Raw genomic sequence first — 72,089 nt, 5'->3', positions numbered from 1 at the left:
GCCTCTTCCCTCAGCTCAATGTCATCAGTGACTCCTTCCCTAGCTCCACCATGTCCTCATGAGGATTCCCTCGAACTGTTTGACCACAGTGTTGGGTACATGCTCCAGGAGGATGCCCAGCGTTTGGAAGGCTCTGATGACGATACTGAGCTTGATGAAGGCAGTAACATGAGCACGGACAGAGGGGGTGCCCAAGAAGGACAGCAATCTGGCAGTCATGCTCCCCCTGCTGCAGCATACTGCCAGGTTTGCTCCAGTGATGAGGAGGGAGGGGATGATGAGGTCACTGACTCAACGTGGGTGCCTGATAGGAGAGAGGAGGAGGAGGAGGAGGAGGAGGAGGAGGCGGCGGCACATCACCAACGAGGCAGGATGCCCTCCAGGGGCCAGCCTAAGGGCAGCACATTGACTGCATCACACCCCAAAGCTCCACATGTGCAGGGCGCTGCAGTCTCTGCGCGTTATTCAAAAAGTTCTTTGGTGTGGGCCTTTTTTGAGACGAGTGCATCAGATCGCACCGCTGCTATTTGCAACATATGTCTCAAGCGTATCTTGCGTGGCCAAAACATCTCCCGCTTGGGTACCACATGCTTGACCAGACATATGTTGACCTGCCATGCAGTTCGTTGGCAAGCGTATCTAAAAGACCCACACCAAAGAACAAAGAGGATCTCTCCTTGCTCCTCATCAGCTGAGATTTCCAACCCCACTAGACCTTCAGTCCTCTCTGAGACCTGCAGTGAGAGGAATGAAGGTGTAGAATTATGTGTGTCACAGCCAAGTACTTGTGGGCAATCTGCTTTTGGTACACCGACGTCAGATTGTACCAGGCAAATTTCCCTGCCCCAGCTGCTGCACCGCCGAAAGAAGTTTGCTCCCAGCCATCCACATGCCCAGCGGTTGAATGCTAGCTTGGCAAAATTGCTAGCACTTCAACTGCTGCCTTTTCAGTTGGTAGACTCTGCCCCCTTCTGTGAGTTTGTGGAATGTGCGGTTCCTCAGTGGCAGGTACCCAAACGCCACTTTTTCTCACGGAAGGCGATTCCAGCTCTCTACCGGCATGTGGAAGGCAATGTCCATGCCTCGCTGGACAGGGCGGTCAGCGGTAAGGTGCATATTACCGCTGACTCATGGTCCAGCAGGCATGGACAGGGACGTTACCTAAGTTTCACGGCGCATTGGGTGACTCTGCTGGCAGCTGGGAAGGATGCAGGACAAGGTGCAGTAGTGTTGGAGGTTGTTCCGCCACCACGCCTCCAAAATGCTGATTGTGACACACCTCTCTCCTCCACCCCCTCCTCTTCTTCTTCCTCCATGGCCTCTTCCTCGGAACCAGCGGTGCTCCGTAGGCGTTCAAGGGGCTACGCAAGTACGCAGGCCAAAAGATGCCATGCGGTGCTTGAGCTGGTGTGCTTGGGGGACAGGAGCCACACTGGGGCAGAGGTTCTGTCAGCTCTGCAGGGGCAGGTTCAGAGGTGGTTGACGCCACGCCAACTTAAGGCAGGAATGGTGGTTTGCGACAATGGCACCAACCTCCTCTCTGCCCTCCGACAGGGACAAATGACCCATGTGCCCTGTTTGGCTCACGTCCTTAACTTGGTGGTGCAGCGGTTCTTGGGCAGGTACCCGGGCTTACAGGATGTCCTGAGGCAGGCCAGGAAAGTCTGTGTGCATTTCCGCCGGTCATATAATGCCAGTGCTCGGCTGACGGACCTCCAAAAGGAGTTTAACCTGCCCAAGAACCGCCTAATCTGTGACATGCCCACCAGGTGGAACTCAACGTTGGCCATGCTGCAGCGGCTGCACACGCAGCAGAGGGCCATCAATGAGTACCTGTGCGACTATGGCACCAGGACAGGGTCAGGGGAGCTTGGTTTTTTTTCCCCACGCCAGTGGGCCATGATCAGGGATGCATGCACTGTCCTGTCACCATTCGAGGAGGCCACGAGGATGGTGAGCAGTGACAGTGCATGCATCAGTGACACTGTCCCCCTTGTCCACCTGTTGGAGCACACGCTGCGTGGAATAATGGACAGGGCACTTGAGGCAGAACAGAGGCAGGAAGAGGAGGACTTCCTTAGCTCTCAAGGCCCCCTTTATCCAGACAGTGTTCCTGCGTGCCCGCCGATCACACAGGAAGAGGAGGAGGAGGAAGAGGAGGAGGAGGAAGATTGTGTCAGTATGGAGGTGGAGCCTGGCACTCAGCATCAGCAGCAGTCTTTAAGGGATCAGTCCCAAGAAACACATGGACTTGTACGTGGCTGGGAGGAGGTGGCTGCGGACCATGTCGTTCTTAGTGACCCAGAGGACTCCGGACCGAATGCCTCAGCAAACCTACGCTGCATGGCCTCCCTGATCCTGCAAAGCCTGCGTAAGGATCCTCGTATTCGTGGTATCAAGGAGAAGGACCAATACTGGCTGGCAACCCTCCTTGATCCACGTTACAAGGGTAAGGTTGCGGACCTTATCTTGCCATCGCAGAGGGAGCAGAGGATGAAACATCTTCGGGAGGCCTTGCAGAAAGGTCTGTGCAACGCGTTCCCAGAGACTGGGAGGTTACAAACTCCTGTTTCTGGACAACGTGTTGCTGAGGCTTCGGTCAGTCAAAGAAGGAGCGGTGGAGAAGGTGGCCGTCTGACCGATGCGTTCAGACAATTTTTTGGTCCGCAGCCCCAAGGTATGATCGGTTCCAGCAACCATCGCCAGCGTCTGTTTTACATGGTGCAGGAATACCTAGGGGCAAGATCAGACTTGGACACCTTTCCCACCGAAAATCCTCTGGGTTACTGGGTCTTGAGGATGGATCACTGGCCAGAGCTTGCACAGTATGCAATTGAGCTACTGGCCTGTCCTGCATCCAGCGTTCTTTCGGAACGCACATTCAGTGCTGCTGGAGGCGTGGTAACCGATCACAGGGTGCGTCTGTCCACCGACTCGGTCGATCGGCTGACCTTCATAAAAATGAATGAGTCTTGGATCACCACCAGCTACCAAGCACCTGATGCTGATGTAACCGAATAATTTTTTTTGAAATCTCAGATCCCTTCAAAGACTGCCTATGCTGATGCTGAGTGACTATCCCTGAGTAATTATCCTCTTCCTCCTCAATCATCACGCTGATAGGTTGTAAGAACATTTTTGGTTCTGGGCGCCACCACCAGTGCCTAAGGCACAATTTTTCAGCCCCTGTTTAACAGGGGCGTGTAATTACAATTTTTGATGTAATACTTTGCAGCAGGGCTCGTTCCTGCATTCCAACTAGAGTGTCTGTGAGGGGTTGCAGTGTTGTGGCACCAGCACCAGTGCCTAAGGCCCAATTTTTCTGCCCCTGTCTAACAGGGGCGTGTAATTACAATTTTTGATGCAATACTTTGCAGCAGGGCTCGTTCCTGCGTTCCAACTAGAGTGTCTGTGAGGGGTTGCAGTGTTGTGGCACCAGCACCAGTGCCTAAGGCCTAATTTTTCAGCTCCTGTTCAACAGGGGCATGTAATTACAATTCTTGATCTAATATTTCACAGCAGGGCCCTGTGAGGGCTTACAGTGTTGTGGCCACAGCAACACCTAAGGCCCAAATTTCTGCTGAGTATATAGGGCAGGACCCTACTTTCAAACATCTAACTTACAAACGACTCCTACTTGCAAACGGAAGGAGACAACAGGAAGTGAGATGAAATCTACCCCTAGGAAGGGAAATTCTCTCCTGTAAGAGTTAATATGGGAAAACAATTTCTCCTTTCCACTGATGCTTTCCAATCCTTGTTCCACAAAAAAACCCAAATTTTCAAAAAACATTTTTCATTGGGACAAAAAAGTGAGGTGAAATCTTCTGAAGAGGAGGAAAGACAGCAAAACAAATGTCACAGGGGTGATAACCCTTCCCTATGTTTTCCAAAAAGCTTAGAAAAGATTTTTTGGCTGGAGCTAAACACGTTAAAAATGTTCAAAATTACAAACAGATTCTACTTAACAACAAACCTACAGTCCCTGTCTTGTTTGCACCGCCTGTATACTGCTGTTCAGAGTATATAGGGCCTGGTGGCCCCACACCTTTCCTTATTTTAATTTGGGTGCGGGGTTCCCCTTAATATCCATACAAGACCCAAAGGGCCTGGTAATGGACTGGGGGGTACCCATGCCGTTTGTCTCACTGATTTTCATCCATATTGCCATGACCCGACATGACATTAAACCCGCAAGCAGTTTTAAATGAGATTTTTTCCTTTAAAAATGACATTTGGTGCAGGGACTGTTCTAAACATGGGAAACACGCGTCACTTTACAGGCATACTATAGACACCCCCCAGGTACGATATTTAAAGGAATATTTCACTTTTTTTTTTTTTACTTTAAGCATCATTAAAATCACTGCTCCCGAAAAAAACGGCCGTTTTTAAAAGTTTTTTTTGCATTGATACATGTCCCCTGGGGTAGGACCCGGGTCCCCAAACCCTTTTTAGGACAATACCATGCAAATTAGCCTTTAAAATGAGCACTTTTGATTTCGAACGTTCGAGTCCCATAGACGTCAATGGGGTTCTAACGTTCGTGCGAACTTTCGGTCCGTTCGCGGGTTCTGCTGCGAACCGAACCGGGGGGTGTTCGGCTCATCCCTATTCAGGATAACCTTTGTCCCATCCACGAGAACATGGCTGCCATCTAAATGTATTTGCCACCTTAAAGATAGCTGCGCTAGTACACATAAATAAACCACAAGAAAATGGCCGCTACAGCATATCCGGTTTAACAATATAAATGACATCCCTCTCTGTCCAATCCGGTTCCCCAGATGAAGTCACGAGCGGTGACGTAACGCGTAGCGGAGAGCAGACGTAACCGGAAGCCAAGTAAGGAGGCGCCCCAAGCGCCGATCCTTTCACATATGCAAACTTTTAATGCTTTTAATGTAAGAGACCACCTTGTAGCTTATCAATAAAGTGTTTTTGACTTTACATACTACACCATTGGAGGCTTTTCTATTTTTTCCTTTCTTGTCCACCAGGCCGTTTGAGCCCAGATGGTACTTGCTCTAACAGATTGACCATTTTATGAGGAGCAGAGAGGAAAAGACCTAAGCCAATACCAACAGATAAAAATGTTCGAACACCATTGAGAGGAAACACTCAATCCCTATATATGACACCTATTGATGCCTGATTCCTTCGGTTGGAAGGTGAGAGTTCTGAGAGCCTGATTTTATCACTATATAGCCCTAGGTCAAGACACCTAAGAACATTCATCCACCCATTCATCAATTGGTTTCCAGTCCACCCATGAACTCCACATTTTTTACTTATTTATTCACTTGTATATATTATGAATTGTAGGAGTGTCACATAAGCACCAAGCAGCATCCACTTTTGTTGCACCTTATATTGGTCACTGTGGTTTTATATATATATTTTTTGTTCACCTTTTTATAGGAGTTTTATGATTCACCATTTATTATGTGTTTATTTATTTATTTTTGCAATATGTGTGATTAGACTTTATGCGCGAGATCCCTATATGTCCACTATTTGATTGAAGTGTAATGTGAACACTTTTTGATTTTGCTGCTATCCTTGTCAGATATTATCACACATTAATATTTTAACACCACACATACCAGCACAACAGTCGTTAATTGCAGACTTTCCTATCGATACTCACCAACAGCGCGAAGGACATTTTCACCTGGCTAAGCAAGCATGATGTCTTCAGTAGCAGCCAGTCCCGACGCGTTACGTCATCAGTGACGTCATCCCAGAGGCAGGTTTTTGGCTTGTTTGGGCCTGTTTACAGCCTATCGAAAGTACATTCAGTATCTCACAAAAATAAGTACACCCCTCACATTTTTGTAAATATTTTATTATATCTTTACATGTGATAACAATGAAGAAATGACACTTTGCTACAATGTAAAGTAGTGAGTGTACAGCTTGTATAACAGTGTAAATTTGCTGTCCCCTCAAAATAACTCAACACATAGCCATTAATGTCTAAACCACTGGCAACACAAGTGAGTACACCCCTAAGTGAAAATGTCCAAATTGGGCCCAAAGTGTCAATATTTTGTGTGGCCACCATTATTTTCCAGCACTGCCTTAACCCTCTTGGGCATGGAGTTCACCAGAGCTTCACAGGTTGCCACTGGAGTCCTCTTCCACTCCTCCATGATGACATCACGGAGCTGGTGGATGTTAGAGACCTTGCGCTCCTTGGCCTTCCGTTTGTCATTTCTTCATTGTTGTCACATGAAAAGATATAATAAGATATTTACAGAAATGTGAGGGGTGTACTCAATTTTGTGAGATATTGTAAATCTTGGCAATTGGAAAATTAAGAAGAGGGGTAAACAGATCAAGTAGAGAGAAAAAAAAAGGATAATTTTGAAGAAAGTAGAAAGGCAAGGGTCTGGGAAAGGGGGGGGGGGGGGGGGATGAAAAGAAAAAAAATTAAGATGTTTGGAAAAAAACAAGAGAGGAAGGGAGGGTTGAGCAGAGAGGGGTAGGGTATGAAAGGAATAAGGTGGAAAGTACCCATGAGTTGTCTTATCCAAACGAGACATGTTGTCAGAATAGTTGTATCAAATCAACATCCCCACCAAATATAGAGAATAGTGCCTCTCTCTCAAAAACAGCACCAGCATATGTCAGTCTGTCAGAGACTCTTGTGAACATTTTCTGCAATTTCTAGGGCAGGGGTGTCAAACACAATGTCATCGCGGGCCACATCAGCATTATGGTTGCCCTCAAAGGATATCTGTAAAACTAAATCTTCAGAGCACCCCCCTCCCTTAAATCCAATGTCCAGACCCCCCCCCCCCCCTTTTACATCAGAAGTCAAGAACAATATATCAAATTGGTATTGGAGCTTGGAGATATTCACTATGCGCACCACCTCCTTTAAATATAACAAGAGAATATATGCCCAAAGAGTAAAGAGTGGAGTTTTTAGGTGCAAAAAAAAATCAGAAATCAAATGCAAAAAAAAAGAAAATGTATTATTACATAAACAGTGTAAAACTACTTATACAATTAGGGCAAAAAACAGCCCAGTGGTCACAATACAAAAGAATGGTTGCCTCTACATGTTTCACCACATGGCTTCTTCTGGAGCTTTTGTAGGACCTTCATTTTAAAACATTACCACTAAAACAAAAAAGAATAAAATCAATAACAAATTTACATAAACAGCAATACATCCATATAGGGATCCCAAGAGAGCCAATATGGACCTCTTGGGATGCCTATATGGATGTATTGCTGTTTATGTAAATTTAATATTGATTTTTAGAGATGGGCGAACGATTCGGCCCGAGCATAGGTTCGAGGTCGATCTTTGGTTCTTCGGATGTTCTAGCGAACACCGAACAATATGCAGTGTTTGGGGTAAATTCGAAAGCTGCTGGAACTCTGGTAAAGTCTATGGGACATTAGCATGAAAAATCAAAAGTGTTCATTTTAAAGGCTTATATGCAAGTTATTGTCATTAGTGATGGGCCGAACACCCCCCATTTCGGTTCAAAGGAAAACATGCGAACACGCAAAAAATTTGTTCGAATACGCGAACACCGTTAAAGTCTATGGGACACGAACGGGAAAAATCGAAAGTGCTAATTTTAAGGGTTAATATGCAAGTTATTGTCATAAAAAGTGTTTGAGGACCCGGGTCCTGTCCCAGGGAACATATATTAATGCAAAAAAAAGTTTTAAAAACGACCGTTTTTTCGGGAGCAGTGATTTTAATAATGCTTAAAGTGAAACAATAAACGTGAAATATTCCTTTAAATTTTGTACCTGGGGGGTGTCTATAGTATGCCTGTAAAGTGGCGCATTTTTCTCGTGTTTAGAACAGTCCCTGCACAAAATGACATTTCTAAAGGAAAAAAGTCAATCAAAAGTAATAGCGGCTATAGTGAATTGTCGGGTCTCAGCAATACAGATAAAAGTCATTGAAAAAAACGGCATGGGATCCCCCCAAAAATCCATACCAGACCCTTATCTGAGCACGCAACCTGGCAGGCCGCAGAAAACATGGGGGGGGGGAACAAGAGAGCGCCCCCCCTCCTGAACCGTACCAGGCCGTATGCCCTCAACATGGGGAGGGTGCTTTGGGGTAGCCCCCTAAAGCACCTTGTCCCCATGTTGATGGGGACAAGGGCCTCATCCCCACAACCCTTTGGTTGTGGGGGTCTGCGGGCGGGGGGCTTATTGGAATCTGGAAACCCGCTTTAACAAGGGGACCCCCAGATCCCGCCCCCCCGTTTGAAATGTAACGGGTACATTGTACCCGTACCATTTTACAAAAAAAGTATCAATTTAAAAAAAAAACACAAGACACACTTTGGGACAAGTCCTTTATTAAAAAATAAAAAAATAAAAATGTCCCACGAAGTCCATTCATCTTCTTCTCTCGCTCGGCCAACGGACCGAAACCCCCCCCCAATTGCCGCCACCGATTCGCCTCCATGGGAGGCACCCGCCGTAATGACCGTCCTCTCAGGTAACAGTTCTTTTATAACTGAGGGCCACGCGGTGACGTACCCGGGTGACCCCGCCCCCTCTGACGCACGGGGACTTCCCAATGGCTTCCCCGTGGCGTCAGAGGGGGCGGGGCCACCCGTTTACGTAACCGGGTGACCACGCCCCCTCTAACACCCATTTGGAAGTCCCCGTGGGTCACCATGTGACCCGCCCTCAGTTATAAAAGAACTGTCACCTGCGAGGACGTGTCATACGGCGGGTGCCTCCAGGAGGTGGATCGGTGGAGGCCGGAGGTTTTTTTTTTGACTTGCCCCAAAGTGTGTCTTGTGGTTTTTTAAAAATGTGACACTTTTTTTGTGAAATGGTACGTGTACGATGTACCCGTTACCATTTCAAACAGGGGGGGCTGGCATCTGGGGGTCCCCTTGTTATAGGGGGCTTCCAGATTCCGATAAGCCCCCTGCCCGCAGACCCCCACAACCACCGGGCAAGGGTTGTGAGGATGAAGCCCTTGTCACCATCAACTTGGGGACAAGGTGCTTTGGGGGGCTACCCCAAAGCACCCTCCCCATGTTGAGGGCATGTGGCCTGGTACGGTTCAGAAGGGGGGGCACTCTCTCGTCCCCCCCTCTTTTCCTGCGGCCTGCCAGGTTGCGTGCTCGGATAAGGGTCTGGTATGGATTTTTAGGGGGACCTCCACGCCATTTTTTAAAAAATTTTGGCGTGGGGTTCCCCTTAAAATCCATACCAGACCTGAAGGGCCTGGTATGGAATTTGGGGGGACCCCCAGGCAATTTTTATTTAAAATTTTGGTTCGGGTTCCCCTTAATATTCATACCAGACACAAAGGGCCTGGTAATGGACTGAGGGATCCCATGCTGTTTTTTTCAATGACTTTTATCTGTATTGCTGAGACCTGATAATTCACTATAGCCGCTATTACTTTTAAATGACTTTTTTTTCTTTAGAAATGTCATTTTGTGCAGGGACTGTTCTAAACACGGGAAAAATGCGCCACTTTACAGGCATACTATAGACACCCCCAGGTATGAAATTTAAAGGAATATTTCACTTTTATTGTTTCACTTTAAGCATTATTAAAATCACTACTCCCGAAAAAACATCCGTTTAAAAAGAAAAAAATTTCATTGATACATGTCCCCTGGGGCAGGACCTAGGTCCCCAAAAACTTTTTATCACAATTAGGGATGGGCTGTCTGTTCGAGTCGAACATGAGTTCGACTTGAACATCGGCCGTTCGCTTGTTCAACGATTTTCGAACATTACAGGCCGTTCGCTCCAAATTCGAGCGGTGCGTCATGGTCCATAATGCACTGCGTCATCGCAGTACATTGCTGGCTGATGATTGGCCAAGCATGCACTATGACCCGCATGTTTGGCCAATCACAGCGCCGTCAGCGAAGAGAGTCATAATTGGCCGCAGGCAGGGTGCCTGTGGCCAATCATGGCTCAGGGGGTTAAGTACACGCCCCACACTATATAAGGCCTCCCGCACGTCAGCCTCGTGTAGTGTGTTGGTGGTGTTTGTTCAGAGAGAGAGTGTAATTTCATTTAATTTGAGCAGGCAGGCAATTCCTGGTGTTCTGTTGCTAATATACTTCAGGCAGGCAGGCGAGACAGTTAGATAGCTGCAGTGTATTTAGTATATATATGCATCCCGGTTTTGTATATATATATATATATATATATATATATATATATATATGTATGTATATACACTGTATACAGTTTAGCTTCATCTCACTGCAGACCGTTCCTGGTGTACTGTCAGTCATATACTTCAGGCAGGCAGGCGAGACAGTTAGCTGCAGTGTATTTAGTATATATATATACATCCCGGCTTTGTATATATATATATATATATATATATAGATATATATATATATATATATATATATATATACACTGTATACAGTTTAGCTTCATCTCACTGCAGACCATTCCTGGTGTACTGTTGCTAATATACTTCAGGAAGGCGGGCGAGACAGTTAGCTGCAGTGTATTTAGTATATATACACATCCCGGCTTTGTATATATATATATATATATATATATATATATATATATATATATACACTGTATACAGTTTACAGTTTAGCTTCATCTCACTGCAGACTGTTCCTGGTGTACTGGTGCCATTGCCTGAGTGCATGTTCAAAGACACTTTCAGCCAGGCAGGTGACTCACTGAGCTGCAGTTCATAAGATATATATTCACTGCGTCGTTTTGCTAATCTAATTGTACAATATGTCTGGAAGGCCACCAAGGAGAGGCAGATGCTCACAGGCCACTAAAAGAGGGCAAGCAGGCTCTGTGTCTACAGCAAACAGTGCTGGTCATGGACACGGTGCATCCTCAACACGTGGCCGTGGGGCACGCTTGTCCTTTTTTTCGGCAGGTGCCTGTGTTGAGCCACAACATGCAGAAGAGTTGGTAGAGTGGATGACCAAGCCGTCCTCATCCTCCTCTACCTCTGTCACCCAGGCTCAGGGTACTTTGTCTGCCAATGCAACTGCCAAAGCGGCCTCTTCCATCGGCTCAATGTCATCAGTCCCTAGCCCCACCATCATGCCCTGAGGAGTCCCCCGAACTGTTCGACCACAGTGTAGGGTACATGCTGCAGGAGGATGCGCAGCGTTTTGAAGGCTCTGATGATGGTACCCAGGTTGAGGATGAAGGCAGTAACGTGAGCCCAGAGAGAAGAGGGGGTGGCCAAAAAGGACAAGAAACTGGCAGTCATGTTCCCCCAGCTGCAGCATACTGCCAGGTTTGCTCCAGTGGCGAGGAGGGAGGGGATGATGAGGTCACTGATTCTACATGGGTGCCTGATAGAAGAGAGGAGGAGGCACATCTCCAACCACGCAGGATGCCCTCCAGGGGCCAGCTTAAGGGAAGCCAACCGACTGCATCACACCGCAGAGCTCCGCATGTTCAGGGCGCTGCTGACTCTGCAAGTTTTTCCAAAAGTTCTTTGGTGTGGGCCTTTTTTGAGACGTGTGCAGCAGATCGCACTGTTGCTGTTTGCAACATATGTCTGAAGCGTATCAAGCGTGACCAAAACAGCAGCCACTTGGGCACCACATACTTTACCAGACATATGTCGAGCTTCCATGCAGTCCGTTGGCAACAGTACTTAAAAGACCCACACCAAAGAACAAGGTGGACCTCTCCTTGCTCCTCATCAACTAGGATCTCCAACCCCACTATACCTTCAGTCCTCTCAGAAACCAGCACTGACAGGAATGAAGGTGTAGAATTAGGTGTGCCAAGTACTTGCGGGCAATCTGCTATTGCTACACCAACGTCCGATTGTAGCAGGAAAACTTCTCTACCCCAGTTGCTAAAGAAATTCTGTCCCAGCCATCCACATGCTCAGGGGCTGAATACTAGTTTGGCTAAATTGCTAGCACTCCAACTTCTGCCTTTTCAGCTGGTAGACTCTGCCCCCTTTCGAGAATTTGTGGAATGTGCGGTACCTCAGTGGAAGGTTCCCAAACGCCAATTTTTTTCTAATAAGGCAATTCCGGCTCTCTATGACATGTGGAAGGCAATGTCTTGGCCTCATTGGACAGGGCGGTGCATATTACCGCTAACTCATGGTCCAGCAGGCATGGACAGGGACGTTACCTTTCTTTCATGGCGCACTGGGTAACCCCGCTGGCTGCTGGGAAGGATGCAGGACAGGGTGCAGTATTGTTGGAGCTTGTTCCGCCACCACGCCTCCAAAATGCTGGTAGTGGTGATTCTGCCACACCTCTCTCCTCCACCCCCTCCCCTTCTTCTTCCTCTATGGCCTCTTTCTGTGCAGATTTGTCCTCAGAAGCAGCGGTGCTCCATAGGCGTTCTAGAGGCTACACAAGCACTCAGGCAAAAAGATGCCAGGCGGTGCTTGGGTTAGTCTACTTAGGGGACAGGAGGCATACTGGGGCAGAGATTCTGTCAGCTCTGCAGGGGCAGGCTCAGAGGTGGTTGACGCCACGCCAGCTTCAGCTAGAGATGGTGGTTTGCGACAATGGCACCAACCTCCTCTCCGCCCTCCGACAGGGCCACCTGTTTGGCTCACATGCTTAATTTGGTGGTGCAGCGGTTCTTGTGCAGGTATCCGGGCTTACAGGATATCCTGAGGCAGGCCAGGAAAGTCTGTGGGCATTTCTGCCAGTCATATAATGCCAGTGCTTGGCTGGCTGACCTTCAAAAGGAATGCTACCTGCCCACCAGGTGAAACTTAACATTGGCAATGCTGCAGCGGCTGCATACGCAGCAGAGGGCCATCAACGAGTACCTGTGCAAGTATGGCACCAGAACAGGGTCAGGGGAGCTTGGCTTTTTTTTCGCCACGCCAGTGGCTCATGATCAAGGATGCATGCACTGTCCTGTCACCATTTGAGGAGGCCACGAGGATGGTGAACAGTAACAGTGCATGCATCAGTGATACTGTCCCTCTTGTCTACCTGTTGGAGCACACGCTGCCTGGAATATTGGGCACTTGAGGCAGAACAGAGGGAGGAAGAGTCAGACTTCTTTACCTCTCAAGGCCCCCTTTATCCAGATAGTATTCCTGCGGGCCCGCCGATCTCACAGGAAGAGGAGAAGGAGGAGGAGGAAGATGAGGATTGTGTCAGCATGGAGGTGGAGCCTAGCACTCAGCATCAGGAGCAGTCTTCAAGGGATCGTTTACAGTCCCCAGAAACCCATGGACTTGTACGTGGCTGGAAGGAGGTGGCTGTGGATCAGGTCGTCCTTAGTGACCCAGAGGACTCCGGATCAAATGCCTCAGCAAACCTATGCTACATGGCCTCCCTGATCCTGCAAAGCCTGCGAAAGGACCTTCGGATTCGTGTGATCAAGGAGAGGGATCACTACTGGCTGGCAACCCTTCTTGATCCACGTTACAAGGGTAAGGTTGCGGAACTTATCCAGCCGTCGCAGAGGGAGCAGAGGATGAAACATCTTCGGAAAGCCTTGCAGAAAGGTTTGTGCAACGCGTTTCCAGAGCCTGGGAGGGTACAAATTGCTGGTCCTGGACAACATGTTGCTGAGGCTTCGGTCAGTCACAGAAGGAGCGGTGGAGAAGGTGGCCGTCTGACCGATGCGTTCAGACAATTTTTTAGTCCGCAGCCCCAAGATATGATCGGTTCCAGCAACCATCGCCAGCGTCTGTTGTACATGGTGCAGGAATACCTAGGGGCAAGATCAGACTTGGAGACTTTTCCAACTGAAAATCCACTGGGTTACTGGGTCTTGAGGATGGGTCACTGGCCAGAGCTTACACAGTTTGCAATTAAGCTACTGGCCTGTCCTGCATCCAGCGTTTTTTGGAACGCACATTCAGTGCCACTGGAGGCTTTGTAACCGATCACAGAGTGCGCCTGTCCACCGACTCGTTTGATCGTCTCACCTTCATAAAAATTAATCAGTCTTGGATCACCAGCTACCAAGCACCTGATGCTGATGTAGCCGAATATTTTTTTTATGAATGTGAGATCCCTTGAAGACTGCCTATGCTGATGCTGACTGACTATCTTGTTATGCCGAGTGACTAGCCTATTCCTCCTCAATGTTCATGTTGATAGCTTCTAAGAACATTTTTGGTTCTGGGCACCAGCACCAGTGCCTAAAGCCCAATTTTTCTGCCCCTGTTTAACAGGGGCACGTAATTACAATTTTTGCTGTAATATTTTGCAGCAGGGCTCGTTCCTGCGCTCAACTAGAGTATCTGTGAGGGGTTGCAGTATTGTGGCACCAGCACCAGTGCCTAAAGCCCAATTTTTCTGCCCCTGTTTAACAAGGGCGTGTAATTACAATTTTTGCTGTAATATTTTGCAGCAGGGCTCTTTCCTGCACTCAACTAGAGTATCTGTGAGGGGTTGCAGTGTTGTGGCACCAGGACCAGTGCCTAAAGCCCAATTTTTCTGCCCCTGTTCAACAGGGGCATGTAATTACAATTCTTGATGTAATATTTCACAGCAGGGCCTGTTATAGCGCCCACCAAGATTAACTGTGAGGGCTTACAGTGTTGTGGCAACACCACCACACCACCACCAAAGACCCAATTTTTCTGTCCCTGTTCAACAGGGGCTTGTAATTATAATTCTTGATATAATATTTCACAGCAGGGCCTGTTCCAGCGCCCACCAAGAGTAACTGTGAGGGCTTACAGTGTTGTGGCAACACCACACACCACCAGCAAAGGCCCAATTTTTCTGACCCTGTTCAACAGAGGCATGTAATTACAATTCTTGATATAATATTTCACAGCAGGGCCCATTCCAGCACCCAGCAAGAGTAACTGTGAGGGCTTACAGTGTTCTGGTACCACCAACACCTAAGGCCCAAGACAGCAAAACAAATGTTACAGGGGTGATGATAACCCTTTCCTATGTTTTCCAAAAAGCTTTAAAATAGATTTTTTGGCTGGAGCTACACTTACAAAATGTACCTGTTCCAAATTACAAACAGATTCTATATAAGAACAAACCTACAGTCCCTGTCTTGTTTGCACTGCCTGTATACTGCTGTTCAGAGTATATAGGGCCTGGGGCCCAACGCCTTTTCTTTTTTTAATTTGGGTGCAGGGTTCCCCTTAATATCCATACAAGACCCAAAGGGCCTGGTAATGGATTGGGGGGGGGGTACCCATGCCCTTCGTCTCACTGATTTTCATCCATATTGCCGGGACCCGACATTACATTAACCACTTACCGACTAGCGCACAACGATGTACGTCCAAACTTTGAACGGGGATATCGTTGTTATGACAGCAGCTAGCTGCCATAACCCCGGTATCCCCGTTTTCGTGCGGCGGCCGGCTTTCAGATAAACGTGGTCCCTGCGGCGGATTCGCCGTGAGATCACTTTTATCGGTGGGTGGCGGTAGAGGGAGCCCCCCTCCCGCCGCAATCCGGTGCCCTCCACTGCTTACCGGAAGCGTCGGTAGCGGCGGAGGCGATCGCGACCTTCTCTGTGGTGTGCCTGGAGACGAGTAAGGCTAAGATGGCGCCCACTCATCTCCATGACACTGCTGGGCGGAAGCGACGTCAAAACGTCACTTCTGTCCACGCCTCTTAAAGGCACATTTTTTTCAATGTCATTTTTTTAAATGATTTTTTTTTTTAATTGCATTTTAGTGTAAATATGAGATCTGAGGTCTTTTTGACCCCAGATCTCATATTTAAGAGGTCCTGTCATGCTTTTTTCTATTACAAGGGATGTTTACATTCTTTGTAATAGGAATAAAAGTGACACCATTTTTTTTTTTTTTTTTTTTTAAAAACAGTGTAAAAATAAATAAAATAATGACGAGCTCGCGCGCAGAAACGAACGCATACGCGAGTAGTGCCCGCATATGAAAACGGTGGTCAAACCACACATGTGAGGTATCGACGTGACCAGTAGAGCGAGAGCAATAATTCTAGCCCTAGACCCCCTCTGTAACACAAAATATGCAACCTGTAGAATTTTTTAAACATCGCCTATGGAGATTTTTGAGGGTAAAAGTTTGACGCCATTCCACGAGCGGGCGCAATTTTGAAGCATGACATGTTGGGTATCAATTTACTTGGCGTAACATTATATTTCACAATGTAAAAAAAACTGGGCTAACTTTACTGTTGTCTTATTTTTTTATTAAAAAAAGTGAATTTTTTCCCAAAAAAGTGTGCTTTTAAGACCGCTGCGCAAATACGGTGCAACGACTGCCATTTTATTCTCTAGGGTGTTTTAAACATGTAAATACCTAAAATCCAAAACGAGGCTAGTCCTTAAGTGGTTAAAGCCGCAGGCAGTTTTAACTGACTTTTATTCGTTTAAAAATGTCATTTTATGCAGGGACTGTTCTAAGCACGGGAAACACGCGCCACTTTACAGGCATACTATAGACACCCCCCAGGTACGATATGTAAAGGAATATTTCACTTTTATTTTTTCACTTTAAGCACCATTAAAATCACTGCTCCCGGAAAAACGGCCATTTTTAAAACTTTCTTTTGAATTGATCCATGTCCCCTGGGGCAGGACCCGGGTCCCCAAACCCTTTTTAGAACAATAACTTGCATTGTAGCCTTTAAAATTTGCACTTTTGATTTCTCACGTTCGAGTCCCATAGACTTTAACGGTGTTCGCAAACTTTCGGTCTGTTCGCATATTCTGGATGCAAACCGAACCAGGGGGTGTTCGGCCCATCCCTAGTTTCAGCTAGTGTAGAGACAAATGAATGCAAGGGGTCAAATTGCAAAAATAAGCCATATTTATAATTGTGAAAATTTAAAGGCTGAAAGGGTAAATCCACTCACCAAAAAGACCGTACATAGAATAATCAGGGCTAGGGTAACTTTGTATGACATGGTTTGTGCAACAACGCAGAAAACACCAGTTAAGGTGTATTTTGAATTGGATACTCAGCCTAAGCCAAGGATAGTATAGACATTTAGGATAAAGAAAATGCTGAGGTTTAAATCTAAGTGTCAGGATCCAGATTCAAACCTACAACCTCTGCAGTGCATGGCTGTGACTCTTCTCACTGTGCCACCAGGGATTTTTCTGTGCTTCCTGTTTGCCAGATTATTGTGCTCTCTGCAGTTGATATCTTGCTCCCTGGATACCTGCTGTTGTCCTTGTCTTTACTACCACTCATTATCGAAATTTGGTTAGTTCATGGCCTATGCTTCTGTCTGATCCCATTCAGTTACTACTTGTTACTGCAAGGCAATAAAGACATGGATGAGCGCGTTTGGAGTTGAGGAACTTGACTGGCCTGCACAGAGTTCTGACCTCAACCCGATAGAACACCTTTGGGATGAATTAGAGCAGAGACTTCGAGACAGGCCTTCTCGTCCAACATCAGTACCTGACCTCACAAATGCGCTTCTGGAAGAATGGTCAAACATTCCCATAGATACACTCCTAAACCTTGTGGACAGCCTTCCCCTGGAGAATTGAAGCTGTTATAGCTGCCGAGGGTGGGCCAACTGAATATTGAACCCTATGGACTAAGACTGGGATGCCATCAGGGGCGGACTGACCATTGAGCCACTCGGGCACTGCCCGATGACCCTTGGGGTGTGGTGAGAAGTACTGTGCCTGACTGTAGTTTGTGTTGGAAAATTATGTGTCTAGTTGGAATTGATGCATATATAAAATAGGTGGGCCTGGGAGGGTTACTCTTATACAGAAGGTTTATAAGGAGTAGGGATGAGCCGAACACCCCCTGGTTCGGTTTGTGGCAGAACATGCGAACAGACCAAAAATTTGTGCGAACACCATTAAAGTCTAATTTTAAAGGCTAATATGCAAGTTATTGTCATAAAAAGTGTTTGGGGACCCGGGTCCTGCCCCAAGGCACATGAATCAATGCAAAAAAAAAGATTTAAAAACAGCCGTTTTTTCGGGAGCAATGATTTTAAGAATGCTTAAAGTGAAATAATAAAAGTGAAATATTCCTTTAAATATCGTGCTTGGGGGGGTGTCTATAGTATGCCTGTAAAGTGGCACATTTTACCCATGTGTAGAACAGTCCCTGCACAAAATGACATTTCTAAAGGAATAAAAGTCATTTAAAACTGCTTGTGGCTGTAATGTAACGTTGCCCCCCCCCCCCAGCCCATTACCAGGCCCTTTGGGTCTGGTATGGATATTAACCACTTAAGCCCCGGACCATTTTGGTTTTTCAGCACATCCGGCACTGCGTCAATTTAACTGACAATTGCGCGGTCGTGCGACGTGGCTCCCAAACAAAATTGACGTCCTTTTTTTCCCACAAATAGAGCTTCCTTTTGGTGGTATTTGATCACTCCTGCAGTTTTTATTCTTTGCGCTATAAACAAAAAAAGAGCGACAATTTTGAAAAAAAAGCATTATTTTTTACATTTTGCGATAATAATTATCCCCCAAAAATATATAAAAAAACGTTTTTTCTCAGTTTAGGCCAATACGTATTCTTCTACATATTTTTGGTAAAAAAATCGCAATAAGCGTTTATCGATTGGTTTGAGCAAAAGTTATAGCGTTTACAAAATAGGGGATAGTTTTATGGCATTTTTATTAATATTTTTTTTTTTTACTAGTAATGGCCATGATCAGCGATTTTTATCATGACTGCGACATTATGGCAGACACATCGGACATTTTTGACATATTTTTGGGACCATTGTCATTTATACAGCAATCAGTGCTATACAAATGCACTGATTCCTGTGTAAATGACACTGGCAGTGAAGGGGTTAACCACTAGGGGGCAGTGTAAGGGTTAAGTATGTCCTGGGGAGTGATTCTAACTGTGGGGGAGCGTGGCTACATGTGACACGTCACTGATCTCGGCTCCCGATGACAGGGAGCAGAGATCAGTGACACTGTCACTAGGCAGAAAGGGGAGATACTTGTTTACATCAGCATCTCCCCGTTCTTCCTTTCCGTGAGAGGAAGGTCCCGACCCGACTCACGGAGGTCCCGGCCGGCGCGCGCGCGATGGCACGGCGGCAAATTTAAAGTGACGTACAGGTACGCCCATTTGCCCAGCCGTGCCATTCTGCCGACGTACATTGGCACACGCCAGTCGGGAATCGGTTAAGGTCAACCCCGCAACCAAATTAAAAAAAAAAAGGCGTGGGGGCCCCAAGGCCCTATATACTCTGAACAGCAGCGGTATACAGGTGGTCCCCCGGGTTACAAACAAGATAGGGACCGTAGGTTTATTCTTAAGTTGAATCTGTTTGTAATTTGGAACAGGTACATTTTGTAAGTGTAGCTCCAGCCAAAAAAATCTATTTTTAAGCTTTTTAGATAACATAGGGAAGGGTTATCATCACCCCTGTAACATTTGTTTTGCTGTCTGTGCAGAAGCTTTCACCTCACTTTCTCTCCCAATGACAATTGGATTTAGAAAATTTTGGGTTATTAGGGAAACAAGGATTGGTGATAAAGAATCAGTGGAGACACCTTTTTCCCAACTCTTACAGGAGAGAATTTCCCTTCCTAGGGGTAGATTTCCTCTCACTTCCTGTTGTCTCCCTCCGTTTGTAAGTAGGAGTCGTTTGTAAGTCGGATGTTTGAAAATAGGGGACCGCCTGTATATCTTATACGGCCTGCCCTATACACTCGGCGGAAAATTGGGCCTTAGGTGTTGGTGGTACCAGAACACTGCAAGCCCTCACAATTACTCTTGGTGGGCGCTGGAACGGGCCCTGCTGTGAAATATTATATCAAGAATTGTAATTACGCGCCCTTGTTAAAGCAGGGCATAAAAATTGGGCCTTAGGCGGTGGTGGTTGCACAACACTGTAAAGCTTCACAGATAGTTTTGTTGAGTGCAGGAACGGGCCCTGCTGTGAAATATTAGATTAAAAACTGTAATTACACGCATTTGGGCCTTAGGTGGTGGTGGTGGTGGTGGGACAACACTGTAAAGCCTCACAGATACTTTTGCTGAGTGCAGGAACAGGCCCTGCTGTGAAATATTATATCAAAAATTATAATTATGCGCCCCTATTAAACAGGGGCAGAAAAATTGGGCCTTAGGCGGTGGTGGTGGTAAAACACTGTAAAGCTTCACAGATACTTTTGTTGAGCAAAGGAACGGGCCCTGCTGTAAAATATTAGATCAAAAATTGTAATTACGTGCCCCTTTTAAACAGGGGCAGACAAATTGGACCTTAGGCAGTGTTGGTGGTGCCCTGATCCGAAAATATTCCTAGAAGCTATCATCATTAAGATTGAGGAGGAATAGGATAGTCACTCAGCATAATAGGATAGTCACCCAGCATATGCAGTCTTCAAGGGATCCCACATCCATAGAAAAATCGGTTACATCAGCATCAGGTGCTTGGTAGCTGGTGATCCAAGACTGATTCATTTTTATGAATGTGAGCCGATCAACAGAGTCTGTGGACAGGCACACTCTGTGATCGGTTACAAAGCCTTCAGCAGCACTGAATGTGCGTTCAGAAAGAACACTGGATGCAGGACAGGACAGTAGCTCAGTTGCATATTGAGCAAGCTCTGGCCAGTGGTCCATCCTCAAGACCCCGTAACCCAGTGGATGCTCTGTTGGAAAGGTCTCCAAGTCTGATCTTGCCCCTATATATTCCTGCACCATGTAATTCAGATGGCGATGGTTGCTGCAACTGATCAGAACTGAGGACTCAAGAATTGTCTGAAGGCATCGGTCAGCCGGACACCTCCACCGCTCTTTCTGTGACTGCACGAAGCCTCAGAAACATGTTGTTCAGGACCAGGAAATTGTAACCTCCCAGGCTCTGGAAACACATTGCACAAACCTTTCTGCAAGGCCTCCTGAAGATGTTTCATCCTCTGCTTCCTCTGCAAAGGCTGGATAAGTTCTGCAACCTTACCCTTGTAACGTGGATCAAGAATGGTTGCCAGCAAGTAATGATCCCTCTCCTTGATACCACGAATCCTAGAGTCCTTTCGCAGGCTTTGCAGGATTAGGGAGGCCATGTAGCGTAAGTTTGCAGAGGCATTTGATCCTGAGTCCTCTAGGTCACTAAGGATCACATGATCTACAACCACATCCTCCCAGCCACGTACAACTCCATGGGTTTCTGGGGACTGAAAACAATCCCTTGAAGACTGCTGCTGATGCTGATGGTGTTATCCTCCACCTCCATGCTGACACAATCCTCCTCCTCCTCTTCTTCTTCCTGTGAGATCGGCGGGCCCACAGGATTACTAGTATCTGGATAAAGGGGGCCTTGAGAGGTAAGGAAGTCCTCCTCTTCCTTCTGCTGTTCTGCCTCAAGTGCCCTGTCCATTATTCCACGAAGCGTATGCTCCAACAGGAAGACAAGAGGGACAGTATCACTGATGCATGCACTGTCACTGCTCACCATCCTCGTGGCCTCCTCAAATTGTGACAGGACAGTGCATGCAGCCTTGATCAGTAGCCACTGGCTTGGCAAAAAAAAGCAAGCTCCCCTGACCCTGTCCTGGTGCCATACTCACACAGGTACTCATTGATGGCCCTCTGCTGCATGTGCAGCTGCTGCAGCATTGCCAATGTCGAGTTCCACCTGGTGGGCATGTCACAAATGAGGCGGTTCTTGAGCAGGTTGCATTCTCTTTAAATGTCAGCCAGCCGAGCACTGGCATTATATGACCGGAATAATCACAGACTTTCCTGGTCTGCCTCAGGAGATCCTGTAAGCCCGGGTACCTTCTCAAGAACCGCTGCACCACTAAATTCAGGACGTGAGCCAAACAGGGAACATGTGTCAAGTGTCCCTGTCTGAGGGCGGAGAGGAGGTTGGTGCCATTGTCGCATACAACCATTCCTGGCTGAAGCTGGAATGGCGTCAACCACCTCTGAGCCTGCCCCTGCAGAGCTGACAGAATCTCTGCCCCAGTGTGGCTCCTGTCCCCTAAGCAGACCAACTAAAGCACTGCCTGGCATGTTTTTGCCTGAGTGCTTGTGTTGCCCCTTGAATGCCTACGGAGCACCGCTGGTTCAGAGGAGAAATCTGCAGAGGAAGAGGCCATAGAGGAAGAAGAAGAGGAAGGGCTGGAGGAGAGAGCTGTGGCAGAATCACCACTACTAGCATTTTGGAGGCGTGGTGGCGGAACAAGCCCCAACAATATTGAACCCTGTCCTGCATCCTTCCCAGCTGCCAGCAGAGTTACCCAGTGTGCCGTGAAAGAAAGGTAACATCCCTGTCCATGTCTGATGGACCATGAGTCAGCAGTAATATGCACCTTACCGCTGACCGCCCTGTCCAACAAGGCCAAGACATTGCCTTCCACATGCTGGTAGAGAGCTGGAATGGTCTTCCGTGAAAAGAAATGGCGTTTGGGAACCTGCCACTGAGGTACCGCTCATTCCACAAATTCACGAAAGGGGGCAGATTCTACTAACTGAAAAGGCAGCAGTTGCAGTGCTAACAATTTGGCCAAGCTAGCATTCAGATGCTGAGCATGTGGATGGCTGAGACAGAATTTCTTTCGCCGGTTTAGCAACTGGGGTAGGGAAATTTGCCTGCTAAAATCCGATGTTGGTGTACCGCTAGCAGATTGGCTGCAAGTACTTGGGACACCTATTTCTATACCTTCATTCTTCTCAGTGAAAAGGTACTGTTATAATCAAGCTAAATCATATATTTATATGCTATATGTTATAACATAATAATTTATTTTTTATCTATTTACTGTGAAATTACTGGTTGGAAGTTATAACTTCAAACTTCAGTAATTTCTCCGTTAAGCCACCTGATGGAGTACAGTTTTTGAAAATATAGTAAATTACCTTAAAAACAATATATAATAATTATTTGTATATTACGTATGGTAAGTAACCCCTTGCCATCCAGGCCAATTCTGACACTTCTCTCCTACATGTAATAATTATGATTTTTTTTGCTAGAAAATTACGCAGAATCCCCAAACATTATATGTATTGTTTTAGCAGACACCTTTGGAATAAAATGGTGGTCGTTGCAACTTTTTATGCTACATGGTATTTGTGCAGCAATTTTTCAAACGTGTTTTTAAAAAAAAAAAACTTTCATGAATTAAAAAAAAAAAAAGAAAAAAAAAAAACACTAAAGATAACCCGATTTTTTTTGTATAATGTGAAAGATTATGTTACGCCAAGTAAATAGATACCTAACATGTCACGCTTTAAACACATGTCACACTCGTAGAATCGCACCAAACTTCAGTACTTAAAAATCTCCATAGGCGATGCTTTAATTTTCTTTTACAGATTACATGTTTAGAGTTACAGAGGAGGTCTAGTCCTAGAATCATTGCTCTCGCTCTAATGATCATGGCGTATGTAACCTGTGTGCATCTGGCTCTGATACTAGCCAGTGACTCACCAGCCACTGAACTCAACGCACGTCCCTGCTGTATAAATGACACTGGCAGGGAAGGGGTTAACACTAGTGGTGATCAAGGGGTTAAATGTGTTCCCTGGGAGGTGTTTCTAACTGTGGTGGGAGGGGACTGACTGGGGGTACAGAGAGATCGCTGTTCCTAATCAATTTTATTTGGATGATTACATTTTAGAAACCACAGAAATAGATGTGCAGTGAGATAGAGATTGTACCCAGGACCTCCAATAGTATTGCCCTCCAAATCTCCATGATAACAGTTGTGCAGAGTGATTGTGCAGTCCAGTAGGCACCAGAATGTCCATTAAATTCATCTTTTAAAGGACATACAGTATATCCAAGTTAATCAATCGCTTCAATCAGTAATCACATGCATTCTATTCCGTGCTCAAGCTACTTCTGGTTCAGATGAAGCCAGTTTTCTTCTGAAAAGCAGATTTAATATCTTTGTTTCTCAGACTGTATATTATGGGATTCATTAGGGGAGTTAATACTGTATATAACATGGACACCAAAGAGTCCACATCAGATGAGTAGGAGGCTGTTGGACGAATGTACATGAACATAATGGGCAAGAAAAATATACTGACAACTGTAAAGTGGGAGGCACAGGTAGAAAAAGTTTTCTTACGGCCAACATGGGAACTGATTCTGAGGATCACTAAAATAATCTTAATGTAAGATATAACAATTACAGCAAAGCTTACCAAAATGACAACGGCACCAATGGTAGACCCAATGGCTACATTGAAGGATGTGTTGGCACAAGCCAATTGGAGCAATGGAGGAGTGTCACAGTAGTAATGGTAGATTATATTGGGACCACAGAAAGGTAATTTTAAAGCAAGAAGGGTGGCTGTGAGCGGAGCCGCAAAGCCTCCAGACCAGGCCACCATTGACAGTATTATGAGAAGTTGTCTTGTCATGATTGTTTGGTAGTGTAAGGGTGAGCATACAGCTATGTAGCGATCATAGGCCATTATGGCCAGGAGAAAACACTCTGTTGCTCCTAAAGACAGTAAAATATACATCTGTGTGAAGCAGGCATTGTAGGAAATAATATCCAGCTTCATCAGGAACTTGGCCAACATCTTCGGGATGGTTACTGAAGTGTAAGCCATGTCTATAAATGACAAGTTGCTGACAAAGAAATACATTGGGGTATGGAGATGCCGGTCAAAGATGACCAAGAAGAAGATAATGCCATTGCCAGAGAGAGTGAAGAGGTAGATACAAAGTAATACACAAGAAAGCAAATTGTGGTAATTCTGGAGGCTGGGGAATCCAAAAATTATGAATTCCGTCACATGGGTAAAAGTTGCATTGGAAGAAACTACTGATCGCAAGTAATCTTCATTGACCTAGGTAATAAAAAATAAAGAAAATTACTTCATTGAAATATTTGATTGCTCAGCTAAAGCTACAGTATTATAATTATGGTTTTTCAAGACTGGTGGCTACAATTGCTGACCTCTGCTTCTGGAAATTCTAGTTCCCTGATGGTCAAATTAATCCAGTGGCTTTGATTTTTTTTTTCTCAACCACTGATCTGAATCAAGTACACAGATTTGTTCTGATTTCCTTGATCCTCATTAGGGAAGAACTGAGGCATGTTCGGCTCCTAGTCAGAACCGGCCTGAGCTATCCTGCCAGAAAGCTGTCACTGCACACCACCAATCATACAGTATCTCACAAAAGTGAGTACACCCCTCACATTTTTCTAAATATTTCATTATATCTTTTCAGGTGACAACACTGAAGAAATGACACTTTGCTACAATGTAAAGTAGCGAGTGTACAGCTTGTATAACAGTGTAAATTTGCTGTCCTCTCAAAATAACTCAACACACAGCCATTAATGTCTAAACCGCTGGCAACAAAGTTGAGTACACCCCTAAGGGAAAATGTCCAAATTGGGCCCAATTAGCCATTTTCCCTCCCGGTGTCATGCGACTTGTTAGTGTTACATGGTCTCAGGTGTGAATGGGGAGCAGGTGTGTTAAATTTGGTGTTATCGCTCTCACTCTCTCATACTGGTCACTGGAAGTTCAACATGGCACCTCATATCCAGAGGTTGTCTTTGGGAAATAGACGTATGAATGCTGCCAGCATTGCCGCAGAGGTTAAAGGGGTGGGGGGTCAGCCTGTCAGTGCTCAGACCATACGCCACACACAGCATCAAATTGGTCTGCATGGCTGTCGTCCCAGTTGATACCTTCTATGGGGAAACGCGTCAGGTGGAGCATAACTTGTGGCGTCATCACGCTGAACAGCCGGTTGGCTTGAGCCGCGGTGGTTTCAATATGTCTTTTTTTCGCTGTGCTTTGATGGATGTAAAGCCTGTGTTATTCTTTTAAAATAAATCGTTTTTGAAGCATACTACACCATTAAGCCCTCTTTTTCTGTCCTCTACTAAATTAGACTTTTTAGATTCCTTTAAATCTGACAGCGATTTCTGGAGTGAGTTTTACCCTTCTGATGGTCCGTCTGCAGTGGGTGGAATATTCCTTCTTGTAAGAACATCACAGGTGGATAGTGAGCTTGCCGGCAGACTGATGCACAAGCGCTTTTGATCTCTATCATATGAGATCCTACAAATCTGGTAAGTAGTTTGTGATTTTACATCTTATATCAGAATGTTCCAACACCCTATCAATTGAAGAACAGATGCTTCTTTGGAACTCAGAGATGAACATATGGACTTTTTATGGTTTATGGTTTAATACATTTGTTTATAGACTTTTTATGGTCTAACACATTTTTTCATATATTTTTTAATTTTCACATTGAAGGATTCCTTTTTGATAAGCTTTGGCACTAGGAAGTTTGTATTTTATGCACAGAATTATTTATATATTTTCATATATGTGTTTTTTGTTTGCGTGCTCTTTTTTCTTTTACCATGGCAAAGAACTGTTTGAGGATCTGAAAAAAAGAATTGTTACTCTACATAAAGATGGCCTAGGCTATAAGAAGATTGCCAAGACCCTGAAACTGAGCTGCAGCATGGTGGCCAAGACCATACTGCGGTTTAACAGGACGGGTTCCACCCAGAACAGGCCTTGCCCCAGTGCAGCCTTGCAGCTCGCAGTTTGAAAATGGCGCCGCTCCCCTGCGATCCTGTGATCCCCTGTGATCCTGAGCTTCAAAATCGCCGACCGCGATTTGAAAATGGCGCCGCCGGCGCCGAAATACACAGAGCCGGTCCTCGGCCCTTTTCGGCGGCTCTCGTTCACTTTCGGCTCCACTCGTAGTCCCGCCCGGGATGGGCGTGACTGTGAGCGGAGCTATCCAAACCTAGCCGAGTACACTCGGCTAGGTTCGGGCGGTGCTCGAGTGAAGCCGAAAGTGGCCGAGAAGAGCCGAGGACCGGCTCTGTGTATTTCGGCGCCGGCTGGGCCATTTTCAAATTGCGGTCGGCGATTTTGAAGATCTGTCAAAAAAGTGCGTGTTATACGCCGATAAATACGGTAATTAAAGCGTTCGCACATTATGGATACATATCTAATCTAAAGATAAATTACTCTAAGTTGGAGGCTATGAATGTGACCTTGTCGGACCAATCCCTCAAAAGCACTATGGAGAATTCTCCCTTGAAGTGGGACTCCAAGTCCTTGAAATATCTAGGCATTAAATTGACACCACAGATCCACTTAATTTTTGACCAAAACTTCCCTCCATTACTCAAAAACATTGAGAAAGACCTAGACAAATGGCACACCGGTTTCTTCTCATGGTTTGGACGTGCGGCCATTATAAAAATGAACGTTCTCCCCAGGATCCTTTATTTATTGCGCACATTGCCCGTCAAGTTACCCCGCAGCATGTTTAATAATCTACGTGCAATGCTCATGAGGTTCATTTGGGCCCACAAAAAGCCAAGAATTAAGTACGAAACTCTACTTAGAATAAAGGATCAGGGGGGATGGGGCTACCCAACTTTAGGGATTACTACTTGGCCTCGCATCTCGCAAGGATCATAGATTGGCATTGCCACCAAGACACTAAGGACTGGGTAAACTTAGAAAGGGACCTCAATGGCTTTCCCCTGAAATTCTCCCCATGGATTCCGTGGTCATCATATCCAGATGTTCTCAAACGCCACCCATTGACAGGAACCACATTGAAATTACTTCATGGGATGTCCGAGAAGGTTGAGTTCAATTCCTCATATGGTCCACTTACCCCTCTTAAAGATAATTCAGATTTTCCTCCGGGGATGGGCAACTTCCAACTTAGGTCACCTTCTCACAACAAACCACTTTTGGCAAGAGATTGCTATCATCAATCCAAAATTAAAGATCTTGTCACACTCAAAAAAGAAAACAATCTTCTTAACTTACCGTTCTGGGCGTATCTACAAATCCGTAGTTATCTTCACAGTAATGAACAATTAGGCAACTTCTCCAGACCCTTGACGGAATTTGAGTCGGTGTGTCACACAGGTGAGCTAGTGAAACAACTTCAATCGTCTACACTTGGTTGCAGAAGGGTAAGGGGCCGACGGATGACAGGCTCAGGAGGCGATGGACAGAGGCACTACAGGTAACGATAACACCCAAACAACGGCAGAACGCATGCATTTTATCACATAAGTGTTCCATAAGTACTAAAATGCAAGAAACCGCTTACAAATTGTTGACACAGTGGTATCTCACACCAGCGAAACTACGCAAGTGGAATCCACAAGTTACTGATCGATGCTGGAGGTGCTTGGAGGATAAGGGTTCTTTTTTTCACATTTGGTGGCAATGCCCCATAATCACTCCATATTGGGACAAAGTGATAGATCTGATCATACTAATCACAGAGACCTCATTACCACTTGACGCTGCATGTTGTCTGTTACATATAACAAAATGCCCCCTAAAGAAATACAAAAACTCGCTCACAAAACACCTCCTAAATGCAGCGAAATCTCTGATTCCAATTCATTGGAAATCTTCCCGGGTTCCAACTGTAGCTGAGGGGCTTCACAGAGTCGCAGAAATCTATGAAATGGAGGACACCCTAGCTCAATCCAGTGAGCAGGTCAAGAGCTTTCATGTGACATGGCGACCCTGGAATGTTTTTAAATATTCTAGGACCTTTGCAGACATTACAGCCAACAAACAGTAGGTTTGGGTACTGGTTGGGAGGTCTGCATGTGATGATAGGTCATGCTGTAACAAGCAGTTGTAGAACAATGTGGCTGTTCCCCGTCCTTCTTCCCTTTATTTTCCTGTCTTCACAAGATTGATAGTCAAGTCAGGGTTCATTACTTACCATTTGTGTATGGTCTTTCCTGATCCGAACACATTGAGACAAGATAGAATTTGTTTAACAGTTTCATTAGATAACAGTTTGATTGTCCTTCTAGCTATAGTATATAAACATCTCCTTGTTAGACTATATCTAAGACTGAACATACATATCCTGAGCATCATTCAGTTTACCTTGTATGGATAACTGTCACAATGAACGCTTTTCTTATTTTTCATTTCAATAAACTTTCTTTCTTAATGAAAAAAAAAAAAAAAACGTAATAGTTATTATTAGTTAGTTATTATTTCAGATTTTCTGGTTTTCGAATTTTCGGATTTTCATTAATATTTTCGGATTTTCAAATTTCCAAATTTTTGAATTTTCGAATTTCTGAAATTTCACATTTCCGAATTTTCGAATTTCCTAATTTAGAATTTTCGAATTTCCAAAATTTCGAATTTCCAAATTCCAAATTTCCAAAATTCCGAGTTTCCGAAATTTCGAATTTCTGGACATTCGACAATTTGGAAATGGAAAAATTCGGAAATTCAAAATTTGGAAATTCGAAATTTCAGAAATTGAAAAGTTCTGATATTTCAAAACTCGTTAAAAAATTAATTTGGAACTAAACGAATTGCAAATGTCTACTAAAAACGTAGCACGCTTTCAGGTGCAGGAACTGCTGGGAAATCACATGGTGCTTTCTCCGGCTGCTGCGGTTCAAAAAAAGCGCAGGAACCTTTTTCCTGCATAAAAAGGTAGGCTGTGCCCGAGCCCAAGGCAATTCTTCTTCTTCCAGTGTGGCCCAGAAAGGCCATAAGGTTGGACACCCAGGATATAAAACATCTTGGAACTGCTGGCCAGGAGGCTGAAAATGTTATAAATTGTTATTATATCTTTGTGAGGGATGACTATTGCGTTACTGTTTTGATATAGAAATGAACATCAGTCAGAAACCAAATTCCACTTTTCATATGGGCCCAGCGCTGTCATAAAAAAAAGTGTTAAAATGTGCTTAGAAGGACCGATGGGACTCATGTGGACCAATCCACTATTCGAGCCTTGTCCCTCACAAAATAACCTACAACAGAACATAACCTTACCATAGCCAAAAAATTGTGTGGCTGGAGTTGAGATAGTAGTAAAATAAAATATGTGAATTAAATAGTGGGTAATGCTAATTTTGTTAAAAAAATAAAAATTGTATATACAGTACATATAAGGTAGCTACTACACTATATTATCAAAAGTATTGGGACGCCTGCCTTTACACACACACATGAACTTTAATGGCATCCCAGTCTTATGCCGCGTACACACGGTCGGATTTCCAACGGAAAATATTCGATGTGAGCTTGTTGTCGGAAATTCCGACCGTGTGTGGGCTCCATCGGACATTTTCCATCGGGATTTCCGACACACAAAATTTGAGAGCTGGTTCTCAAATTTTCCGACAACAAAATCCTTTGTCGGAAATTCCGCCTGTGCACACAATTCCGACGCACAAAGTTCCACGCATGCTCGGAATCAAGCAGAAGAGACGCGCTTGCTATTGAACTTAATTTTTCTCGGCTCGTCGTACGTGTTGTACGTCACCGCGTTCTTGGCGATCGGAATGTCCGACAAGATTTGTGTGACCGTGTGTATGCAAGACAAGTTTGAGCCAACATCCGTCTGAAAAAAAAAAACACAGATTTTGTTGTCGGAAAATCCTATCGTGTGTACAGAGCATTAGTCCATAGGGTTCAATATTGAGTTGGCCCACCCTTTGCAGCTATAACAGCTTCAACTCTTCTGGGAAGGCTGTCCACAAGGTTTAGGAGTGTGTCTATGGGAATGTTTTACCATTCTTTCAGAAGCACATTTGTGAGGTCACCTACTGATGTTGAAGGAGAAGGCCTGGCCCGCAGTCTCCACTCTAATTCATCCCAAAGGTGTTCTATCGGGTTGAGGTCAGAACTCTGTGCAGGCCAGTCAAGTTCCTCCACTCCAAACTCACTCATCCATGTCTTTATGGACCTTGCTTTGTGCACTGGTGCGCAGTCATGTTGGAACAGGAAGGGGCCATCCCCAAACTGTTCCCACAAAGTTGGGAGCATGAAATCATTCAAAATGTCTTGGTGTGCTGACGCCTTAAGAGTTCCCTTCACTGGAACTAAGGGGCCAAGCCCAACCCCTGAAAAACAACCCCACACCATTATCCCCCCTCCACCAAATGATTTTGGCCAGTGCACAAAGCAAAGTCCATAAAGACATGGATGAGTGAGTTTGGAGTGGAGGAACTTGACTGGCCTGCACAGAGTCCTGACCTCAACCTCATAGAACACCTTTGAGATGAATTAGAGCAGAGACTACGATCCAGGCCTTCTCGTCCAACATCAGTGCCTGACCTCACAAATGCGCTTCTGGAAGAATGGTCAAACATTCCCATAGACACACTCCTAAACCTTGTGGACAGCCTTCCCAGAAGAGTTGAAGCTGTTATAGCTGCAAAGGGTGGGCCAACTCAATATTGAACCCTACGGACTAAGACTGGGATGCCATTAAAGTTCATGTGCGTGTAAAGGCAGGCGTCCCAATACTTTTGGTAATATAGTGTATATCCGCTTTCCTCGAAATTTAAAACTTACATAAGGATATGACCAGAAAAGTCTTCCTTGTATGAAGTTTTCCCTAAAATCTTTGCAAACTTTTTAACTGAACAGAGGAAAATTGTTCTTTTTGCAGAAAACTGTCTCACACTTTATACTGTCTCCCTGTATGCACAGAATGCACTAGTTTAGTTTGATATATTTTCTAGTATTAGCTTTTGCTTTATAATTTAGCTTTGCATGATTTGTTACATAAAATTATCTGTACACTGATCTGGTGCAAATCTTATGAAATTGCTTGGATCGCTGGCACGCAGATGCATGTGTATAACTTTTCAGAAAAAGAAACGCGTTTTATAAAAAATTTTAAAATATGAAAATATATTATTTCATTTTAAAATATTAATATATATAGATCTATATATATATATATATATATATATATATATATATATATATATATATATATATATATATTATATGAAAAGGTTTAACACAAGTTTGTTTTAGTACAGAATCTTATTTATCATAAACACAAACATTTTCAAAAAATATTCCATTTTAAAAACTTACCTTCCATAGATCAACTCCCATAGCAAATAATACAAGCAAACTTTTGCAAGAATCCACAATGCTAATAACTTTAACTTTCTTAAAAAATGTATGAAACAAACAGAATTTTACACTAATGGTTTAAATATTTTTTAGTGATTGGCTACATATGTGTTCCTCCGATTTGGCCTACTGGTAAACAAACTATGCGGTGATTAGCTCTCTATTTAAACCCCTGGTTCTAAAACAATCAGGGGGTCTAAAGATAGTTATAATTCTCTGAGGAATGATTAACTAATGTTACCATCTGAGCTTCTTGTAAAGGTCTGAAGTTGTTGTTGTTGTTATTGTTTTGGTTATAATTAATTGAATTAAAAATAATTCTCCCATATGCCTTGGTCTGTAGAGACTAATCAAATGATTTAATGGTTAATTGGGGAAATTAACAGCCATAGACATAAGTGACCAAACAAAATATATGTATTTATTATTTTTTGTTGATATCATTTATATTTCATTTTAAATATGTATTTTTCTAAACATTTACAGCATTGTTTTTTTAAAGGAATGTATTCATTAATAATATATATATAAATAATAATAATAATAATAATAATAATAATAATAATAATAATAATAATAATAATAATAATAATAATAAATGATCACCATTCTATCATATTTATATATAATTTTATTTTTTTTATTATTTTCATACTGAATAAAAAGTCATAGACATAAGGGATATATGTATTTATTATTTTTTGTTGATATCATTTATATTTCATTTTAAATATGTATTTTTATAAAACTTTACAGCATTGTTTTTTTTAAAAGAAATTTATTCATTAATGATCACCATTCTATCATATTTATATATTATTTTCTTTTTTTATTATTTTCATACTGAATAAAAAGTCTTTTATTTTATGTATTCTTTTGTTAATTTTATATACAGTATATGAGATGCTGCAAATTAATTTTGTAATTTTTAATAACTTTTATTTACCTAGACACAACAATTATAACAATAGTCACAGTTTAGCCACTAATAAAAAAAGTGGTATGTGATCACAGTGTGGTTTTCATAAAATGGTCTTAGATTGTAAGGTCTAATGAGCAGGGCCCTCTGATTCCTCCTGTATTGAATTGTATTGTAACTGGACTGTCTGCTCTCATGTTGTAAAGCGCTGCACAAACTGTTGGTGCTATATAAATCCTGTATAATAATAATAGTAGACATAAGACTCAGTATCCTGAGATGCATATAAAGAAACCATGGACCAATTTATGCAACAAGTCTTGAACATTGTGAAATTTTTCCTAGCAAAAAAAAATGTAAAAGGATATCAGGTGCTCTCTCAAAGATTAGTCCCGGATAAACCTGTATGAGGTAGCTAGAGAAGTAGAAATCTCCACTAATCACCAGATTTTATGGCTGTTGGGGTAAATTAAGTAGAAAAAAGTTGGCAGTTGTAATGCAGTTGTTCTGCCTCTGTGTGGAGCTGTTCTGCCTCTGTGTGACATTGCACCCTCCGGCCATGTGCATGGGGGCTCCGGGGGCCGCGCTGCAGGTGCACGCGGCTGCTGTATCTGTTACACCAAGTGACGAACAATGACGGTGATTAGCATAATAGAGCCAACCTGCTGCAGTACAACTGTGGCAGCTGGTCTTTAAGTGGTTAAAATATGTAAGAAGTACCTTTGATAGGTTGTAAACAGGCACAAAGGAGTCAAAAACCAGCAGACTGTCAGCTCATTAGACAAGAACACCGTGGGTAATGGCTAAGCAACCATGATGTCTTCAGTAGCAGCCAGTCCCGACGCGTTACGTCATCGGTGACGTCATCCCAGGGGCAGGTTTTTGGCTCGTTTGTGCCTGTTTACAGCCTATCGAAGGTACTTCTTACATACAGTATCTCACAAAAGTGAGTACACCCCTCACATTTTTGTAAATATTTTATTCTATCTTTTCATGTGACAACACTGAAGAAATGACACTTTGCTACAATGTAAAGCAGTGAAGTGTACAGCTTGTATAACAGTGTAAATTTGCTGTCCCCTCAAAATAACTCAACACACAGCCATTAATATCTAAACTGCTGGCAACAAAAGTGAGTACACCCCTAAGTGAAAATGTCCAAATTGGGCCCAAAATGTCAATATTTTGTTTAGCCACCATTATTTTCCAGCACTGCCTTAACCCTCTTGGGCATGGAGTTCACCAGAACTTCACAGGTTGCCACTGGAGACCTCTTCTACTCCTCCATGATGACATCACGGAGCTGGTGGATGTTAGAGACCTTGCGCTCCTGGGCCTTCCGTTTGTCATTTCTTCAGTGTTGTCACATGAAAAGATATAATGAAATATTTACAGAAATGTGAGGGGTGAAAAGAAAAAGAATTAAGATGTTTGGAAAAAAATGAGAGGAAGGGAGGGTTGAGCAGAGAGGGGTAGGGTATGAAAGGAATAAGGTGGAAAGTACCCATGAGTTGTGTTATCCAAAGCAGACCTGTTGTCAGAATAGTTGTATCAATTCAACATCCCCACCAAATATAGAGAATAGTGCCTCTCTCTGAAAAACAGCACCAGCATATGTCAGTCTGTCAGAGACTCTTGTGAACATTTTCTGCAATTTCTAGGGCAGGGGTGTCAAACACAATGTCATCGCGGGCCACATCAGCATTATGGTTGCCCTCAAAGGATATCTGTAAAACTAAATCTTCAGAGCACCCCCTCCCTTAAATCCGATGTCAAAACCCCTCTCCCCTTTACATGAGAAGTCAAGAACAATATATTAAATTGGTATTGGAGCTTGGAGATATTCACTATGCGCACCACCTCCTTTAAATATAACAAGAGAATATATGCCCAAAGAGCAAAGAGTGGAGTTTTTAGGTGCAAAAAAATCAGAAATCAAATACAAAAAAGAAAATGTATTATTACATAAACAGTATAAAACTACTTATACAATTAGGGCAAAAAACAGCCCAGTGGTCACAATACAAAAGAATGGTTGCCTCTACATGTTTCACCACAAACGTGGCTTCTTCTGGAGCTTTTGTAGGACCTTTATTTTAAAACATTACCACTAAAACAAAAAAGAATAAAATCAATAATAAATTTACATAAGCAGCAATACATCCATATAGGGATCCCAAGAGAGCCAATGTGGACCTCTTGGGATCCCTATATGGATGTATTGCTGTTTATGTAAATTTAATATTGATTTTTAGGGATGGGTGAACGGTTCAGCCCGAGCATAAGTTTGAGGCCGATCTTTGGATGTTCTAGCGAACACCGAACAATATGCGGTGTTTGGGGCAAATTCAAAAGCCGCCGGAACACCATTAAAGTCTATGGGAAATTAACATGAAAAATCAAAAGTGTTCATTTTAAAGGCTTATATGCAAGTTATTGTCATAAAAAGTGTTGGGGATCTGGGTCCTGCCCCGCAGGACATGTATCAATGATTTTTTTTTTTTATAAAACGGACGTTTTTTCGGGAGCAGTGATTTTAATAATGCTTAAAGTGAAACAATAAAAGTGAAATATTCCTTAAAATTTTATACCTGGGGAAGTCTATAGTATGCCTGTAAAGTGGTGCATTTTTCCCGTGTTTAGAACAGTCCCTGCACAAAATGTCATTTCTAAAGAAAAAAAAGTCATTTAAAAGTAATAGCAGCTATAGTGAATTGTCAGGTCTCGGCAATACAGATAAAAGTCATTGAAAAAAACAGCATGGGATCCCCCCAGTCGATTACCAGGCCCTTTGTGTCTGGTATGAATATTAAGGGGAAACCTGAACCAAAATTTTAAATAAAAATTGCGTGGTGGTCCCCCCAAATTCCATACCAGGCCCTTCAGGTCTGGTATGGATTTTAAGGGGAACCCCAAGCCAAATTTAAAAAAAAAATGGCGTAGGGGTCCCCCCAAAAATCCATACTGGACCCTTATCTGAGCACGCAACCTGGCAGGCCGCAGGAAAAGAGGGGGGGCGAGAGAGCGCCTCTCCTCCTGAACTGTACCAGGTCACATGCCCTCAACATGGGGAGAGTGCTTTGGGGTAGCCCCCCAAAGCACCTTGTCCCCATGTTGATGGGGACAAGGGCCTCATCCCCACAACCCTTGCTTGGTGGTTGTGGGGGTCTGCGGGCAGGGGGCTTGTTGGAATTTGGAAGCCCCCTTTAACAAGGGGACCCCCAGATCCCGGCCCCCCCTGTTTGCATGGTAACAGGTACATTGTACCCGTACCATTTCACAAAAAAAGTGTCATATTTTTAAAAAACCACAAGACACACTTTGGGACATAAAAAAGTAAAAGATAAAAATGTCCCACGAAGTCCATTCATCTTCTTTCTCTTGCTCCGCCGGCGGAACGAGAAAAAAAACAAAAAACCACCGCCACCGATCCACCTCTGGGAGGCACCCACCGTATGACGTGTCCTCGCAGGTGACAGTTCTTCTATAACTGAGGGTGGGGCCCATGGAGGCGGATCGGTGGCGGCGTGTGGGTTTTTTTTCTGTCTGTCAGCGGAGCAAGAGAAGAAGATGAATGGACTTCGTGGGACATTTTTATTTTTTTATTTTTTAATAAAGGACTTGTCCCAAAGTCTGTCTTGTGGTTTTTTTAAAAATTTTACACTTTTTTTTGTGAAATGATACAGGTACAATGTACCTGTTACCATTTCAAACAAGGGGACCCCCGCCCGCAGATCCCCACAACAATGTGGGGGATGAGGCCCTTGTCCCCATCAACATGGGGACAAGGTGCTTTGGGGGGCTACCCCAAAGCACCCTCCCCATGTTGAGGGCATGTGGCCTGGTACGGTTCAGGAGGGGGGGCGCTCTCATCCCCCCCTCTTTTCCTGCGGACTGCCAGGTTGCGTGCTTGGATAAGGGTCTCATATGGATATTTGGGGGGACCCCATGCCATTTTTTTTAAATTTTGGCACAGGGTTCCCCTTAAAATCCATACCAGACCTGAAGGGTCTGGTATGGATTTTGAGGGGGACCCCTACGCCATTAAAAAAAAAATTGGCACAGGGTTCCCCTTAAAATCCATACCAGACCTGAAGAGCCTGGTATGGAATTTGGGGGGACCCCCCCAAATTTTTTTCTAAATTTTGGTCCGGGGTTCCCCTTAATATTCATACCAGACCCAAAGGGCTGGTAATGGACTGGGGGGATCCCAGGCCTTTTTTTCAATGACTTTTATCTGTATTGCCGAGACCCGACAATTCACTATAGCCGTTATTACTTTTAAATTACTTTTTTTCCTTTAGAGATGTCTTTTTGTGCAGGGACTGTTCTAAACACCCCCAGGTGCAAAATTTAAAGGAATATTTCACTTTTATTGTTTCATTTTAAGCATTATTAAAATCACTGCTCCCGAAAAAACTGACGATTTTAAAACTTTTTTTTGCATTGATACATGTCCCCTGGGGCAGGACCCAGGTCCCCAAACACTTTTTATGACAATAACTTGCATATTAACCCTTAGAATTAACACTTTTGATTTTTCATGTTCGCGTCCCATAGACTTTAACGGTGTTTGCGTGTTCGAACAAATTTTTTGCCTGTTCGCATGTTCTGCTGCGAACCGAACTGGGGGGTGTTCGGCCCATCCCTATTGATTTTATTCTTTTTCGTTTTAGTGGTAATGTTTTAAAATAAAGGTCCTTCAAAAACTCCAGAAGAAGCCACGTTTGTGGTGAAACATGTAGAGGTAACTCTTCTTTTGTATTGTGAACACTGGGCTGTTTTTTGCCCTAACTGTATAAGTAGTTTTACACTGTTTATGTAATAATACATTTTCTATTGTTTTGTATTTGATTTCTGATTTTTTTTTGCACCTAAAAACTCCACTCTTTACTCTTTGGGCATATATTCTCTTATCAGAAGTCAAGAGTCCTCCAAACTCCCTTACATCCCAGTGGGGGCACACCCGTTACTGTGTGCTGCTGCTGAGAAGAAGCTGAGATGGGAAGCAAAAAGTGCAGGGTCTGGAGGAGGACCAGAAGAGGGCCGAAGTCAGCTGCCAGAGTCTGCTGAATGCTGAGACCAGGGGAGGTGGAGATGAGAGGGTGCTGCGGCTGCACAGAGAGGTGCAGGATCTGTAGGAGGAGTTCTCTTCTCTGCTGCTCACTGGTGAGATGGGCGGGGCGGGGACACAGGTGAGCCTCTCTGCGGCTGCATGGAGAAACGCAGGATCTGGTAGAGGAGTTCTGTCCTGCTGTCTGCTGCCGACTGCTGGGACAAGGTGGATGAGAGATGAGAGGGTGCTGCAGGAGAGGCGCAAGGACCACATCAAATGGCCTGGTGGGCCAGATTCGACCTTTGGCCTTCTGTTTGACTTATGTGTTCTAGGGTGTTCTACACCTTTATAGGCAGATTTTGTATCTTTGAGCTAACAGAACATGTGTGTGTAAATACACATATTCTTTCCCATTGTTGGTTAGAAAATTGGAAGTAGAATTTCCTTTCCCAGTGATATCAAACTGCTTGAAATTTAATATTGTGTATTTTTATTTTCCACTTTTCACATGTTCATGGCTATCCTCACCTGCTCTGTTAGTAATATCTGCTGTTTACAGAGCTCTACAGGTGAAGCTCAGATTTTACACATACTGTGCAATTGAATGATTCAGAGGAAAAAGAGGTAAGAATAGTACTGTGTGAAAGTTTTAGGCATTTGTGAAAAAAAAAGCTGTAAACTAATAGTGCTTTTAGATATAGACGTGTTAATAGTTTATTTTTATCAATTAACAAAATAGAAAATAAATGAACAGAAGATAAATTCAAATCAGCCGGTCTTTGCCTTCAAAACAGCATCAGCTCTTCTAGGTACACTTGCACGCAGTTATTGAAGGAACTCGGCAGGTAGGTTGTTCCAAACATCTTGGAGAACTAAGCACAGATCTTCTGTAGATGTAGGTAATCCCAGACAGGCTCCATGATGTTGAGATCACGGCTTTGTGGGGACCAAACCATCACTTCCAGGACTCCATGTTCTCCTTTACACTAAACATAGCTTTTAATGACATTGGCTGTATGTTTACGGTCGTTGTCCTCCTGCTGAATAAATTTGGGCCAATCACAGGCGTATACAGCGGGTTAGCTGTGGAAGAGCTCAGGAGATCTGATAATGATTGGGATCTGGAAGTCTAGTGAGAGACTTGGAGCTCAGTGAGTGAAGACCTACAGTGGGATACTGTGAGATAAGAGAAGAACTATTCTGTGTTACCAAGAGTTATGTACTGTTAGTAACTGTTGCAAGTTCAGTTGCCATAGGAGACAGCAGTCCTACCCATACAGATGTGGCATCCGGCTGGAGGCCTTTCCCTTTATAGCTGTCTACCTATAGTGTCTCAAAGTCTGCCAATTACCACTGCATCTACCTAAGGGTGTCCTGGCCCTAACCCGCTCACCCACAGTTCCTGTTAAGAGACAATAAATCTCTTGTTCACATTCAAAAAGTGACTGGTGCCCATCATTTCATCTTGCATTACACCCACAATGCCTGTTAACTCTACTCTACAAGGAAGGATGTCAGCTCACTCTAACTGTGTAGGTCACCATTAGGCCTCTAGAGGTCCGGGAGGTCGCTACATAAAAAAGAAGACTTTAATTCCTCTTTAATTAGCTGACTTCCTAAGAAGTAGTATAATGGAAATACAAAGGGTTTGGATCTCTAAGGTGTAGGTTCAGTTCTTATTTCATAATTCATAACCCCTATGTGCCTCTCTGTCAAGGAGGTCCTTATCTTTCATGCATGCTTCCATGATATGGGGGGGGGTAATAATGAGAGAAACCTGCATGGAGATGTGGAAAAGGGTTATGGCTAGGGTAACGGGCAGGACATTTTTTCAAGATAAGTTATTTGATCATATTGAAATTGTGAATATGATTCTAGACTCATAAGAAGCATAGCGATCAAATAGAGGCTTAAGTTATTTTAAAAACATGTAGAAAGGGTCAACATAGATGAGTAGGCGCCTATAAAGATACAAAATGTAGAAAGATTAAAGCAGATGGATCTCCTGTATAGTCAATTCTAAAGCCTGAGACAAGGTCTGACTTTCCCTCCTGTGAGATCCAATAGGGCTTATAATGGTTTCAGCTAGTGTGGAGACAAATGAATGCAAGGGGTCATATTGCAAAAATAAGCCATATTTATAATTGTGAAAATTTAAAGGCTGAAAGGGTAAATACACCCACTAAAAAGACCGCACATAGAATAATCAAGGCTAGGGTAACTTTGTATGACATGGTTTGTGCAACGACGCAGAAAACACCAGTTAAGGTGTATTTTGAGTTGGATACTCAGCCTAAGCCAAGGATAGTATAGACATTTAGGATAAAGAAAATGCTGAGGTTTAAATCTAAGTGTCAGGATCCAGATTTAAACCTACAACCTCTGCAGTGTATGGCTGTGACTCTTCTCACTGTGCCACCAGGGATGCTTAACAGTGTCCTACCCGATTCCTTGGACAACCTTGCTTTGTGTCTTGTGTCTGGTGAACCTTGAACCCTTTGCTCATTACATTAATTTTTTGATTTAAGCCATTTTTCTGTGCTTCCTGTTTGCCAGATTATTGTGATCTCTGCAACTGATATCTTGCTCCCTGGATACCTGCTGTTGTCCTTGTCTTTACTACCACTCATTATCGACATTTGCTTAGTTCATGGCCTATGCTTCTGTCTGATCCCATTCAGTTACTACTTTTTAATGCAAGACATGGATGAGCGAGTGGAGGAACTTGACTGGCCTGCACAGAGTTCTGACTTCAACCTGATAGAACACCTTTGGGATGAATTAGAACGGAGACTGCGAGACAGGCCTTTCGTCCAACATCAGTACCTGACCTCACAAATGCGCTTCTGGAAGAATGGTCAAACATTCCCATAGACACACTCCTAAACCTTGTGGACAGCCTTCCCAGGAGAGTTGAAGCTGTTATAGGGTGGGCCAACTGAATATTGAACCCTATGGACTAAAACTAGGATGCCATTAAAGTTCATGTGAGTGTAAAGGCAAGTGTCTCAATACTTTTGGTAATATAGTGTAGTTAGATAAGAAATCTGGTTGGAAAAAGTCACAAGTCCATCCAGTTCAACCCACAAAAAACAAACAAAAGAAAAAGCTGACACAAAATGTATTACTGCTGATGACCCTTGGGGGTGTGGTGAGACTAGGAGTCATAGGCACGAAGTACTGTGTCTGACTGTAGTTTGGTGCCGCTGTTGGAAAACTGGGTGTAGATGGAATTGATGCATATATAAAATAGGTGGGTCTGGGAGGGTTACTCTTATACAGAAGGTTTGAGGTTATGAGGAGTAGGGATGAGCCGAACACCCCCGGGTTCGGTTTGCGGCAGAACATGTGAACAGACCAAAAATTTGTGCGAACACGCGAACACCGTTAAAGTCTATGGGACTCGAACGTGAAAAATCAAAAGTGTTAATTTTAAAGGCTAATATGCAAGTTATTGTCATAAAAAGTGTTTGGGGACCTGGGTCCTGCCCCAGGGGACATGTATCAATGCAAAAAAAAAGTTTTAAAAACAGCCGTTTTTTCGGGAGCAGTGATTTTAAGAATGCTTAAAGTGAAATAATAAAAGTGAAATATTCCTTTAAATATCGTACCTGGGGGGTGTCTATAGTATGCCTATAAAGTGGCGCATTTTTCCTGTGTTTAGAACAGTCCTTGCACAAAATGACATTTCTAAAGGAATAAAAGTCATTTAAAACTGCTTGCGGCTGTAATGTAATGTTGCCCCCCCCCAGCCCATTACCAGGCCCTTTGGGTCTGGTATGGATATTAAGGTGAACCCTGCACCCGAATTTAAAAAAAAAGGCTTTGGGGCCCCAAGGTCCTATATACTCTGAACAGCAGCAGTATACAGGTGGTCCCCGGATTGCAAACAAGATAGGGACTGTAGGTTTGTTCTTAAGTTGAATCTGTTTGTAATTTGGAACAGGTACATTTTGTAAGTGTAGCTCCAGCCAAAAAAATCTATTTTTAAGCTTTTTAGATAACATGGGGAAAGGTTATCATCACCCCTGTAACATTTGTTTTGCTGTCTGTGCCCCAGTTCAGAAGATTTCACCTCACTTTCTGTCCCAATGACAATTGAATTTTGAAAATTTTGGGTTATTAGGGAAGCAAAGATTGGTGATAAAGCATCAGTGGAGACACATTTTTCCCGTATTAGGAGTAGGAGTCGTTTGTAAGTCGGATGTTTGAAAATAGTTTGAAAATATACTATACGGCCTGCCCTATACACTTGGTGGAAAATTGGGCCTTACGTGTTGGTGGTACCAGAACACTGCAAGCCCTCACAGTTACTCTTGGTGGGTGCTGGAACGGGCCCTGCTGTGAAATATTATATCAAGAATTGTAATTACGTGCCCCTGTTAAACAGAGCGGAAAAATTGGTTCTTAGGGGGTGGTGGTGGCACAACACTGTAAAGCCTCACAGATACTTTTGTTGAGCACAGGAACAGGCCCTGCTGTGAAATATTAGATCAAAAATTGAAAATTATGCGCCCCTGTTAAACAGGGGCATAAAAATTGGGCCTTAGGCGGTGGTGGTGGTGGGATAACACTGTAAAGCCTCACTGATACTTTTGTTGAGTGCAGGAACAGGCCCTGCTGTGAAATATTAGATCAAAAATTGTAATTAAGCGCCCCTGTTAAACAGGGGCAGAAAAATTGGGCCTTAGGCGGTGGTGGTGGCACAACACTGTAAAGCCTCACAGATACTTTTGTTGAGCGCAAGAACAGGCCCTGCTGCTAAATATTGGATCAAAAACTGTAATTACGCGCCCCTGTTAAACAGGGGCAGAAAAATTGGGCCTTAGGCAGTGTTGGTGGTAACCTGAACTGAAAATATTCCTAGAAGCTATCATCATAAGATTGAGGAGGAATAGGATAGTCACTCAGCATAATAGGATAGTCACTCAGCATATGCAGTCTTCAAGGGATGCCACATCCATAGAAAAATCAGTTACATCAGCATCAGGTGCTTGGTAGCTGGTGATCCAAGACTGATTCATTTTTATGAATGTGAGCCGATCAACAGGATGCAGGACAGGCCATGGCATCTTTTTACCTGAGTGCTTGCGTAGCCCCTTGAACGCCTATGGAGCACCGCTGGTTCAGAGGAGAAATCTGCAGAGAGGCCATAGAGGAAGAAGAAGAGGAGGGGGTGGAGGAGAGAGCTGTAGCAGAATCACCAATACTAGCATTTTGGAGGCGTTGTGGCGGAACAAGCTCCAACAATATTGAACCCTGTCCTGCATCCTTCCCAGCTGCCAGCAGAGTTACCCAGTGCGCCGTGAAAGAAAGGTAACATCCCTGTCCATGCCTGCTGGACCATGAGTCAGCAGTAATATGCACCTTACTGCTGACCGCCCTGTCCAACAAGGCCAAGACATTGCCTTCCACATGCTGGTAGAGAGCCGGAATGGCCTTCCGTGAAAAGAAATGGCGTTTGGGAACCTGCCACTGAGGTACCCCACATGCCACAAATTCACGAAAGGGGGCAGAGTCTACCAGCTGAAAAGGCAGCAGTTGCAGTGCTAGCAATTTGGCCAAGCTAGCATTCAGATGCTGAGCATGTGGATGGCTGGGAATGAATTTCTTTAGACGGTTTAGCAACTGGGGTAGAGAAATTTGCCTGCTAAAATCCGATGTTGGTGTACCGCTAGCAGATTGGCCGCAAGTACTTTGGACACCTATTTCTATACCTTCATTACTCTCAGTAAAAAGTTACTGTTATACTCAAGCTAAATCATATATTTATATGCTATATGTTATAACATAATAACTTATTATTTATCTATTTACTGTGAAATTACTGGTTTGCGTTATAACTTCAAACTTCAGTAATTTCGTTAAGCCACCTGCTTGAGTACAGTTTTTGAAAATATGATAAATTACCTTAAAAATAATATATAATAATTATTTGTATATTACATATGGTAATTAACCCCTTGCCACCCAGGACAATTCTGACACTTCGCTCCTACATGTAATAATCATAATTTTTTTGCTAGAAAATTACGCAGAACCCCCAAACATTATATATATTGTTTTAGCAGACACCCTTGGAATAAAATGGTGGTCATTACAACTTTTTATGTTACATGATATTTGCGCAGCAATTTTTCAAACGTGTTTTTAAAAAAAAAACTTTAATGAATTAAAAAAAAAAAAAAAAAAGAAAAAAAAACACTAAAGGTAACACAATTTTTTTTGTATAATGTGAAAGATGATGTTACGCCAAGTAAATAGATACCTAACATGTCACGCTTTAAACACATGTCACACTCGTAGAATCGCACCAAACTTCAGTACTTAAAAATTAAAAAAACGCTTTAATTTTTTTTTACAGATTACATGTTTAGAGTTACAGAAGAGGTCTAGTGCTAGAATTATTGCTCTCACTCTAATGATCGTGGCGTATGTAACCTGTGTGTATCTGGCTTTGATACTAGCCAGTGACTCACCAGCCACTGAACTCACCGCACGTCCCTGCTGTATAAATGACACTGGCAGGGAAGGGGTTAACACTAGTGGTGATCAAGGGGTTAAATGTGTTCCCTGGGAGGTGTTTCTAACTGTGGTGGGAGGGGACTGACTGGGGGTACAGAGAGATTGCTGTTCCTAATCAGTTTTATTTGGATGATTACATTTTAGAAACCACAGAAATAGATGTGCAGTGAGATAGAGATTGTACCCAGGACCTCCAATAGTATTGCCCCTCCAAATCTCCATGATAACAGTTGTGCAGAGTGATTGTGCAGTCCAGTAGGCACCAGAATGTCCATTAAATTCATCTTTTAAAGGACATACAGTATATCCAAGTTAATCAATCGCTTCAATCAGTAATCACATGCATTCTATTCCGTGCTCAAGATACTTCTGGTACAGATGAAGCCAGTTTTCTTCTGAAAAGCAGATTTAATATCTTTGTTTCTCAGACTGTATATTATGGGATTCATTAGGGGAGTTAATACTGTATATAACATGGACACCAAGGAGTCCACGTCAGATGAGTAGGAGGCTGTTGGACGAATGTACATGAACATAATGGGCAAGAAAAATATACTGACAACTGTAAAGTGAGAGGCACAGGTAGAAAAAGTTTTCTTGCGGCCAACATGGGAACTGATTCTGAGGATCACTAAAATAATCTTAATGTAAGATATAACAATTACAGCAAAGCTTACCAAAATGACAACGGCACCAATGGTAGACCCAATGGCTACATTGAAGGATGTGTTGGCACAAGCCAATTGCAGCAATGGAGGAGTGTCACAGTAGTAATGGTAGATTATATTGGGACCACAGAATGGTAATTTTAAAGCAAGAAGGGTGGCTGTGAGCGGAGTTGCAAAGCCTCCAGACCAGGCCACCATTGACAGTATTATGTAAAGTTGTCTTGTCATGATGGTTTGGTAGTGTAAGGGTGAGCATACAGCTATGTAGCGATCGTAGGCCATTATGGCCAAGAGAAAACACTCTGTTGCTCCTAAAGACAGGAAAATATACATCTGTGTGAAGCAGGCGTTGTAGGAAATAATATCCAGCTTCATGAGGAACTTGGCCAACATCTTCGGGATGGTTACTGAAGTGTAAGCCATGTCTATAAATGACAAGTTGCTGACAAAGAAATACATAGGGGTATGGAGATGCCGGTCAAAGATGACCAAGAAGAAGATAATGCCATTGCCAGAGAGGGTGAAGAGGTAGATACAAAGTAATACACAAGAAAGCAAAATGTGGTAATTCTGGAGGCTGGGGAATCCAAAAATTATGAATTCCGTCACATGGGTAAAAGTTGCATTAGAAGAAACTACTGATTGCAAGTAATCTTCATTGACCTAGGTAATAAAAAATAAAGAAAATTACTTCATTGAAATATTTGATTTCTCAGCTAAAGCTACACTATCATACAGTATCTATAAGAGCGAGTTCCGAGATAGTCGGTTTCCAGAGAAGGACGGGTGAGGATAAAATTGCGCTGTACGCGGACGATATCTTGCTTTTTTTGGGGGACATGAGCAAATCACTGTTAAAGGCAATGAGAATGGTGGAGCTGTTCGGCAGCTTTTCAGGACTCGAGATAAATTGGGAAAAGTCCGAGTTATTACCTATAGACCCCATCGATTTGATAACAGTGCAAGAAATGCGCCAGTTGGTAATAGTGGACGCATTGAAATACCTGGGAATCGTCATGACTAGGGATCCTAACCAATACATTAGTAAAAACCTTCTCCCACTCTTGTTGAAATTCAAACAAAAGATAGGGATATGGAAACGTTTTCCTTTATCAGTGGCAGGAAGATGCAGTTTGATAAAAAATGATTTGGCTGCCACAATTGCTGTATGTTTTGCATAATTCTCCTGTGTGGATATGCAAGAAGTGGTTCAACAAAATCGAGAGCCTGTTCAGGGAACTGATATGGAAAGGAAAACAAGCCAGAATACGTCTACGGGTACTTTAACTCCCGCTACGGGAGGGTGTTTTTGCTCTCCCTCATCCTCAGCGGTACTTTTTATCTTCCCAACTGCAGCAGCTAATGGGGTGCGGAGCCCCGGAAGGGGGTACCCCAAATGGTAGAATCGTACTAATGGGCGCCTCACACAATATATTAATTGAAGCCCTAGAAGCAAACTCGTTTCACGACACTTATCCATCAATTATAATGTTAACCAAAGTATGGAAAACAGTCAAGAATCAGATGAGATACAATGGGTGTAATGAATATACTCCCATCTGGAATAATCGAAATTTGCAGGAAATCCATAAGATAGGAAAAGTAAGAGAGTGGGAAGATCGAGGTATTAAAAGGTTGGGACAATTGTATAGTGGCAATACACTGAAGAAATTTTCAGAGTTGGAAAGTGAATTCAACCTGTCGCCGGGCTCCTTTTATACGTACCTTCAGCTAGAACACGCTCTTAAAGCTCAATTTAGGAACTATAGTTTAGTATGGAATGAAATGCCCCTACTTCATAGTATATTGCAGGTAGCCCCGACTAAGGGGTTAATATCCAAGATTTATAATCAACTGAGTAAAGAAGCCAATAGTGAAGACCTACTCAATGATGTAAAAGTCAGGTGGGAAGAGGATGTGGGGGATATAACACAGGCTCAGTGGAAGAGAATCTTGGAGATGGGATCGTTGATATCAGTCTCCCCCCCAAAGGAGATATCACACTTGATTTTGTTAAACAGAGCTTATTACACACCTAAACGCCTCTTTAAGTTTGGAAGAAGACCTGATGATAGATGTCCTAGATGCCGGGGGACGGGGGACCTCATTCACATGATGTGGAGATGTCCCAAGTTGTTTCGCTACTGGGAGGGGGTGATTGATAGTTTGAGAGATGTATTTGGGATTGTACTGGAGAAAGAGGCTAAAGTATGCATCTTGGGGTATAGACGGATACAGGGGGAGAGGAAGAGTACTACACTGGCAATTCTGAGAGGTCTATTCCAAGCAAGGAAAACAATCGCATTAAGATGGCAATCAAAGGAACCCCCCACAGTAAGAGATTGGATTGTTATATTAAAGGAAACCCTTTGTAGGGAAAGAACAGAGTATATTAAGAGAGGCAACCTTAAGAAATTTGATAAAATGTGGAGACCATGGCTGGAGAAGGTAGGAGGCTCTTAATAGGAAGTGAAGAATATAACAGAGTGGGATTTAATAATAAAAGCCCTAGGCAGCCAGGGATCTGGTCTACCAGTACATAACCTGGTGGGTGCTTGTCTCTATCTGACAAATAATAGTTAATAGAAGCTGTGTTTGTTAACCAAATGTGTTGAAAGTCTAACCCTGAATACTCTATATAGGGGAGTGGGATGTTGGGAGGGGGGGGTGAGAGGGTAAGGGGAAAGAGTGATGGAATTAAATATATATATATATATATATATATATATATATATATATATATCAATCTGGATAATATTGAAAATAGCTAGAGGAGTGGGCGCGGGAAGTCCTTTAGTCTCTGTTATTATTGACCTTGGACTTGTTATATGGTACCCGCTTCGCGACTCCATAGGTCCATATCAATTGGTAGTGAACTAATGTCTAATTTATGACCCTGTGTAATTTCTGCTCAAAGCTTAGGAAATATGTTGAGGGGAAGGGAGGGGTGATAAGAGAACTTTGCCACAATGATGTGAAATTAAGAGGTCTGTAAATGAACGGTAAGCTGAATAAGTTTCCAGACACTATTCTCTGATGTGGTAAAAAAAAAAAAAAAAAAAAGAAGAAAAAGCTACACTATCATAATTATGGTTGTTCAAGACTGGAGGCTACAATTGCTGACCTCTGCTTCTGGAAATTCTAGTTCCCTGGTGGTCAAATTACCGTATATACTCGAGTATAAGTCAACTTGAATATAAGCCGAGGCACTTAATTTTGCCACAAAAAACTAGGAAAACTTATTGACTCGAGTATAAGCCTAGGGTGAGAAATGCAGCAGCTACTGTAAGTGGAAAAGAGGGTCAACAATGCCCATCTGCTGCCTCACTGTGCCCATTTGCAGCCTCACTGTGCCCATTTGCAGCTTTACTGTGCCCATTTGCAGCCTCATTGTGCCCATTTGCAGCCTCACTGTGCCCATTTGCAGCCTCACTGTGCCCATTTGCAGCCTCACTGTGCTCATCTGCATGCCTCACTAGGCCCATCTGCATGCCTAACTGTGTCCATCTGCAGCCTCATGTACCTGATCTCCAGAACAACGACGCTGTGACATGCAGTCTAGTCGGCAGCTGTCTAGTGTAACAAAGCCCCGCCTCCTCCTCTTCTTCGTCCGTGATGGAACACTGATTCAGTTTCCCAGCAGTGAGTCAGTGTTCCGCCTATCATGAATGAGGACGAGGAGAAGGCGGGGCTTTGTTACAATGGACGGCCGCCGACTAGACTGAATGTCACAGCGTCATTAGATCAGGTGCATGAGGCTGCAGATGGGCACAGTGAGGCAGGGAGACTCGAGTATAAGCCGAGGGGGGCTTTTTCAGAACAAAAAAGTGTGCTGAAAAAATCGGCTTTTATTCGAGTATATATGGTAATCCAGTGGCTTTGATTTTTTTTTCTCAACCACTGAACTGAATCAAGTACACAGATTTTTTCTGATTTCCTTGATCCTCATTAGGGAAGAACTGAGGCATGTTCAGCTCCTAGTCAGAACCGGCCTGAGCTATCCTGCCATAAAGCTGTCACTGCACACCACCAATCATACAGTATCTCACAAAAGTGAGTACACCCCTCACATTTTTCTAAATATTTTATTCTATCTTTTCATGTGACAACACTGAAGAAATGACACTTTGCTACAATGTAAAGTAGTGAGTGTACAGCTTGTATAACAGTGTAAATTTGCTGTCCCCTCAAAATAACTCAACACACAGCCATTAATGTCTAAACCGCTGGCAACAAAAGTGAGTACACCCCTAAGTGAAAATGTCCGAATTGGGCCCAATTAGCCATTTTCCCTCCCGGTGTCCTGTGACTCGTTAGTGTTACAAGGTCGCAGGTGTGAATGGGGAGCAGGTGTGGTAAATTTGGTGTTATCGCTCTCACTCTCTCATACTGGTCACTGGAAGTTCAACATGGCACCTCATGGCAAAGAACTCTCTGAGGATCTGAAAAAAAGATTTGTTGCTCTACATAAAGATGGCCTAGGCTATAAGAAGATTGCCAGGACCCTGAAAATGAGTTTCAGCACGGTGGCTAAGACCATGCAGCGGTTTAACAGGACAGGTTCCACTCAGAACAGGCCTCGCCATGGTCGACCAAAGAAGTTGAGTGCACGTGCTCAGCGTCATATCCAGAGGTTGTCTTTGAGAAATAGATGTATGAGTGCTGCCAGCATTGCTGCAGAGGTTGAAGGGGTGGGGGGGTCAGCCTGTCATTGCTCAGACAATACACCACACACTATATGGGGAAACGCATCGGGTGGAGCATAACTTGTGACGTCATCACACTGAACAGCCAGCTGGCTTGAGCCGCGGCGGTTTCAATTTGTCTTTTTTTCGCTGTGCTTTGATGGATGTAAAGCCTGTGTTATTCTTTTTAAAATACATCTTTTTTGGCGCATATTACAAAATGAAGTCCTCTTTTTCTGTCCTCTACTAAATTTTAAAATTTCTTTAATTCTGAAAGCGATCTCTGGAGTGGGTTTTTCCCTTCTGATGGTCCGTCTGCAGTGGGTGGAATATTCCTTCTTGTAAGAACATCACAGGTGGATCGTGAGCTTGCCGACAGACTGATGCACAAGCGCTTTTGATCTCTATCATATGAGATCCTACAAATCTGGTAAGCAGTTTGTGATTTTACATCTTATATCAGAATGTTGGAACACTCTATCAATTGAAGAACAGATGCTTCTTTGGAACTCAGAGATGAACATATGGACTTTTTATGGTTTAATACATTTGTTTATAGACTTTTTATGGTCTAACACATTTTTCATATATTTTTTCAAGGATTCTTTTTTTATAAGCTTCGGCACTAGAAAGTTTGTATTTTATGCACAGAATTATTTATATATTTTCATATGTGTGTTTTTTGTTTGCGCGCTCTTTTTTCTTTTACCATGGCAAGGAACTCTCTGAGGATCTGAAAAAAAGAATTGTTGCTCTACATAAAGATGGCCTAGGCTATAGGAAGATTGCCAAGACCCTGAAACTGAGCTGCAGCACGGTGACCAAGACCATACAGAGGTTTAACAGGACAGGTTCCACTCAGAACAGGCCTCGCCATGGTCAGTTAAAGAAGTTGAGTGCATGTGCTCAGCATCATATCCAGAGGTTGTCTTTGGGATATAGACGTATGAGTGCTGCCAGCATTGCTGCAGAGGTTGAAGGTGTGAGGGGTCAGCCTGTCAGTGCTCAGACCATATGCCGCACACAGCATCAAATTGGTCTGCATGGCTGTCATCCCAGAAGGAAGCCTCTTTTGAAGATGTTGCACAAGAAAGCCCACAAACAATTTGCTGAAGACAAGCAGACTAAGGACATGGATTACTGGAACCATGACTGTAGGCAAGACTGATGAGACCAAGATAAACTTATTTGGTTCAGATGGTGTCAAGCGTGTGTGGCGGCAACAAGGTGAGGAGTACAAAGACAAGTGAGTCTTGCCTACAGTCAAGCATGGTGGTGGGAGTGTCATGGTCTGGGGCTGCATGAGTGCTGCCGGCACTGGGGAGCTACAGTTCAGTGAGGGAACCATGAATGCCAACATGTACTGTGACATACTGAAGCAGAGCAGGATCACCTCCCTTCAGAGACTGGGCCGCAGAGCAGTATTCCAACATGATAACAACCCCAGACACACCTCCAAGATGACCACTGCCTTGCTAAAGAAGCTGAGGGTAAAGGTGATGGACTGGACAAGCATGTCTCCAGACCTAAACCCTATTGATCATCTGTGGGGCATCCTCAAATGGAAGGTGGAGGAGCGCAAGGTCTCTAACATCCACCAGCTCTGTGATGTCATCATGGAGGAGTAGAAGAGGACTCCAGTGGTAACCTGTGAAGCTCTGGTGAACTCCATGCCCAAGAGGGTTACGGCAGTGCTGGAAAATAATGGTGGCCACACAAAATATTGACACTTTGGGCCCAATTTGGACATTTTCACTTAGGGGTGTACTTGTTGCCAGTGATTTAGACATTAATGCCTGTGTGGAATGGAACAAATTAATAATAATAAATAATAATAATAAAAAGGTTTTATTATTATTATTGTTATTTATTATTATTAGATAGTTACGTTCCATTTGTTTCGATACGGCGTTCGTTATTTCAGACAATTCGTAACTTTGGATTAGGGATGAGCCGAACACCCCCCTGTTCGGTTCGCACCAGAACATGCGAACAGGAAAAAAGTTCGTTCGAACATGCGAACACCGTTAAAGTCTATGGGACACGAACATGAATAATCAAAAGTGCTAATTTTCAAGGCTTATATGCAAGTTATTGTCATAAAAAGTGTTTGGGGACCTGGGTCCTGCCCCAGGGGACATGGATCAATGCAAAAAAAAGTTTTAAAAACGGCCGTTTTTTCAGGAGCAGTGATTTTAATAATGCTTAAAGTCAAACAATAAAAGTGTAATATCCCTTTAAATTTCGTACCTGGGGGGTGTCTATAGTGTGCCTGTAAAGGGGCGCATGTTTCCTGTGTTTAGAACAGTCTGACAGCAAAATGACATTTTGAAGGAAAAAACTCATTTAAAACTACCCGCGGCTATTGCATTGCCGACAATACACATAGAAGTTCATTGATAAAAACGGCATGGGAATTCCCCAAAGGGGAACCCCGAACCAAAATTAAAAAAAAAAAAATGACGTGGGGGTCCCCCTAAATTCCATACCAGGCCCTTCAGGTCTGGTATGGATATTAAGGGGAACCCCGGCCAAAATTAAAAAAAAAAAATGACGTGGGGTTCCCCCTAAATTCCATACCAGACCCTTCAGGTCTGGTATGGATTTTAAGGGGAACCCCGCGCCAAAAAAAAAAAAAAACGGCGTGGGGTCCCCCCAAAAATCCATACCAGACCCTTATCCGAGCACGCAACCTGGCAGGGCGCAGGAAAAGAGGGGGGGACGAGAGTGCGGCCCCCCCTCCCTCCTGAACCGTACCAGGCCACATGCCCTCAACATTGGGAGGGTGCTTTGGGGTAGCCCCCCAAAACACCTTGTCCCCATGTTGATGAGGACAAGGGCCTCATCCCCACAACCCTGGCCGGTGGTTGTGGGGGTCTGCGGGCGGGGGGCTTATCGGAATCTGGAAGCCCCCTTTAACAAGGTGACCCCCAGATCCCGGCCCCCCCCCTGTGTGAAATGGTAAGGGGGTACATAAGTACCCCTACCATTTCACGAAAAAAGTGTCAAAAATGTTAAAAATGACAAGAGACAGTTTTTGACAATTCCTTTATTTAAATGCTTCTTCTTTCTTCTATCTTCCTTCATCTTCTGGTTCTTCTGGCTCTTCTGGTTCTTCTGGTTCTTCCTCCGGCGTTCTCGTCCAGCATCTCCTCCGCAGCGTCTTCTGTCTTCTTCTCCTCGGGCCGCTCCGCACCCATGGCATGGGGGGGAGGCTCCCGCTCTTCTCTTCTTCTTTTCTTCTTTTCTTCTTTTCTTCTCTTCTTCTCTTCTTCTTCATTTTCTTCTCCGGGCCGCTCCGCAATCCATGCTGGCATGGAGGGAGGCTCCCGCTGTGTGACGGCGCTCCTCGTCTGACAGTTCTTAAATAACGGGGGGGGCGGGGCCACCCGGTGACCCCGCCCCCCTCTGACGCACGGTGACTTGACGGGACTTCCCTGTGACGTCACGGGGAATGCCACAGGGAAGTCCCGTCAAGTCACCGTGCGTCAGAGGGGGGCGGGGTCACCGGGTGGCCCCGCCCCCCCGTTATTTAAGAACTGTCAGACGAGGAGCGCCGTCACACAGCGGGAGCCTCCCTCCATGCCAGCATGGATTGCGGAGCGGCCCGGAGAAGAAAATGAAGAAGAAGAGAAGAAGAGAAGAAAAGAAGAAAAGAAGAAAAGAAGAAGAGAAGAAGAGAAGAGCGGGAGCCTCCCCCCCATGCCATGGGTGCGGAGCGGCCCGAGGAGAAGAAGACAGAAGACGCCGCGGAGGAGATGCTGGACGAGAACGCCGGAGGAAGAACCAGAAGAACCAGAAGAGCCAGAAGAACCAGAAGATGAAGGAAGATAGAAGAAAGAAGAAGCATTTAAATAAAGGAATTGTCAAAAACTGTCTCTTGTCATTTTTAACATTTTTGACACTTTTTTCGTGAAATGGTAGGGGTAAGTACCCCCTTACCATTTCACACAGGGGGGGGCGGGATCTGGGGGTCCCCTTGTTAAAGTGGGCTTCCAATAAGCCCCCCGCCCGCAGACCCCCACAACCACCGGCCAGGGTTGTGGGGATGAGGCCCTTGTCCTCATCAACATGGGGACAAGGTGTTTTGGGGGGCTACCCCAAAGCACCCTCCCAATGTTGAGGGCATGTGGCCTGGTACGGTTCAGGAGGGAGGGGGGGCCGCACTCTTGTCCCCCCCTCTTTTCCTGCGGCCTGCCAGGTTGCGTGCTCGGATAAGGGTCTGGTATGGATTTTTGGGGGGACCCCATGCCGTTTTTTTTTTTTTTTTTTTGGCGCGGGGTTCCCCTTAAAATCCATACCAGACCTGAAGGGTCTGGTATGGAATTTAGGGGGAACCCCACGTCATTTTTTTTTTTAAATTTTGGCCGGGGTTCCCCTTAATATCCATACCAGACCTGAAGGGCCTGGTATGGAATTTAGGGGGACCCCCACGTCATTTTTTTTTTTTAATTTTGGTTCGGGGTTCCCCTTTGGGGAATTCCCATGCCGTTTTTATCAATGAACTTCTATGTGTATTGTCGGCAATGCAATAGCCGCGGGTAGTTTTAAATGAGTTTTTTCCTTCAAAATGTCATTTTGCTGTCAGACTGTTCTAAACACAGGAAACATGCGCCCCTTTACAGGCACACTATAGACACCCCCCAGGTACGAAATTTAAAGGGATATTACACTTTTATTGATTGACTTTAAGTATTATTAAAATCACTGCTCCTGAAAAAACGGCCGTTTTTAAAACTTTTTTTTGCATTGATCCATGTCCCCTGGGGCAGGACCCAGGTCCCCAAACACTTTTTATGACAATAACTTGCATATTAGCCTTTAAAATTAGCACTTTTGATTTCTCCCATAGACTTTTAAAGGGTGTTCCGCGGCATTCGAATTTGCCGCGAACACCCCAAATTGTTCGCTGTTCGGTGAACTTGCGAACAGCCAATGTTCGAGTCGAACATGAGTTCGACTTGAACTCGAAGCTCATCCCTACTTTGGATAAATTCGTATTCGCTACGTTCACTAACAGCCAAATTTGAAAGGAGATTCCAATACCTATAATTTAATAGTTATTATTAGTTAGTTCTTATTTCAGGTTTTCTGGTTTTCAAATTTTCGGATTTTCATTCTTTTGAATTTTCAGATTTTCATTCTTACTTTTGGATTTTCAAATTTCTGGATTTTTGAATTTCCGAATTCCGAATTCCAAATTTCCGAAATTCCAAGTGTCCGAAATTTTGAATTTCCGGAAATTCTAAAATTTGGAAATTGAAAAATTTCGAAATTCGGAAATTCGAATTTCGGAAATTGAAAAATTCGGAAATTCGGAAATTTCGTAATTAACGAATTTGTCAAAACTCGTTAAAAAACGATTTCAGAACTAAACGAATTGCAAATGTCTACTAAAAACGCAGCATGCAGGAACTGCTGGTAAATCTCATGGTGCTTTCTCCGGCTGCTGTGGCTCAAAAAAAGCGCAGGAACCTTTTTCCTGCATGAAAGGTAGACTGTGCCCGAGCCCAAGGCAATTCTTCTTCCAGTGTGGCCCAGCAAGGTCATAAGGTTGGACACCCAGGATATAAAACATTTTAGAACTGCTGGTCAAATTACACTTTTCATATGGGCCCAGCGTTGTCATAAAAAAAAGTGTTAAAGTGTGCTTAGAAGGACCGATGGGACTCATGTGGACCAATCCACTATTCGAGCCTTGTCCCTCACAAAATAACCTACAACATAACATAACCTTACCATAGCCAAAAAATTGTGTGGCTGGAGTTGAGATAGTAGTAAAGTAAAATATGTGAATTAAATAGTGGGTAATGCTACTTTTGTTAAAAAAATAAAAATTGTATATACAGTACATATAAGGTAGCTACTACACTATATTACCAAAAGTATTGGGACGCCTGCCTTTACACACGCATGAACTTTAATGGCATCCCAGTCTTATGCCGCGTACACACGGTCGGATTTTCCAACGGAAAATGTTGGATGGGAGCTTGTTGTTGGAAATTCCGACCGTGTGTAGGCTCCATCGGACAGTTTCCATCGGAATTTCCGACGCACAAAATTTGAGAGCTGGTTCCGATCGTATGTACACAATTGCGACGCACAAAATTCTACGCATGCTTGGAATCAAGCAGAAGAGCTGCACTGGCTATTGAACTTCATTTTTCTCAGGTCCTCGTATGTGTTGTACGTCACCGCGTTCTTGGCGATCGGAATTTCCGACAAGATTTGTGTGACCGTATGTATGCAAGACAAGTTTGAGCCAACATCTGTTGGAAAAAAAAACATGGATTTTGTTGTCGGAAAATCCTATCGTGTGTACAGGGCATTAGTCCATAGGGTTCAATATTGAGTTGGCACACCCATTGTAGCTATAACAGCTTCAACTCTTCTGGGAAGGCTGTCCACAAGGTTTAGGAGTGTGTCTATGGGAATGTTTGACCATTCTTCCAGAAGAGCATTTGTGAGGTCAGACACTGATGTTGAACGAGAAGGCTTGGATCGCAGTCTCCGCTCGAATTCATCCCAAAGGTGTTCTATCGGGTTGAGGTCAGGATAGTTCCTCCACTCCAAACTCGCTCATCCATGTCTTTATGGATCTTGCTTTGTGCACTGGTGCGCAGTCATGTTGGAACAGGAAGGGGACATCCCCAAACTGTTCCCACAAAGTTGGGAGCATGAAATTGTCCAAAAAATCTTGCTATGCTGATGCCTTAAGAGTTCCCTTCACTGGAACTAAGGGGCCAAGCCCAACCCCAACCCCTAAAAATCAACCCCACACCATAATCCTCCCTCCACCAAATGATTTAGACCAGTGCACGGAGCAAGGTCCATAAAGACATGGATGAGCAAGTTTGGGGTGGAGGAACTTGATTGGCCTGCACAGAGTCCTGACCTTAACCCCATAGAACACCTTTGGGATGAATTAGAGTGGAGACTGCGGGCCAGGCCTTCTCCTTCAACATCAGTAGGTGACCTCACAAATGTGCTTCTGAAAGAATGGTAAAACATTCCCATAGACACACTCCTAAACCTTGTGGACAGCCTTCCCAGAAGAGTTGAAGCTGTTAAAGCTGCAAAGGGTGGGCCAACTCAATGTTGAACCCTACGGACTAAGACTGGGATGCCATTACAGTTCATGTGCGTGTAAAGACAGGCGTCCCAATACTTTTGGTAATATAGTGTATATCCGCTTTCCTCAAAATTTAAAACTGACATAAGGATATGACAAAAAAAAGTCTTCCTTGTATGAAGTTTTCCCTAAAATCTTTGCAATCTTTTTAACTGAGCCGAGGAAAATTGTTCTTTTTGCAGAAAACTGTCTCACACTTTATACTGTTTCCCTGTATGCACAGAATGCACTAGTTTAGCTTTATATATTTTCTAGTATTAGCTTTTGCTTTATAATTTAGCTTTGCATGATTTGTTACATAAAATTATCTGTACACTGATCTGGTGCAAATCTTATAAAATTGCTTGGATCACTGACACAGATGTATTTGTACTTTTCAGTAAAAGAAATGTGTTTTAAAAAAAATGAAAAAATACGAAAATATGTTATTTAATTATATAATATATATTTGTTATATGAAAAGGTTTAGTAAACGTTTTTTTTTAGCTCAGAATGTTTTTTTTTTATCATAAACACAAACATTTTAACAAAATATTCCATTTTAAAAACTTACCTTCCATAGATCAACTCCCATAGCAAATAATACAAGCAAACTTTTGCAGGAATCCACAATGCTAATAACTTTAACTTTCTTCAAAAATGTATGAAACAAACAGAATTTTACACTAATGGTTTAAATATCTTTTAGTGATTGGCTACATATGTGTTCCTCCAATTTGGCCTACTGGTAAACAAACTATGCGGTGATTAGCTCTCTATTTAAACCTCTGGTTCTAAAACTATCAGGGGGTGTAAAGATAGTTATAATTCTCTGAGGAATGATTAACTAATGTTACCATCTGAGCTTCTTGTAAAGGTCTGAAATTGTTGTTGTTGTTATTGTTTTGGTTATAATTAATTGAATTAAAAATAATTCTCCCATATGCCTTGGCCTGTAGAGACTAATCAGATGATTTAATGGTTAATTGAGGCAATCAACATCCATAGACATAAGTGACCAAACAAAAATGTATGTATTTATTATTTTTTGTTAATATCATTTATATTTAATTTTAAATATGTATTTTTATAAACCTTTACAGCATTGTTTTTTTTTTTTTTTAAGGAATGTATTCATTAATAATAATAATAATAATAATAATAATAATTAATGATCACCATTCTATCATATTTATATATCATTTTCTTTTTTTTAATTATTTTCATACTGAATAAAAAGTCATAGACATAAGGGATGTATGTATTTATTATTTTTTGTTGATATCATTTATAATTCATTTTAAATATGTATTTTTATAAACCTTTACAGCATTGTTTTTTTTAAAGGAATGTATTCATTAATAATAATAATAATAATAATAATAATAATAATAATAATAATAATAATAATAATAATTAATGATCACAATTCTATCATATTTATATATAATTTTCTTTTTTTTTTTTTTTATTATTTTCATATTGAATAAAAAGTCATAGACATAAGGGATGTATGTATTTATTATTTTTTGTTGATATCATTTATATTTCATTTTAAATATGTATTTTTATAAACCTTTACAGCATTGTTTTTTTTAAAGGAATGTATTCATTAATGATCACCATTCTATCATATTTATATATAATTTTATTTTTTTTATTATTTTCCTACTGAATAAAAAGTCTTTTATTTTATGTATTCTTTTGTTAATTTTGAAGAAAGTAGAAAAGGGAAAGGAAAGGGGGAAATGAAAAGAAAAAAATGAAGATGTTTGGAAAAAAACAAGAGAGGAAGGGAGGGTTGAGCAGAGAGGGGTAGGATATGAAAGGAATAAGGTGGAAAGTACCCATGAGTTGTGTTATCCAAACGACACCTGTTGTCAGTATAGTTGTAGCAAATCAACATCCCCACCAAATTTCAAGGGCAGGGGTGTCAAACTCAATTTCATTGTGGGCCGCATCAGAATTATGGTTGCCCTCAAAGGACATCTGTAAAACTAAATCTTCAGAGCACCCCCTCCTTTAAATCAGATATCAAGAGCCCCCCCCCCCCTTTACATCAGAAGTCAAGAGTCCTTCAAACTCCCTTACATCTCAGTGGGGGCACACCCATTACTGTTTGCTGCTGCTGAGAAGAAGCTGAGATGGGAAGCAAAAAGTGCAGGGTCTGGAGGAGGACCAGAAGAGGGCTGAAGTCAGCTGCCAGAGTCTGCTGAATGCTGAGACCAGGGGAGGTGGAGACGAGGGGGTGCTGCTGCTGCACAGAGAGGTGCATGACCTGTAGGAGGAGTTCTGTTCTCTTCTCTGCTGCTCACTGCTGAGATGGGCAGGGTGGGGGGTGGGGACACAGATGAGCCTCTCTGCGGCTGCACGGAGAAATGCAGGATCTGTAGGAGGAGTTCTGTTCTCTTTGGCTGCACGGAGAAATGCAGGATCTGTAGGAGGAGTTCTGTCCTGCTGTCTGCTGCCGACTGCTTAGATAAGGTGGGTAAGAGATGAGGGGGTGCTGCAGGAGAGGTGCGAGGGCCAGATAGAATGGTCTGGTGGGCCGGATTCGACCTTTGGCTTTCTGTTTGACTTATGTGTTCTAGGGTGTTCTACACCTTTGAGGTAATAGTTTATAGGCAAATTTTGTATCTTTGAGCTAACAGAATACACAAATTGTTTCCCATTGCTGGTTAGAAAATTGGAAGTAGAAGTTCCTTTCCCAGTGAAATTTAATATTGTGTGTTTTTATTTTCTGCCAACAGGTATAGCTCTTTTCACATGTTCATGGCTATCCTCACCTGCTCTGTTAGTAATGTCTGTTGTTTACAGACATTACTAACAGAGCAGGTGGACTGTGACAGGTACTCAGATACTCATATGGACTGTGACAGGTACTCAGGTACTCATATGAACTGGGACAGTTACTTGGGTTCTCAGATGAACTGTGACAGGTACTTTGATGGGTGGTGACAGGTCCTCTTTATGGGGGGGCAATCAGTGTGTGTTGGTATACACTGTAAGCGGTAACGAGATGTTACTGCAATCTCCTTCTCACACACGATCGGTGTGTGAGGAGGAGAACCCGGTAACATCTCGTTATCGCTCTGTATTTACATTTAGTGATTGGCTGTGAAAGGATCACAGCCGATCACGTGGTAAACAGCTGCCGGCCAATGACTGTTTACCAGCGTCGGTGACGAGCAGTGTTCCTGGCAACATGCTGCCACCGACGTGCACGCACAGCGCGCTTGCGAGCATGAGCCGTGCAAAGTGGGGCGATACCATCTGTGATCGGCCGTGACTTCATCATGGCCGATCACGTGGTAAAAAGCCATGCCCAATGGCTGTTCACCCCCCTCGGTGGCAAGCGGTGTCTCCGTGACACTCCACCACCGAAGGTACAGGGATGCGCGCATTCCCTGTTTAAATGGACAGACGTCATATGACGCCCGTCCAGAACAAGAGCCGCGCTGCCTGGGGGTCATATGACGGCCGGCGGGCGGCAAGCGGTTAAAGAAAAAAAGAACGGCATGGGTTCCCTTTCCAAGAGCATACCAGGCCCTTCGGTCTGGTATGGATTTTCAGGGGAACCCCCCCCCCGAAGAAACCTCCACGCCCCTTTAACAAGGGGGCCCCCGGGTCCCGGCCCCCCACCCTATGTGAATGAGTATGGGGTACATTGTACCCCTACCCATTCACCTAAAAAAGTGTCAAAAATAAAACACCTTACACATATTTTTAAAGTAATTTATTAAGGTAGCTCCGACGTCTCTTCCGATCTGTTCTCCCCTCTCCGGCTCTTCTGTGTCCTCCAATGACGTCTTCTGCCTCTGCTGATTCTTCTCCCCTCTCTGGCTTTTCTCCGCTCTCTCTCTGGCTCTTCTCCCTCTGTCCGCCGGGTCCCCTTTGCTGTCTTCTCGCTCTTTTGCTGGCTCTTTTGCTGGGTCTTCTCTGCTCTCTTCTCCCACTGTACTCTTTCCTGCTCTAATCCTGGGTGCGCCACTACTTATATTGCCATGGGGCGGGGTCACCGGAGACCCGCCCTTATGACGTCATCATGCCCTGGGCGGTGACATCATAAGGGGTGGGGCCTTCGGATGACATAACCCGGTGACCCCGCCCTATGCCAATATAAGTAGTGGCACACCGCGCACCCAGCATTAAATCAGGTAAGCAGATAAGGGTCTGGTATGGATTTTGGGGGACCCCAATGCCGTTTTTTCAGTGCGGGGGTTCCCCTGAAAATCCATAGCAGACCAAAGGGCCTGGTAAGCTCTTGGAGAGGAACCCATGCCGTTTTTTTTTTTTACATTGTGTGTGGAGTTCCCCCTAAAGATTCATACCAGACACAGTGCCTGGTATTGTCGGGGATCAAAGTCAGATCCCTGTTCATTGTAGTCGGACACATGTCAGACTTCAAGTCGCAGGGCGAAGTTGGATCCAAAGTGGTACGACTGTCGTGTCATACCAGTGTGAACCCGGCCTTAAGTGTCATTTCATGAGATAATTTATGAGGGCGTGTTTAGGGGCGCAATTAGGGGCGGGGCAGGGTCGGGGTTGGATGGGGCAACTGGTGGCGAGTAACCCTTGAGGCCTGGCTATTAGCTCAGAGCTTGAAATTTTGAGCCCTGTGTTAGGTATCTATTTACTTGGCGTAACATCATCTTTCACATTATACAAATAAAATCAGGCTAACTTTAGTGTTTTATTTTTATTTTTATTCATGAAACAGTTTAAAAAAACGCATTTGAAAAATTGGTGCGCAAATACCGTGTAACATAAAAAGTTGCAACGACCACCATTTAATTCCATAGGGTGTCTGCTAAAACAATGTATATAATGTTTGGGGGTTTTGAGATATTTTCTAGCAAAAAAATGAAGATTTTTACATGTAGGAGAGAAGTGTCAGAATTAACCTGGGTGGCAAGTGGTTAATTACTAGGAATGGGCCGAACACCCCCCGGTTCGGTTCGCACCAGAACATACTGAACAGGCAAAAAATTCAGCAGAACACATGAACACCGTTACAGTCTATGGGACACGAACATAAAAAATCAAAAGTGCTCATTTTAATTTCAAAAAGTTTTTATTTTGTAATCAAACATATACAAACATGTTTAACAGCAGGTTGACAGTGTATAAAATTCAATAACCAATACGAGTAGTTAGTCTTTGAGATATAGCTAAACATAGCTGTAATACAAAGGAAGGAAGACTTAGTCAGTCGGGACAGTGTCTCGTCTATGCATAGAGTTGTTAAAGGAACCTAGAACAGTTACAACTTGCAAACTAAAAGGTGGGATGTGCAACTGAAGAAAATGCCCTTATGGCAGAACAATGGTAGAGAGAAGAAGGGCCAGGGGAGTCCCTTTTATACACCCAGCACCCCCAAGGGGATCAGACTGTGCTGGGTGGGGGTCTCGACCCGGAACCCCTCCCCCCCACCACCATTTTGACCTAGGGTTGGCATAAAACGGTTCCAGAGTTCCTATAAGCATCTGGAACTCCGGGCTGGTGATTTGTATGTGTTCCACGGTCGTCCCATTTAAACAGAGATAAATGAGGAAAGAGAATAGAATAGAGTAGAGAGGGTAAGGGATAAAGGAGAGGAAAGGAGAGAAGGAGGTGCTGCTTGGTGTTGTCTATCGTTAATAATTTTGAGATTGAGATTTTAAAGTCTCAGTCTGTCCTACTGACAGGGAGTAGGGAGATACCCATGTACCAACCCCACGGTTCCCATGTGGCTTCTTCAAATTTAGTGCGGGTGTCTGACAATATACTAAATAATTTTTCTTGGGACATAATCCATAAGATTTTCTTCTGGGCGGCTTTAATGGAGATGTTTGGTTGTTTCCAAGCTTTAGTTATTGTAAGTTTAGTTCCCACTAGTATGAAGTGGATTAGCTTTCTAGCATGTGCAGGGTTTTTTGGAATCTGTTCATTGAGAAGGGCTATTGTCGTAGATCTAGGCACCTGCACCAACTTGTCTATATTGTTAAAGATTTTTCTCCAGAAGGGGCGTATCCTGGGGCACTCCCACCAGATGAGGGCCATTGTGCCTGTAAGTTGACATCCTCTGAAACACAGAGGATCTGCAGAGCCATACATGGGCGCTAATCTGAAGGGGGTATAATACTGGCCTCTGTGAGTAATGTGTTCATGATACCCTTAAAGGATTTAAAGCAGGCAGATCACATGGCCTTCAGCTCCCAACTGAATTGTAGCTCCTCTTCCCACCTCATCATGAAAGGAGATTTACAGTCTGGGAGTACCAGTGATGAGTAAATGATTGATATTCCTCCCTTCTGCTCCGGGCCCAGTCCCCACCATAGTTCATATGCCGTGTATCTGGGGGGGGTGGCTTTTCCGACCATATAGTGTGTAGAAAGTGTGAGATTTGTTGGGATCTGAAGTGTTCTGTTGTGGGTAGCTCCAGCTTATTAATGCAATGCTTGAGGGAAAGAGGGCCTGCAGGAGAGAAGAAGTTCACAATTTGGTACAGTCCCTTGTCCAGGCTCCATTTCAATGTCACAATGTTCTGACCTGGAGGGAAATCGGAGTTGTTAAATAGATGGGATAGAGGTTTGCTGACTGAGGTTAGGGCTTTAGACTTGCGTAACTTGTCCCAGAGCACTAGGGAGTGGGAAAGGGGCGGTGCCATTATCGGCGGATGGGATTTTGGGGAAGACCACATTAAAAAAGTCTATAGTGTGGCGGGGTATTGCTTGTCTTTCAATTCGGACCCAATCTGGTTTCTCGTATCGCAAATATATGATTGAGATTTGAGCTAGTCTAGCTGCGAAATAGTTTTGAAGTAAATTGGGGAGCCCTAAGCCCCCCTTTTTTCTATGGCCATACATGGAGCCTTGTGGTATCCTATAGCCTGCCTTGCCCCAAGTGAATTGTAGGATCTTTTTTTGAAAGGATTTGATGTGGCCCCTGTTGATTGGGATGGGGAGAGAGCGAAACAAGTATAGGAGTTTGGAGAGAAGAGTCATCTTTAAAGAATTTATCTTTCCTATCCAGGAGAGGTTATGGCTAGCCCATACTTTGAGTTCCGTTTCCAGTTTCCGGAACATGGGGGGGTAATTGTTATTATAGAGAGATTCTATCTTGGGTGTTAAGTTGATTCCAAGGTATTTAATAGACTTGTCGTGTCATTCGAAGGGGAAGGATTTTTGGAGCAGGGATACAGTTTGCGGATGGAGCGATATATTAATGGCTAGAGACTTGGAGTAATTCACTTGAAGCCCTGAGATGCTTGAAAATTCCTCTAAGGTTTGGCGTAAATTTGGTAGTGATGTGATGGGTGAGGTGAGGAATAGGAGGATGTCGTCTGCGTTAAGTCCGCACTTGTGAGTTTGTGTGCCGCATGTTACTCCTTTTATGTTTGAGTTCTCCCTAATTGAGATGGCGAGGGTTTCAATTGCCAAGGCAAAGATTAGTGGGAAAAACGGGCAGCCTTGCCTGGTGCCTTTTGAAATATGGATGGGGTTCGAGTAGTGTCCCTGGAGACGTTCTCGCTTGGGGTTTAGAATAGAGAGATCTGATTAGCCCCATGAATCTATCTCCAAACCCCCATCTTTCCAGCAGAGTGAAGATGTATGGCCAGGATACGGAATCAAAAGCTTTTTTAAAATCTAAAGACAGTATCATACCTTCTTGTTTGGGTCCCCCTTCGATTGAAGGATAAATATTATGTAGATCGCCTTCCTAATTTGGTCTGGGCCTTGTCTGCCTGGAATGAATCCTACTTGGTCTTTGTATACATATTTAGTTATGAAGGAAGCAAATCGATTGGCCAGGATTTTGGTTAGTATTTTAAGATCACAGTTAATAAGAGAGATCGGTGATAGTTGCTAACTTCTTCCGGGTTTTTATCCAGTTTGGGGATCACCGCTATGAATGCAGAATAGGGCTGCAAGTCTAGTGGGTCTCTTCGGGTCTTGGTGTTGAAAAATTTGGCTAAATGCAGACCTAAGATGTTAGCAAAGGATTTATAATAAGGATTAGACAGTCTGTCCGGACCCAGAGCAGATCCACTTTTTAGTTCCTTGAGAAGAACTTCCTCTTCTGTGAAGGGAGCTTTTAATGAGTTTTTATGATCGTGGGATAAAAGTGGGATGGGTAAATTATCTAGGAAAGTTTTGATGGCCTCAGTGTTTTTTGGAGGGGAGGCTGTGTACAGTTTCGTGTAGAAGGTCTGAAAAGCGTCTAGAATTTTCACCGGGTTAGCTGTAAGGCCGTGTCCGGGGATTCTGATTTGGGGCATTGTGTTTAGTTGTATTCTGGGGGATAATTTGGCTGCCAACATGGAGCCAATCCAATCTTTCTGTGTATAGTATTTGTTTTTACTCAATCTTATGCTTTTTTCTGCTTGTGCTGTGAGGGCTAAATTAAGTTCCAGTTTGATTTTACCTATTTGTGGTATATTATTATTCGAGGGTTTTTTTTGTGTTGGGATCTTAATACGACATACTCCCTTTCCAGTCTCTCAACTTCATCTGTTCTTTCCCTTTTTATTTGAGTGGACATTTGTATGATTTCCCCCCTAATAAAAGCCGCCCACACAGTTTCTATTAAGGTGTCTCCTGTCGTGTTAAATTTGAAGTATTCTATCAGTGACTTTTCAAGAAAGGTGACTCTGATTGGGTCCGCTAGAAGGGATTCATTCAGTCTCCAGGGTTTTAGTTCTGATTTTGGAATTGTAAGTCGTAGGGACATGCTTACTAACGCATGATCTGAGAGGATCTTGTCTCTGATTCGGTGACTGCAGGTATCGATTGTGTGTGTAATAGAATGTGGTCTATTCTGGCGAATGTGTTGTGAGGGGCCGAGTAGTGTCTGTAGTCTCTGGTGGCTGGATTCAGTTCTCTCCATATGTCGGTCAGTCCCTGAGTATGAATCAGTTTAGCTATTTTGTGTCTGGCCTTGAGGGGGCATGTTAATTGTTGTCCCTGGGGCTTTGATCTGTCTAAGCCTTTATCAAAGGCGACGTTGGAGTCGCCTCCGATGATAACTGTCCCCTCTAACATGGGGTTAAGGATGTGGAAAAGGTGGGCAAAAAGCATTGGTTGTCTTTTGTTAGGAGCATAATAAGACACTAGGGAGTACATTTGTCCCTCTAACCTGCCTTCCGTGTCTCTATAATCAGAGCTCCAGTTAAATTTGCAAGATTTTGAGAAGAGAATGGCCACTCCTTTGGTTTTATTTTTTGCGTTTGCGAGATAGAATTTAGGATACTGCCCGTGGATGAACGTAGGACTGCACTGAACTGGGAAGTGTGTCTCCTGTATCATAATAACATCTAGTTTGAGGGATTTATAGAAGTTGAAAATTTTCTTGCGTTTCAAAGGAAGCCTTGCCTGTTGTGAGAAGCGACCCTTAAAGTGTTTGGTGTGAAGCTAAAAAGTGCTCATTTTAAAGGCTTATATGCAAGATATTGTTATAAAAAGTGTTTAGGGACCCGGGTCCTGCCCCAGGGGACATGTATCAATGCAAATTGTTTTTTTAAAAACGGCTGTTTTTTCGGGAGCAGTGATTTTTTTAATGCTTAAAGTGAAACAATAAAAATTAAATATTCCTTTAAATATCGTGCCTGCTGGGTATACATAGTATGCTTGTAAAGTGGCACATTTTTCCTGTGTTTAGAACAGTACCACAGCAAAATGACATTTCCAAAGGAACAATTGTCATTTAAAACTGATCGCGGCTGTAATGAATTGTCGGGTCTCGGCAATATAGATAAAAATCATTGAAAAAAAGAGCATGGGTTCCTCCCCAGTCCATTACCAGGCCCTTTGGGGGAAGCCCTGAACCAAAATTAAAAAAAAAAAATTGTGTGGGGGTTCCCCTAAAATCCATACCAGGCTCTTTGGGTCTCATATGCAAATTAAGGGGAACCCTGCGTCTAATTTTAAAAAAATGGCGTAGGGGTCCCCCCAAATCCATACCAGACCCTTCAGGTCTGGTATGGATTTTAAGGGGAACCCTGCACCAAAATGTAAAAAAAAATGGCGTAGGGGTCCCCCTCAAAATCCATACCAGACCCTTATCTGAGCACGCAACCTAGCAGGCCGCAGGAAAAGAGGGGGTGCCCCCCCTCCTGAACCGTACCAGGCCACATGCCCTCAACATGGGGAGGGTGCTTTGGGGTAGCCCCCCAAAGCACCTTGTCCCCATGTTGATGGGGAGAGGGGCCTCATCCCCACAACCCTTGCCCGGTGGTTGTGGGAGTATGCGGGCGGGGGGCTTATCGGAATCTGGAAGCCCCCTTTAATAAGGGGACCCCAAGATCCCGGCCTCCCCTCCTGTGTGAATTGGTAATGGGGTACAAATGTACCCCTACCATTTCACAAAAAAAGTGTCAAAATGTTAAAAATCTCCTTTCCCATTCCAGCACTGTAAACAGCCCCCCCCAATACACAGGGCTGAAATCACACTCCTTTACACACAGTCTATCAGCCTTCACAAGGTGTATCTGGCTTTTATGTTGCCATTCTAACCTGTGAAATCCTTTGGTCAGAACGGCAGTGTAGTTGCAGTAGGCAGATACACTTTATGCAGATGGCTGTGTTGTAAAGGAATGTGATTTCAGCCCTGTGGAGGAGGAGCAGTATAGAGTGCTGTACTGGTAAAGAAGCTCAGAAGCGGGCATAGCATCCAGGGTGGAGGGGGTAGTCAGTGAGCTTTGGGGGGCGCAACTTAGATCTAGGGGGACAAAGCCATGTGAAATGAAATCTGGAACCTGCAGCCCCTCAGGGGCCCCTCAGGAGGTGTTAAGGGATTTGTTTTAACAATTTCTGAAGGTTTCTCTGTCAGTGTTGGCAGGTGTTGGGGGAAGGTCACCTCCCGGAGGTGCATGTCCTTTCCCCAGTTGTCAGGGAAGTGGGGTAAGCATACATTCCTGGGTGGGGGTGGTACAGAGAATCCAGGCTAGTGACTAGAAGACACTGAGCGGTGTCTCACCTCACTAGTGACATTGGTCCCATCGTGGCTACAGGGCAGCACTCTCCTCCTCTTAACTCGCTGAGCTTGGTTACCATTCCATGTCGCCAGCACACAGCACAGACACTTCCCCATCCTGGGCTGTTCTCACCCCATGCTCCTTTCCATATAGGAAATTTCTCACAGCTTCTCCCCAGCCAATGAGAACGGAGGGGTGTGGACTGTGGAAGGCAAACTGGAAGCCCAGTACTCGAGCATGGCTGTGGGGTCCTAGGGCAGATCGGAGCTGGACTTTGTGAAGGATATAATAATATGACAGGGAGGCTGCAGGGGCCCCCTGGAGCAAGGGGCAGGGTTGCGATTGTGACCCCTGCAACCCCTTATGCTATGCCCATGTGTGGGGCATCTGGAAAAAACCTTGTGCAGAGAAGAAAAGGTGAGCGCTACCATCAGTCCTGTGTCATGCTAACAGTAAAGCATTCTGAGACCATTCATGTGTGGGGTTACTTCTCAGCCAAGGGAGTGGGCTCACTTACAATTTTGCCTAAGAACACAGCCATGAATAAAGAATGGTACAAAAACATCCTCCAAGAGTAACTTCTCACAACCATCCAAGAACAGTTTGGTGAGGAACAATGCCTTTTCCAGTATGGTGGAGCCCCTTGCAAAAGTGATAACTAAGTGGCTTGGGGAACAAAACATCAAAATATTGGGTCCATGGTCAGGTAACTCCCTAGACCTTAATCCCATTGAGAACTTGTGGTCAATCTTCAAGAGGCGGGTGAACCAAAAAAAATCTCACAAATTCTTACAAACTCCAAGCATTGATTATGCAAGAATGGGCTGCCATCAGTCAGGATGTGGCCCAGAAGTTAATTGATAGCATTCCAGAGCGAATTGCAGAGGTCTTGAAAAAGAAGGGTCAACACTGCAAATATTGACTCTTTGCAAATTGTCAATAAAAGCCTTTGACCCTTATGAAATGCTTGTAATTATACCTCAGTATATCATAGTAACATCTGAAAAAAGATCTAAAAACATTGAAGGAATAGACTTTGTGAAAATTAATATTTGTGTCATTCTCAAAGCTTGGCCATGGCTGTAGTCCATTGATACTTCCCCCAGACCCGTAAACAGAGGTTCATACATAGCTATGGACCTGCAGCTGGAAGAATATTTGACAGGAACCTTTACAATGCACCCACCATCCACTGATCATAGTTGCAATGCTTTGCAGGCTCCAGATCATCAAAATGAATAAATACTAATTTACTTTTTCAATCAGAATAGGTGTATTTATTAATTTCAATTAATTAATTATATTATTAATTAGTTAGCTATTAGGATGGACAACTGTGTGCAATACAACGCAGCCCCGACTGATTTATAATTTCATAATTCTGATTTAAGATCGGCAAGACCCTGAAACTGAGCTCCAGCGCGGTGGCCAAGACCATACAGCAGTTTAACAGGACAGGTTCCACTCAGAACAGGCCTCGCCATGGTCGACCAAAGAAATTGAGTGCACGAGCTCAGCGTCATATCCAGAGGTTGTTTGGGAAATAGACATATGAGTGCTACCAGCATTGCTGCAGAGGTTGAAGGGGTGAGGAGTCAGCCTGTCAGTGCTCAGACCATACGCTGCACACTGCATCAAACTGGTCTGCATGGCTGTTGTCCCAGAAGGAAGCCTCTTCTAAACATGATGCACAGGAAAGCCTGCAAACAGTTTGCTGAAGACAAGCAGACTAAGGACATGGATTACTGGATCCATGTCCTGTGGTCTGATGAGACCAAGATAAACTTATTTGGTTCAAATGATGTCAAGCGTGTGTGGCGGCAACCAGGTGAGGAGTACAAAGACAAGTGTGTCTTGCTTACAGTCAAGCATGGTGGTGGGAGTGTCATGGTCTGGGCCTGCATGAGTGCTGCCGGTACTGGGGAGCTACAATTCATTGAGGAAACCATGAATGCCAACATATACTGTGACATACTGAGGCAGAGCATGATCCACCCCCTTCAGAGACTGGGCCACAGGGCAGTACTCCAACATGATAACGACCCCAAACACACCTTCAAGACGACCACTGCCTTGCTAAAGAAGCTGAGGGTAAAGGTGATGGACTGGCCAAGCATGTCTCCAGACCTAAACCCTATTGAGCATCTGTGGGGCATCCTCAAATGGAAGGTGGAGGAGCGCAAGGTCTCTAACGTTCCCAGCTCTGTGATGTTGTCATGGAGGAGTGGAAGAGGACTGCAGTGGCAACCTGTGAAGCTCTGCAGGCTTTCTTGTGCATCATCTTTAAAAGAGGCTTCCTTCTGGGATGACAACCATGCAGACCAATTTGATGCAATGTGTAGCGTATGGTCTGAGCACTGGCATGCTGACCCCCCCACCCATTCAACCTATGCTGCAATGCTGGCATTACTCATACATCTATTTTCCTAAGACAACCTCTGGATATGATTCTGAGCACGTGCATTCAACTTCTTTGGTCGACCATGGCGAGGCCTTTTCTGAGTGGAACCTGTCCTGTTAAATTGCTGTGTGGTCTTGACCACTGTGCTGCAGCTCAGTTTCAGGGTCTTTACAATCTCAGCCTAGCCATCTTTATGTGGAGCAACAATAATTTTTTCAGATCCTCAGAGAGTTTTTTGCCATGAGGTGGCATATTGAACTTTCAGTGACCAGTATGAGAGAGTGAGAGTGATAACACCAAATTTAACACACCTGCTCCCCATTCACACCTGAGACCTTGTAACACTAACGAGTCACATGACACCCTGGAGGGAAAATGGCTAATTGGGCCCAATTTGGACGTTTTCACTTAGGGGTGTACTCACTTTTGTTGTTAGCGGTTTAGACATTAATGGCTGTGTGTTGAGTTCTTTTGAGGGGACAGCTGTACACTCACTACTGTACATTGTAGCAAAGTGTCATTTCTTCAGTGTTGTCACATGAAAAGATATAATAAAATATTTACACAAATGTATGTGAGGGGTGTACTCACTTTTATGAGATACTGTATATATATATATATATATATATATATATATATATATAATATTGTATAATAGTAATATAACATTGGTCAACAAAAAATGTACCCAAAACTGTTACCAAGTGGCCCTTTAATTCATTTTTAAGGGACATACATCCAGGTTAATAAATTGCTTTAATAATTAATCACATGCCTTCTATTCTGTGATAAAGCTACTTCTGGTACAAATGAAGCCTATTTTCTTCTGGAAAGCAATTTTAATATCTTTGTTTCTCATGCTGTATATTATGGGATTCATTACGGGAGTTAATACTGTATATAACATGGACACCAATGAGTCCACATCAGATGAATAGGAGGCTGTTGGACGAATGTACATGAACATAATGGGCAAGAAAAATATACTGACAACTGTAAAGTGAGAGGCACAGGTAGAAAAAGTTTTCTTACGGCCACCTTTGGAACTGATTCTGAAGATTGCTAAAATAATCTTTGTGTAAGATATAACAATTACTGCAAAGCTTACCAAAATCACAACGGCACCAACGAAAGACCCAATGGCTACATTGAAGGATGTGTTGGCGCAAGCCAATTGGAGCACTGGAGGAGTGTCACAGTAGTAATGGTAGATTATATTGGGACCACAGAAAGGTAACTTTAAGGCGAGAAGGGTGGCTGTGAGTGGAGCTGCAAACCCTCCAGACCAGGCTACCATTGACAGTATTATGAGAAGTTGTCTTGTCATGATGGTTTGGTAGTGTAGGGGTGAGCATATGGCTATGTAGCGATCGTAGGCCATTATAGCCAGGAGAAAACACTCTGTTGCTGCCAAGGACAGAAAAACATACATCTGTGCAAAGCAGGCGGTGTAAGAAATATGATCCAGGTTCATCAAGAACTTAGCCAACATCTTCGGGATGGTTACCGAAGTGTAAGTCATGTCTATAAAAGACAAGTTGCTGACAAAGAAATACATTGGGGTATGGAGCTGCTGGTCAAAGATGACCAAGAAGAAGATGAAGCCATTACCAGAAAGGGTAAAGAGGTAGATACAAAGTAATACACAAGAAAGCAAAATGTGGTAATTCTGGAGGCTGGGGAATCCAAAAATTATAAATTCTGTCACATGGGTAAAAGTTGCATTGGAAGAAACTACTGATCGCAAGTAATCTTCATTGACCTAGATCATATAAAATAAAGAAAATTATTTATTTATTTATTTTAATATTTTATTGCTCAAATATTATCAGCATTATAAACAACAGTAACAAATGAGTTTTGGGGGAAAAGGCATCCCCCTTGTTTAGGGCTTGGGCACCGGTTGCCAGAGTTACAGTATCGAGAGAGATAAAACCTCCTGGATGGATATCTTAAACTAAAATACTGACAAATCTGGTTACTTTTGCTCCTCATA

The 72,089-nt window shown here is 43.6% G+C and overlaps 3 protein-coding genes across 3 annotated transcripts in view; all 3 read right to left on the bottom strand.

Moving 5' to 3' along the window:
• Positions 1-23,728: 23,728 nt before the first annotated feature.
• On the bottom strand, positions 23,729-43,472 carry LOC141126512 (olfactory receptor 6N1-like). Its single transcript, XM_073612450.1, has 2 exons — positions 43,467-43,472; positions 23,729-24,685 (listed from the first exon to the last, which is right to left on the bottom strand). The coding sequence occupies exons 1-2, from the start codon at positions 43,470-43,472 to the stop codon at positions 23,729-23,731; spliced, it is 963 nt and encodes a 320-aa protein (XP_073468551.1).
• Positions 43,473-44,621: 1,149 nt separating this feature from the next.
• On the bottom strand, positions 44,622-64,998 carry LOC141126511 (olfactory receptor 6N1-like). Its single transcript, XM_073612449.1, has 3 exons — positions 64,591-64,998; positions 57,313-57,390; positions 44,622-45,605 (listed from the first exon to the last, which is right to left on the bottom strand). The coding sequence occupies exons 1-3, from the start codon at positions 64,996-64,998 to the stop codon at positions 44,622-44,624; spliced, it is 1,470 nt and encodes a 489-aa protein (XP_073468550.1).
• Positions 64,999-70,871: 5,873 nt separating this feature from the next.
• The window catches only part of LOC141126510 (olfactory receptor 6N1-like), a 6,490-nt gene continuing 5,272 nt past the window's right edge, over positions 70,872-72,089 (bottom strand). Inside the window, exon 2 of the mRNA XM_073612447.1 lies at positions 70,872-71,855. Coding sequence (XP_073468548.1) covers positions 70,872-71,855 — 984 coding nt within the window. The remainder of the gene's footprint in view (positions 71,856-72,089) is intronic.

This window comes from Aquarana catesbeiana, linkage group LG02 (assembly GCF_042186555.1).
Source record: "Aquarana catesbeiana isolate 2022-GZ linkage group LG02, ASM4218655v1, whole genome shotgun sequence".
Lineage (NCBI taxonomy): Eukaryota > Metazoa > Chordata > Amphibia > Anura > Ranidae > Aquarana > Aquarana catesbeiana.
The sequence above is the reverse complement of the archived record's forward strand: the minus strand, read 5'-3'. Positions and strand labels throughout refer to the sequence as shown.

Bases quoted from the DNA above. Each gene is read 5' to 3' on its own strand.
- LOC141126511 (XM_073612449.1), bottom strand. From the start codon at position 64,998: ATGCCCCAAATCAGAATCCCCGGACACGGCCTTACAGCTAACCCGGTG. The intron at 57,391-64,590 runs GTTAGCAACTAT...ACATTTTTGAAG, and splicing joins TGGATAAAAACCCGGAAGAA to AAAGTTAAAGTTATTAGCAT. The intron at 45,606-57,312 runs GTAAGTTTTTAA...TTTATTACCTAG, and splicing joins TGGGAGTTGATCTATGGAAG to GTCAATGAAGATTACTTGCA.